The sequence below is a fragment of the Adiantum capillus-veneris genome, chromosome 14 (genome assembly GCF_014529385.1).
Source record: "Adiantum capillus-veneris isolate H3 chromosome 14, ASM1452938v2, whole genome shotgun sequence".
Classification (NCBI taxonomy): Eukaryota; Viridiplantae; Streptophyta; class Polypodiopsida; order Polypodiales; family Pteridaceae; genus Adiantum; species Adiantum capillus-veneris.
In genome coordinates, this window is record NC_140944.1 from 110,857,837 (window position 1) to 110,929,925 (window position 72,089).

Genomic DNA, 72,089 nt, shown 5'->3' on the forward strand with positions numbered 1-72,089 from the left:
CGCATATGTATATTCGCCCTCTTGTATCACATACATCTGTCGTATACGGAATGAAAGAATTTGCAAACATTTTTCCAAATCCTTCCCAAGTTTGTATGCTGATAGCATATGCCAAACGCGGGGAGCTTCAATGCAAGATGCATAAATACAAGCCTTGCTTCACGTAAGTTCAGCAAATGGATGAGACAAGAATGTAACGTGAAAGCTCATAGCTAATAGATGCTCTTGGTGACACACATATGTCCGAGCAGAAAAATATTGACTTGGTTCAAATTTCATAGGAAATTGGTGTTAGGAAATAAGACGTAGCTAAATAGATAATTGAGTAGATTACTTAATGGAGAGAGACATATTTATATACACGAGATTATAGAGTAGAGAGAGAGAGAGAGAGAGAGAGAGAGAGAGAGAGAGAGAGAGAGAGAGAGAGAGAGAGAGAGAGAGAGAGAGAGAGAGAGTACACACGATATACGTGGCTCACCCAATGTGGGCTACGTCCACGGGAAAGCAGCCACTCAATGGCTTTAGTACTTCAAAACAAGAAGTAGTTTACAAAGGGATTATACCCTTAATGGATCGCCCTCCTTGCTTCACTCTCACCACCTCACACTCACCTTGTTGCATCAACTTCACACTATGAAATGTGTGTAGAAATGGCCTCCTTTTATAGGCCAAAAGGGCTGCCCTCTCTTATGAGAGACAGCCATGTGTAGCCGCCCTTGTGCGAATAAGTCCAAATCGGACCCTCCAATCCGCCCATGTGTGGCCGCCCTTGAGAAGACAAGTCCGCTTTTGAATTCGGCCACCGGCCATTGACTTCCGACCACCGACCACCGGCCATTGACTTCCGACCACCGGCCATCGGCCATTGACTACCAGCCACCGGCCAACCGACCGGTTGTTTTCCGACCACTTTTCGGCCGCCGTTCGGCCATAATATTCCGGCGAAAAAAAAGTCTCGGGGGCCTCTGCCCCCGAGGCCTCTAAAGTTGCCCTTGATTCTTGTCCGTGAAAATTTTGGTTTCCGGTGAGTGATTTTCCTTCACGCACGATGGCTTCTCCTCATAATGGGGGCCTTACAAATGTGCGCTTTTACCACAGAAAATTACAAGGGTAAATCAGGCTCCATACTTAACAATTGGCCTTGTCAAATTTTTCTACTGATTGAGAATCATAAGATTGCTCGACGGTGAGAGAGATATAAGCTACAAATGAACTATCCAATGCATGGAGCCGTGCTCCCAGAGATCTTGTTGTCCTCCGCCTCGAGATAGCACAACGAGGAGAGGTCAAAAATTAACAACCGACGTAAGACACAAATTGGTTTATTGAAGTGTCTCTAAAGGGAGCTGTGCTCCTGGAATGTATCTGATGGTAATTGCTTGAAATGATAAATACCATAATCGGATAGGGCCTTTGTATCAACAATCAAACTCCGACTTGCGGGTGGTGGCGAGGGATTGTGTACTCAAGCCATGCTTGATTCCGATCCTTCAACCAAAACATTAATTCTTTGCAAACAAAAGATGCCGCAAAATTGAGTGCATACGTGAATCACATGACTCGACGTACTGTGTTGTCAAATTCTTGCATAATGCATGAGTTTCCAAGCTTGTCGTATCCTTGCGTATGATCCCGTTGTTCAACGCGTAACCTTGGCATGATGGATCTCAAAGTGAGTCCCAAATTTAAGATAGAAATGGCCCTTGGCCCGGACCTGAGCGAGCCTTGCTCGCTTTGCAGCCTTTCGAGCCTCTCAAAAATTTCTGCAGAAACTGTCGAGCATTGTGCTTCAACAGTATGGAAGATGTGCAGCCGTACCTTGTCGACCTCGCTTCAACTGCTTGGAGGGATGTGTGCCCGGGGTGGGCATGCACCCTTAGTTAGGGTTTAAGTGAAAACACCCAAGGTTGGGCACCCGGTCATTGTTGAGGCCACAGAAGTGATCATTGTCGAGGCCTGGCCTGCATGCCCGTGCTTGCATGCCCTTGCATGGCACGAGTATGGCATCTGATAAGGTATGCATGCCTTGTGTTGGCGATGCATGCGAGAGAAGAGATCATGTTGTCTATGGGAACGATGCCCTGTTGTATTTGGTGAATGATTTTTTTAAAAAAAAAAAAATTTAACCTACTGCTACAGCGATGGCGCAGCCTGATGCGCCGAGTGCCATGGCGCCCCCTGTAGGCCTTGCCCTGGCCCGGCCTTGTGTCGAGAGTTCCTTGGGATGGCGGTGCGCTCCTGTAGAGCCTCTCCATGAAGTGTATGATGCAGGTCGTCTTTCGGCCTCCTCACCTGCGAAGCAGGCTTGCCCGCGTCCCTGTCTTCTTGCCTAGCAAGGGCGCCTGCACATGCAGGGTGCCTCGGCCCCGACACGGTCAATTCTCCGGTTCTCTCCAAGGGAAGTCATGCTTCCCACAGCTTCACTGCAAACCGCCTTGCAAGAGGCCATGCCCGTGCTACTCCAAGCTCGACAAGGAAGAGAGAGGTTGCCCTGTTCTTTGATCGAGAGAGAGGGATTCCGGGAGAGAGGGAGTACATGCCTTGAGATGCCTTCTTCCCTGCCATGGCTCCACCCTCCTTCCTCCTCTCAACCTGGCTCTGATACCAATGTGAGACTGCGGGGGATTGGACTCTGCAACTCTCCACCCAACCGTGCTATTTATAGACTCATAGCCTCTAAAGATAGCGCCCCTTGACCGCATGTCCGTCCTAGCCCTTGGCCTTGCCCTTGGCCTGACATTCCTAGCCTCTAAAGATAGCGCCCCTTGACCGCATGTCCGTCCTGGCCCTTGGCCCTGCCCTTGGCCTGACATAGGACATCTACCATATGTACACAATTTGGATCCTACCACCTACATCCTTTGCTAAAGTGGGTTTCCCAATCCCCTGCATTACAACATGTCCATCACCATGGTCAAACACTTGAATTTTTCCTTCTCCATCCACGTGAATCAGGCTCACATAGTTCCGCACCAAGGCAACCAAACAACTGCCCATCCAAAGTACCAAGAGCATACCTCTACTGCTCCAAGCACCCATTAAAACAGTGCCCACTTCTAGCCTAGCACAACCAAACACACCATTACTATCATCAGCCATACCATCACTCGCATTGAACATACCATGCCCTATCTCCCAATCATGTAAAAATAGATCCTCTTGAAGAAAATCCTATAGCTTATCGACATCCCATTGGGAATCAACACCATCTATCATAGAGCGCACTTGTTGCATTGGAAGCACCTCCATATTTGGCTCCATGCTTACCTCTTCACTTGCCATGCACTCAATTCCAAAATCATTGAGCTCTTCCTCTTCAACTGGCCCCTCAATGTCGATTAGCTCTACTTGCTTATCAACTTCAACCACCTACTGCTCATCAAGCACTTGGTCTTCCACTACATCATGTTTTGCCAAGGAGGAGAGAAACTCATCCTCTATCAAATCAATTATTGAGAATGTTTTTCCTATACCACTTAAGGTTAATCTTGCTAAGAAGGATTCAAACAAGGATACATGATTTTAAATATGGGGCTATTTGCACATAGAGGTGATAATGCCTTCATCCATCTTTACGAAGCGATCAAAAGGAGTAAGGAAACATACCAATCCAAGCGTATGTGTAGACAAAGTGGAGAAGGGATTTCCTTATTCAATGTCAAATAATATTTTTGTTGATTTGAGAAAGCTTGAAATGGCAATGGTACATTTTTATGGTATACCACACATAATGGTGAGGCTTCAGTAATGCATAGTCTTTTTTTTTCAAATAATGTTTTTTTGTATATTATTTTGGACATTTTTTAGTGCTAGGATCAAAGTTGGTGTTTGTGCTCAAGCTAGACAAGTGTCAAATTGTGAAGAAATGAAGACTAGAAAGGATGAGTATTACTCTCATGAACGAGGTATTATTTCATGCAAAATGTATAGCTATGAACGAGGATTGTGCACCATCCTTTAATGTCCAGTCAAAGAAAGAAATATGGTGGCTTGGTGCTATTGAGGTTCACAAGGAGACCCATGAAGTGCTTGCATGGATTTTTGAACGCATTTTGTGGATAATAGATGTCATTAAGGCACAACTACTTGGGGAAAAACTCCAAGTAGATGGCCGAGGGGAGTTTGAAGTTGACTGGCACTTAGGTGGTGATTTGAAAACAATCAAGTGCATTCTAGGGTGCAAACAAGGGACTGGAGCTCTGAATCCTTGTCCATTTTGCATTAAGGGCTATAAGGGTAATGTATGCAAAAGCACAACAATTGACGAAAGAGAGGAAGAGGACAATTCAAAAATTACATGTGTGTGGAGGCATTTTGTGCTACGATTTCCTATGCTGGAGGAGCCCAATCGTGCCAAAAAAGACAATGAATGGAGCCCTATAATTAACATCCCTCTAAAAAATGTGCAATTTTGCACACTTCATGCTTTTATGCGCATCTTTGATCATTTATTATAGCTTCATATTTATTATGCCTTTACAATGAGCCCTTTGGAGAAGTCACATGATGCTATTTCAAAAGTGGAAGGGCTCTTAAATTCTATAAGTTGTCATGGGACCAACATCTCCATTGTTGCACAGAATAACTATGCAAGAGCTCAAGAAGTGGCCCAACTAGTGTCCATGAGTGGAGTGAAGGCAAGGCACTTTTGGAAGAGGGTTCCACCTAAGGAAATTAGTGCACATGCCGGATCATCAATATTTGAAGGTGGATGGGAGTTGTGGAATGATCTTTGCAAGTATACAATGGAAAATGATAGCAATGCAAGTGTTGTGCTTAACAGACATCATGTTTGAGCGGTATTCAACAAGATGATGTAGATAGTACGTCTTGCAAGAACAACAATGAGTAATGACAACAATTCCAAAGTTTGGTGTTGGAGTTCACAAAGGCAATCGTCACAGCATGTGGTGAAACAAATGTTACACACTATATGGTGAGTGCTTGCTATTTTGCCTTTGTCTGCTCTATGCTTTAGTTTTGATCATTGATGTGTTGTGCCTTTATGGACATCATATCCTCTATGGAAATGGTGCATAATTTATGAACATGAACGGTTCATTGGATATTTGGAGCACGCAAGGTATGGAGAAGTCACAATATCATACCAGGGGTGTCTACTTCAAGAATAAAAGACATAGAGGGGGTTTCGTGCGCTCATGGTATCTTCAAGAAGTATTCAGTTGGTTTTATCGTAGCACTTTTGGATGCAAAGTGTCTATTGAACATGCAAGGTCATCGCAGTTGGCAAAAGAAGCCCATCAACTGGCCCATGCTTGTTTCTCAAAGTGATAGAGATCCTCACAAGGTCCAACATGACATGCAATGTGGCAAGCATCAAGGACTAGGTTGGCAAAAGTCTGGGCTAGGAGGTAGTATATGTACTTGGAATCTCATGATAATGGAAAATCCATTGCACTTGGATACACATGTTGTCCATGTAATCTGAGTTTTACAACATATTTTTTTGTGTCACAACCCTCTTGTTTTTTGAATCGAGTATTTTCATTGTTTGATTGTTTACGGAATTGTTCAAGTATATGTTTAGCTCTTTGTGTTTGAATAGTTCTCTACTTCATGTGGTTTTGTACTTAAAAATATTATTATCTCATCCTTCTAGCAGCTCTTTTCCACCATATGAACCCACCGTTATATGGACACCCTATATAAAGAGGTAAAACCCCCCCATCAAACACAAAAAAACTCCTTCCCTCACCGAATACCACAAGCTCTAAGGACATACCCAAATACACTTACTAGATAGCAAGGACCAAATTAACTACAGAGAAGATTTCAAAGACCAATGAGGTGCACAAAAGGCAAAAGATGCGTGCTAATTGGCAACCAAAAGAGCTAACCAACCTCAAATGCACAGAGACGGACACGTCCATTGATGAGCATCCACCATGGGAAGGGGAGGACATCCTAGAGAATCAGAGGGTGGGCAGAAAGGGGGATTTTACTTTTGCGAGATTTTAGTTTTGAGCTTTTACAATTAAAACTATTTTTTTGCGCTTTTGAACCCTGATTTTACATTGATGATATCTTTAAGTATCATTGTGTCGTGGAAAACTCAAAACCTCATAGTACAATCCTTCAACTACTTAACACTTTTAAGAAATATGGAAGCATGTTTATGCTTAGAATGCAACTTTATAAAAATCACCATTTGTATGTATTTCTGAGCTTGTATATAAAATGTGAATCTTAAAAAATTTTCCACAGTCGCCTTTGTATGGAGACCTCTTCATACAAAAAACCGTACACCCTTCTTGGGCTCCCCCGTGGGATTTCCTTCACATACTCTCATTTCCATCACTTTAACAATTATGTTATCTCACAAAATTCAACACATTCTCAATAGTGTCAACATAATCTAACTACAGAGGAAAGCTCCAATCAAAGTCACTAGAATATCATGTGGCCATCATGTACAAAATAAACACAAATGAAACATCCAAATGAAATGTATGGAGCATACCAAAATTCCATGTCAATGTCATACGGCGGCCATGTACATAAAACATAAATCAAAACATCAAGATGTATACTGCTAGAATAGAGTTTCCTTAACATGTGTTGCAAAAAATTTATTGATGCTACAAGAAAGCCAAACATGAATCATGTTCAAAATCATAGAACAATGCAAGAAGAAAATGCAAATAAGTAACCATTATCCAAATCTACCTATCAAGGGTAAACTTATCAATTTGTGATATATCACAAGAAAAACATCTACAATGGTTTGATAATGGAACCCTCCTGCAAGCATTATCGAAATTAGTTTTGAATTAGAAAATATGGAAGATAAATTTTTCAACACTTATCTTAAACTTACCAACAGATTGTGTGATTGGCATTCTCTCCCAAACCTCTCTCCCAGATGAAGACTCTGCATCAAACAAAGTAGTGTGCACCAATGAGGATGTAGTGGACACATTAGAAGAGGGTACCGTATAGGGTATAGTGGCTACCAAAGAGAACATGCCGGGCTCCATAGATGGCACAATGGGAGGCATTGAAGAAGGAGTGGGTATCCTTATTTTCCCTTTACCCTTCTTGAGTGCATTGATTGCTATTGGAGTACCTTGAGAGCCACTCCCAATGGTTTTTTGAGTAACTCCATGAGAAATGGCAGGGAGAGACTCTTCTTGTGTCTCTTGTATGTACTTATCACTCTCATTTTGAAACCCTTCAATCAACAACCATATAGCACAATATCACATACATTAGCACTAAAGTAAGACATATACATTCTTAAAAGCAAAGAGCCACAAGTGTTAAAGTATTTACTCTTCTGTAATTCAAACTCTTGCTTTGGAATAACTCCTAGTGGATAATCCAACCACCAAGGACAAACATTGGCCTCCCATGTTGCTAGATTCCTTTCAAGCAAAGAGGGAGAGAACATTGTATTCTTATCACACACATTAATCCACTCTCTAGTGAATAATGGGGCTTCATTCAATTTATGCACCTCAACGCATTGCATAACCAATCTACACAATTTTTAGAGTAGCATCCACCTTTAAAAGCACATACACGCAATGGTATAATAAATGACATGTATCCAAAAAAAAAAAAACGCTAGAGTCTCCTTTGTATGTAGAACATTTTTTTCAAAATAAGCCATAAACCCTATCTTGGGCTCCCACAAGGGATTTAAGGGTTGTCAACATAGACATTATACACAACCTTATTGTCAAAAAAACCATCCACCCCATATCGGGATTCCACATGGAACTTAAGGATTTTTTGTAAACACAAAATGATATTTCATCATGCTCAAAATGACCCACTATCACTAAACCATGGCAAAAAAATGAAATACTATGTTTTTGCAACGAGTACAAGTGAAGGATGCAAACCTGTAAGTCACTCTCTTAGCCGACAACACAAGCTCCGGCATCTTCTCACTAGAGTCAGAAGACTTCACCGCATCCATTATATAAAAAAAGGCGTACATACATAGTAACAATAAAAAACAACTCAAGTTGATCTTGTGTAAATTAAAACATTTCTATATTCTATTAAAAACAATGGTCAAATGTCTACCTACAAAATATGATTCTTCATGCTCATCTTGTAGAATAGGTCAAAAGAATTTGGAAGTTGTGAACCTTCTACTTGTAGCCTTTCAATCATAAGTGTAGCCTCCCCATGCAAGTGAGCTCAATAAGTTTCCTTTTTCATGTAACTTCTAAAAAGCTATTAGTCTCACTAAAATGAAGATATTGTGGATCCTTAGACTTAATGAGACTCATGAGGTGCAAAATGATCTTCTTTCTACAATAAATAAGAGCAACATATCACTTAATCATATAGAAAAATGAAATGTAATGAACATAATTATAAATGAGAAACTAATAGCTTCAAGACCTCTTTGGAGTGATTTTAGAGCTTGTCAAACAATAGAGCTTATTTCTAGTGATCTTTAGCATTCCACGTTCATCCCATTTAATGCTAAAAAGAAGCTTGAAGAACTCATCACCATTAAGAGTGTAACATTTAATGCACTAGTAACTTGTGTGTAGCTGAAATTGATAACATAGTGAGCATTTCATTAAGGACAAGTTCCTAATGAGCATAGAGAGAGTACTTAATTTGAGAAACCAAAATAGCAATTTGCACCTAGCTAGCTTGGCATAGACAATATTTGAAAAGAGAGAGAAATAGAACAATTGACAACAATTGAGGACCGGATTTACATGGAGCTGGTCCCCCCTCCATAAAGGCTTTGTATTAGAGCTTCTACCATCAAAGGAGACTTTTGTACAATACAATTCTTGTGTTCCTTGACAAAACGTGTTGGTGCAACGAAGATGGAAGCGCATGCACCAAATTATGCTTGAAAAAAAAACCTAGTGTCCCTAGCCTCAGTCCCAAGACCTCACACACCTTAAAAAATGGTGAGAGCTAGCAGGGAATGAGGATGATTGAGAGGAAGAAGATGTATCTTACGAGAAACAAGTATTCTCCTCACATAATCACTCTAATAGCATAACTTAGCTTAGTAATTAGCATGGTAGAGGAGATGTGCATGCCATTCACTACAACACAACATGGAGATATCGACGCGCGTATATCGACGAAATTAGCGGGCGTCTCTATATGCGTCGATATGTACGTCGATATACGCGTGGAAAGGCTTTACTTTCCACGCGTATATCGACGCCTATAGCGACGCGTATATCGACGCGTATAGAGACACAAAAAAAATTGGCGGAAAAAAGAGAAACCCGCGAGCAGCAGGGGCCATTTTTGCCTGCGCTCTGCTCAAATCTTGGCCTCCACCTGCTGCGCAGGTATTATGCCACCCCCCCCCCCCCCCCCCCCCCCCCCCCCCCAACCCCTCTCTCTCTCTCTCTACATCATGTGTGTGTGTGTGTGTGTGTGTAGGAAAGAGAGAGAGACAGAGAGAGAGAGAGAGAGAGAGAGAGAGAGAGAGAGAGAGAGAGAGAGAGAGAGAGAGAGAGAGAGAGAGAGAGAGAGAGAGAGAGAGAGAGAGCGGTGTGTGTGTGTGTGTGTGTGTGTAGGAAAGAGTGAGAGAGAGAGGTGTGTGTGTGTGTGTGTGTAAGAAAGAGAGAGAGAGAGAGAGAGAGAGAGAGAGAGAGAGAGAGAGAGAGAGAGAAAAGAGAGAGAGAGAGAGCGGTGCGTGTGTGTGTAGGAAAGAGAGAGAGAGAGAGAGGTGTGTGTGTGTGTGTAGGAAATAGAGAGAGAGAGAGAGAGAGAGAGAGAGAGAGAGAGAGAGAGAGAGAGAGAGAGAAATGTGTGTGTGTGTAGGTAATCAAAGAGAGAGAGAGAGAGAGAGAGAGAGAGAGAGAGAGAGAGAGAGAGAGAGAGAGAGAGGAAATAGAGAGATAGATAAAGAGAGTTATATATATATATATATATATATATATATATATATATATATATATATATATATATATATATAGAGAGAGAGAGAGAGAGAGAGAGAGAGAGAGAGAGAGAGAGAGAGAGAGAGGTAGGGAAGTGAAGAGAGAGACAGAGAGAGAGATAGGAAAATAAGGAAATAGAGAGAGAAAGAGAGATAGTGAGAGTGAGATCGAGAGAAAGAGAGATAGCGAGAGTGAGATCGAGAGAGAAAGAGAGATCGAGATCGCTTTTTTGAGCAAGAACCATGCAAGGCTTCTGAATCTTTCTCAAGTTGCTCATCCATCTCCACATTATCTTCTGGCTTGGACATGGAGGCCCCGTCCGGTTTACAATCAGGTAGAAAACTTTCATTGGGCTGAGAACTTCCATGGCTTGTGCTTTCATCAAGTGCGGCATTGGAAAGCTTTCTCTGACAGGCTACCTCGGAATGGAGGCAGGTGGGTTCATAGACAGAGAAGAAACTATGGAACTAAAAGAGGCAAAGGGGTTTTGTCTGCTACATGCATTGCCATGTACACCTGGGAGTGCATGTATGTGTCTACCCATATAGGATTTGACCAATAAAGACGAGATTTTGACCCGGTGGTCCTGATCTCCGTACACCTCTGGACCGAGGTGTACGGATATTGGGCAAGACTAGAGAATGCGAGGTAGTTTACATTGTGAGGAGTATATATATATATATATTAAAACAACATTCATAATCATTGTAGATGGCAACGTCATCAACTAACATGGAGGAAAAGATTGCATGCTCGTGCACGCTCTGCAAGTATCAAATCCTGCGCAAGCGTAGGATATGTAATGAGCATGTGCACAAGTACGGAGAGTTTGCTAGAGAAACCGTAGAGAATCTGCGATACGACTCCTACGAAACGGGCATTGATTTCCACGACATAGCACCTACATTTGAGAGAGAGAGAAAAAAGATTATGCCTGAAGGTCCGACCAATATAGAGCCACGGATGGAAGCAGAAAAGGGCTTGCAGACAGAAGACGACGGCATGGAGGAGATGCTGGATGCCTTCTTCCAGACAAGCGAGGAGAACGCGAACGAAACAGCACCAGAAGCCGTGTGCCTATCTCCTGAAGACATGTTGAGGAAGTTGGCACGTCAACCAATCTATGAAGGCGCCAAAATATCTGTGCTTTGTACTTGTTTGGCGTTTTTGAATCTTCAGACAGTGTACAGGTGGTCAGATGCAAGCGTCACTGCTTTGTTTAGGTACATAATTTACAAAAGAGATTTTTCGAATGTCGTCCTATGCATGTACAAGAGTGGCGTCGCCGATGGGAGCAACATGAGGGGCAACCTCTTCCAGGAATGAAACGTTTGTCCATTCTTCATACGTTGCCGTACTGGGGTGATCTACTAATTAACCATTTGCTGGATCCAATGCATATATTCAAGAATGTGGGAGAGCTCCTCTGGAAGACAATCATGGGAATGAAAGACAATCGATCTTCACGAGATGATTTGCAATCGTTTGGAAAGATGCCAGAGCTATGGCCTTTCTCCAATGCAGCTGGTCAAACAAAACTTCCAAGAGTGCCATGGGTATTGCTAAAAAACGAAGAGCGACAAGTGAAAAGGGTGATTTCAGAGTTTAGGACGCCAACAGGATATATGCGATGTTTCAAGATAGCATTCACCCGTGACGATCAACTGTCAGGGTTGAAATCGCACGACTGGCATAAGTTCTTGCAATTCATTCTTCCAATTGCGATCAAGGGGTGTTTAACGGAGGAAGTGCAGACCTGCATATACAAGATTTCAGAGCTAGTGCGGTGGATCTCTTCCAAGGAGATACTGGAGGAATCTATTGCAGTCGCAAGGGCTAACTCCATTGGGGCAGTTTGTATGATTGAGAAGTATCTACCCACGAGCTGCCTAACTATCCAAATGCACTTGCTCGTCCATGTAGTAGATGAGGTTGCAGTGGCTTTCTAGAGCGGTTCATGAAAACACTTAAGGGTTTTGTTCGATACATTTTCTCTCCCCAAACATTGCGAGCAAGTGTTCTTTGTACCGGACCTTTGAGAGTGACAATGGTGTTTTGTGGTTCAGGTTGCTTCAAGAAATAAACAAGTATTTGAAGGGCAAGATCTCCTGGAGGAAAGTCAGTCAGACGACGTTCATACTACTGTGACATTAGATGAGATGGACGAAGGTATGGTAGAGGAAGCTGACAGATATACGAGGGATGACGTAGACGAGCCAAAATTGACACTTGTAGATGAAGATGCAATGGATGAAGACAATCTGCCAGAACGAGTTGGGGCAGAGTTATGTTTGCAATTAGAGATAGACGATGATACGGTGCAAGATCTTATCGATGATGCCTCACTCGTCGAGGCCTAGGCCTGTAAGTGTTTGTGTGAAGACTTTGATTTAAAATTAAGCTTAAAGTTAATTTAAACAACTGTGTTCTGACGCTTTATTTTACTTTCTTTGTGCAGGACTTTAGTATGGCAGACGAGATTCCAGATCCCGCTTCCATGAGTGCAGATGCATTCATGGGCTTCGTTACACGGATGACGCCTGCTCAGATGGCAGAGGCTTCTCAGTACTGGGTAGCCAAAGGCACGGGTACTACGCCTCCAGGCTTCACACCTGAGGGACTGACGCCTTAGGGGGGGACACCTACGGGGTTCAGGACGCCTATGGGTACGACGCCTTCTTCTCCCATCACGGCCGCTTCGACACCTAGGGGTGGGGCAGAGGCGGGTACGTCCTCATCTCCGCAGCATAGGCGCACTCGCTGATCTCGGCGATTGTTAAGTGGAGGTGGTGGTTGCTATGGAGGAGGGTCCACAGATGCTTCGACCCCTCCTCGCTCACGACCCCCGTCTTACCCAGGCACACCTCTCGACAAACCTCTTGGCACACCTTGGACACCTTGGGGGGCACACGATCCTAGTGCCTCCAAGCTCTATACTATACGGGGAGATGGTTCTGTTGACATGGATAGAGTCGTGATTGAGATGCGACAGCGGATTCTCCAGCTCGTGGAGCTGCAGTTTTCGACCAGCATTCTGACGTCTTGGGATCAGCAAGACAAGGAAAAAGTCACTTACATAGTGGAGACCATCCTGAGAGAGTACCAACCTGCTCTGGGTTCTTCTGTTGTTTCGGCGCGGTGGATCAAGGGTGTTGCACGGGACACCATCAAACATCGACGAGATGCATCTTGGAAGGCTTTCAGGACCGGCTCGCCGAAGCCTTCGGGCATCCCACACGAGACGTGGCTGCAGATCGGGGAGGATGAGCGGACAGCGGTCACGCGGTTCAGACAGCAACGTGAGGCCGTGCAGGTACGACAGATGACTAGGGGGACATCTCATCTTGGCAGCGGAGGCTTCGACACCTTTCGCTATGAGTTTGTGAGTTTCTAATCCAATCTTAACTATGGCGTTTTTTAAAACGCGATGAATCATGTATTCTTATTACTTTGATTTTTGTATAAACGCAGAATCTTGCGATGCATCGAGCTCCATCACGTGAGGAGGAGTCAGATGGATATTGCAGAGGTATCTATGAATTACTGAATGATCTTGAAGCTTCAGGAGAGCCTGTAGACTGGGAGGCCTTATAGTGTCGCTGATCGCTTGAGGTGAGACGTTAATATGTGTGAGTTGATTTAATTAAGTCAGTATATGTGAAGTAATATCAATACTAATTTTGTGAGTTGTCCTATGTGCAGGTTGCGACGCCTAGTCATTAGTGGACCAGATTTCATCTATATGCTTTGTGAGACACAGACACGCTTCTGTGTCTCTTTTTTGTACAAACAGTTAGTGTTCGGACAGTTATTGTTTCCCTTATGGTTATGATTATTGTCATTGTCATTGTATAGACAGTTATTGTTTCTCTTTCTGGTTATGCTTATGGTTATTGTTAATTTTGTTTATGGTTATGGTTATCTGCATTATGATTTTGATCAAAGTGGTTATAGCCGGTTATGGTTTTAAGTTATGGTTATGGTTCGTTATGGTTATGCTTTTAAGTTATGGTTATGGTTCGTTATGGTTATGCTTTTAAGTTATGACTATGCTTTTCAGTTGGTACGGTTGTCTTTCATTGGCCTTAAATCTCATGTGAGATCCTACATGGATAGCATGTAGGAGGCGTATACATGATATGGTTTTTTTTGAAAAGTTTATGTAAAAAAAAAGGGAACTCTGCCGAAATTTTTGCGCGCGGGAGCATGGTTGATATTTTGGTGCTGCTCGCTTTCTTGGACAGAGGGCAGGAAGTCTGGCTGTGGCTGTGTCCATCTTTTAACTGGGCACAGGCCAGGCTACATGCCCTCTTCCCAAGAATTTTTTTTTCTGCTATGGTCGTCGCTATATGCGTCGCTATGCCCGTCGCTATGAGCGTCGCTATCCGCGTCGCTAATAGCGACTGGTTTCACAGCGACGTGTATAGCGACGCATATAGCGACGGGCAGCGTCGATATATGCGTCGATAACACCTATTTTTGTTGTAGTGATTGAAGCTTGTCTCTTGGTTGGATTTGCATTCCATAGCCAATAGTTGTTGGTGTAGGCCTCTACTTTTGAATGCTTGGAGAAGGAGATGGAGTTCTTCTTGCATGCATGAATTGTGTGTGTGTGTGTGTGTGTGTGTAACAATGTGTTGGTAAAAAATGCAATCCTCTCTCTCTTCTTGGTCGACCCCTCTTGCCAATTACTCTTACTGGTCTCCCATAAAATAATTTATTAAACTCTCATTGGACCTTTTAGTCTTCTGGCCAATAGGAATCACACAAGCCATTGGGCTGCTTGATACTGATTGGACTATCCAATAGTCTTCTAGGGAGCTTAAGTTCTATTGGTTCTTTTATCAAGCATTTTAAAATTAATTAGACTAATTTTACTCTAGCCCAATTCTCATAGGTCCACCTCTATGGCCATCAGATAGGATTTGAGGGAAGATTGGGGGCAACTGGGCTAGGTGTCTTCCATGTGTCCAATATTCCCTTTGGGGGAAGCTTTGGAGTGTGTGTGTGTGTGTTTATCTATCCTCCCCTACTCTTAGGGATCGCCCCCTCCTTGATAGGGATGTGGAAACACTTTTGAGTCTTCCCAGCACCATCCAATTTTCCCAGCTTTGACCATTTGGACTTTTTGACTAAAATCTTAGGACCTTAGCCTATGGAATTTTTGTAAGCATACTCCACTAAAGGTAAGTACTTCTCCCATTGATTCTTCTGATCTACTTCTGTGACATAAGCTTTTAGTAGATCAAGAATTGTTAGATTAGCTATTTCACTTTTGCCATCCATTATGGGGATGATATGCCAAAGAGAAGTTTAGCCTTGTACCTAAATTCTCAAAGAGAGCCTTCCAAAAATTAATGGTCATTCTAGGATCTCTATCCAACACTATAGAAATTGGCAAGCCATGGTACTTGAAGATTTGTGATATAAAGAGGGTTTCCATTCGATGGGCCTTAATAGTCTTTTTGACAGGTATGAAATGTGCTTGTTTGTTAAACCTGTCTATTATCGTCCATATTCATGTATTCCCATGGATAGAATTGGGAAATCCAAAGATAAAATCCATGGATATGCTCTCCCATGGTGAATTAGGGATTGGAAAAGGTTGAAGCAATCCAAGTTGCTTCCCTCTATCAAACTTCGTCTTTTGGCATACCGCACATTTTGAAACATACTCTTGTATGTTTGCTTTCATGGTAGGCCAATAGAAGTATGTTTCTATCCCTTTTAGGATAGATTGAATCCCTCTATGCCCCAAATAAGGAGGAGCATGAGCTTCATACATTACTTTCTCATGTAGTGAGTTAGTAACGCATAGTCTATTCCCATAGAGAAGATAACCATATTGTAGGGTAAATGGTTCTTCCTTCCTCCCTAGTGCAAGGGCTGAAATCACATCTCTAAAATTGGGATCAACAGCATACTCATCTATCATAGAAGATAGATCATTGTGAGTTTCTATGGATACCGCATTTACCCTTGGTCATCTTGAGAGTGCATTAGCCAGTTGATTATGCTTGCCAGCAATGTGAGCAATATAAAAATGAAATTGCAAAAGAAAATTTTCCCACCTCATTTGTTTGTCGAAGAGCTTGGTATGCGTCATGAAGTACTTAAGGCTTTGGTGATGCGTTTGTAGAATGAAAGGAGTCCCCAATAAATACTGCTTCCACGAGTCTAGAGCATGTAGAACTGCTAAGAGTTCCTTTTCATATATGCCCAGAGCTTGCTCAACAAGGTTGAGAGTTTGACTTCTGTAGGCTATGACATGCCCTTCTTGAAGTAGAACAGCTCCAAGGCAATCACCACAAGTGTCACATTGGACCTCAAATGGCTTTGAGAGATCCGGCAGTGTAAGCACATGTTGAGAGATAAGCTTCTCTTTAAGCTTTTTGAAAGCATATTTCTCCTTGGTGGATCATATATACCTAATATTTTTCTTTGTTAGGTCATGTAATGGTCCTGCGATTTGTGAGAACTTTTCTATGAAGCATCTATAGTATGCACACATGCCTATAAAGCTTCTTAGTTCATGCAGATTCCTTGAATTAGGCCATCTTGTGAGATAATGTGACCTAAATACTGAATCTCTTGTAAGAAAAAATTCATTTTTCTTTTAATTAATATAAAGTTTATTCTCTCATAAAACTTGAAATATTACCTGGAGGTGTTTCTTGTGTTCCTCTAATGAATTAGAGTAGATGATTATATCATCAAAGAACACTCCCGTAAAGTTTTGGTGAGGCCTGAATAGCTTCCATCAGGCGATTAAATGTGGTTGGTGCATTGGTCAAGCCAAAAGGCATGACAATGTACTCGTAAAAAAGACAAAATGCGGTCTTTACAATGTCTTGATCAACTATCCTTATTTGATGGTAGCCACTTTTTAGGTCAATCCTATTGAAGTAGGTGACCCTTGTAGCTTATTAAATAGGTCTTCTACCCGTGGAACATGAAACCTATTCTTGATAGTGATCCTATTTAGTGATCTATAGTTGACACACATATGATATGTGCCATGTTTCTTTTGCACAAATAACACAGGTGAACAAAATGGAGATGAGGTAGGCCTAACCATGCCTTTCTCAACCAACTCATGGACTTGCCGCATAATCTCCTCTTGTTGAGCTTGGGAAACTTGATAAGGAGGTTTATTAGGTGGTGAGCTTCTTGAAAGAAGTTCAACTGCATGATCGCCATCCCCTCGTTTGGGAGATAGCTCACAAGGGATGTCGTCAATAAAAACATCTTGGAATCCCTTGAGGAACTTGGATAAATCTAATTTATTTTGATTGGTTATATCTTCTTTTGCTAAAACATTAGCTTAATTTTGAAAATCTTTAACAAAAATCATGCACATGGAAATAGATCTCTTTATTGACTTATTGAAATCTTGCTTATGTATAATGGGAACTCCTTAGCATCTATGTACATATCTTTTTCTCTGAACCTAAACTAGATTTTCCTTTCGGGGAATTTAACATTGTAAGCCATGCGATCAAACCATGGCTCCCCTAGAATTACATCCTCATGCTTGAGAGGAGAGATGAAGAAATCCTCCTTGTACACATAGATTTGGACATGGAGCCTCAATTTCCCAATCAAGGGAGTGACTGAGGCTTCTTGCCCCTTGGGCGTTGAATGCACCATTGGTAGGTAGGTCATCTCCCATCTCATAGGCTTGGATATCTAGCTTGGTGGCCAGCTCTGTGGATATGAAATTGATAGTAGAACCAGGGTCAAATAGAATGAAAGCATCATGTTCTCTTACCTTTCCCCAAGCATGACATAGAGGAGATCCTTTGTGATGAGCATCCTCTTCTTGAATTTTGACCAAGGTAGCTCTAGGAGACTAATTACGTGTATGCTTGTGGGGGAAAGAACGATAGGCATGCCCTTGCTCCCCGCACTTGAAACAACAGTTATCTTTTTGATAACACTCTAGCTCTACAGGAGAGAGTTTATTTTTGCCTTTATAAACTCCCTTCTCCTTGTCTTTGTTGTTGTTGGCGCTGCTTTTGGGAGACTTTTGGACGTTTTCCTTCCCCTTAGGTCCATTATGGTCCTTGTTTTCCATGGGCTTAATTTCTCTTAGCCCCTTGTTGGAAGTTGATTCTTGAAGCCACCATGGTATGGTGTATGACCGCAGATTTGGTGTGTGGCCTTTAGGAGTTAACATACTCCGCCATATCCTCAAATAAACCTGCACAAAATTGTTATTTTTTCTATCCAAAATCCGTATTTTTGTAGATAGTTGCTTTGAGATGTAAATCCCAAAACTTGTCTACGATTTGTGAATAGATTTGTAGGGAGAGCTTCAAGACTCACCATTTGGTGAGTACTTTGTCTTTGGCATTGGTAGCCAAAAACTGCTTCATGATGGAAGCTCTTAAACATTTCCATGTTCATGGAGCTTCATCATTTGCTCCTAGGCTAGACCACCATTGCCTGGCGAACTTTTGAAAATACATAGCTACATGATGTAGCTTAGAGGACTCCGTGAAGCCTTCATCTTCAAACTCGGCATTGAATTGCTGGATAAAGGCCAAGAATTTGTCTGTAGCACCAAAGGTGCCATTGTAAGTAAGGAAAGAGATGTTGTTTCCTCCCTCTTTGAACTTTTTGAGCTTGGAAGACCTTTTCTAGGCGGCATAGGATTTCCTATGGCCTCTTCTTTTGTGTGGTTCAAGAGCTGCACCATCACTTTCTTCAGAAGAGGAAGAGTATGAAGAGGATGGAGAAGAGGGTGACCTCTTTCTCGCCTTTTTCTTCTCTTGTTCATCCTTGTCTGCACCATCACTTTCTTCAGAAGAAGAAGATGGAGAAGAGGGTGACCTCTTTCTTCTCTTGTTTTCTCTCTTACCTCTTTGAATTATGGTGAAGAGAAGTATGTAATAGTCTTCTTTATTTAGGGGGTGTTGGAGAGCATTTTGCCCACCGTCTTCATGGAGCCATCTCTATCGAGGTGGCAAGAGACTTGCTTCTTTCTTGCTCTTTTGGTGGGGCATCTACTGTTAAAGCATGGGTTCTCCTTTGGGAGGGAGATACCTCATTGAGTAGTAAGTTTTTGAGCCCTTCATACGGATCCTCCTTTTCTTCCCTTATTGGAGAGAGTCCTATTTTGCAAGTCTCACCAAGAGCTTTCCTAGGTACTCTCTCTTCTTGGTGGGGAGTTTGGAGAATACCATGGGTGCGCAACTACTATAGCACTTCATCTTGGAGGGATGGATTGCCCAGGGCTTGTTGAAGCCTAGAAACAAGATAGTTTACAAGCATAGAGGCATCATTAGTTGCTCTTTCATTAGCAAAATCAAAGCTATCAACATTCATTTCAATCTCTTTTCCCTTGTCAACCATACTAGAAAATGTTAGGTGTAAATTTTTACTTGTACTTTGGCACTTCAAGCCCTAGTTTCCACTCCTCTTTACCTTCAAAGATAAGCACTCAAGCATCTATACCCGAGGCTCTAATATTATTAATTTTGCAAGTAATAGAAGAGAGGGTTCAATAGAGCCAAGACAGCGCCCGTTCCTTCAAGCTTTGAATAGCTCAATAATTTTTAAGCCATAGGAAAGCTCCATAGGACTCCACTATTAAGACCATAGCTCTCGAGGGTATCCTCATTAACTGCATAAAGCATGCATGCTTCAAAAAAGAAAAATCCCTATGCTAATTACTATTTTTCAATTAATAACACCAAGCAAGCTTGAGGACCTCTCTTCTTGAGCAAGAAAAGAGAAACCGATAGCTTTGATACCGATGTAACATTTAATGCACTAGTAACTTGTGTGTAGCAAATATTGATAACATAGTGAGAATTTCCTTAAGAACAAGTTCCTAATGATCATAGAGAGAGTACTTAATTTGAGAAAGCAACATAGCAATTTACACCTAGCTAGCTTGGCATAGACAATACTTGAAAAAAAAGAGAAATAGAACAATTGACAACATTTGAGGATCGGATTTACATGGAGCTGGAAACCCCCCTCCATAAAGGCTTTGTATTATAGTTTGTCCCATCAAAGGAGACTTTTGTACAATAAAATTCTTGTGTTCCTTGACAAAACGTGTTGGTGCAATGAAGATGGAAGCTTCATGCACCAAATTATTCTTGCAAAACACACTTAGTGTCCCTAGCCTCAGTCCCAAGACCTCACACACCTTCAAAAATGGTGAGAGCTAGCAGGGAATGAGGATGATTGAGAGGAAGAAGATGTATCTTACGAGAAATAAGTATTCTCCTCACATAATCACTCTAATAGCATAGCTTAGCTTAGTAACTAGCATGGTAGAAGAGATGAGCATGCCATTGAAGCTTGGCTCTTGGTTGGATTTGCATTCTATAGCCAAGAGTTGTTGGTGTAGGCCTCTACTTCTATGCTTGGAGAAGGAGATGGAGTTCTTCTTGCACACATGAGTTATATATATGTGTGTGTGTGTGTGTGTGTGTGTGTATAACAATGTGTTGGTAAAAAATGCAACCCTCTCTCTCTTCTTGGTCAACCCCTCTTGCCAATTACTCTTGTTGGCCTCCCATTGGTTCCTGCAAAGCTTAGCGAATCACAAACTAGAAGCATAATTGATAGCCTTGTGACATGTGCCCCCTTTCCCCTTTTGTGAGAGATTTAGGTAATTAAAATATTTTATTAAACTCTCATGGGACCTTTTGGTCTTCTGGACAATAGGAATCAGGCAAGCCATTGGGCTGCTTGATGCTCGTTGGACCCCTTGGTAGATTGTCCAATAGTCTTCTAGGGAGCTTAATTTCTATTGGTTCTTTTATCAAGCATCTTAAAACTACTTAGAATAATTTTACTATGGCCTAATTCTCATTGGTCCACCTCTATGGCCATCCAATAGGATTTGAGGGAAGATTGGGGGAAACTGGGCTAGGAGTCTTCTATGTGTCCAGTATTCCCTTTGGGGGAAGCTTTGGAGTGTGTGTGTGTGTTTATCTCTCCTCCCCTACTCTTAGGGCTCTCCCCCTCCTTGATAGGGATGTGGGAAGACTTTTGAGTCTTCCCACCACCATCCAATTTTCCCAGTTTTGACCATTTGGATTTCTAATTAAAATTTTGGAACCTTAGCCTATGGAAGTCTTAATGAAGCTAAACCTTAGGTCTTTTAAGCTCCATTGATGCACATTGCTCTTTTGCAGGTTGTCCCCCTTTGGATCCCTATTTTTCCTCCTTTGAATCCCTATTGAGACCTGTCTGGTAGCCTTACCAATATTCTAGCTTTTACTCCCCTGGCACCTCTCCATATTAAATGATCAATTTAACATGAGAAAATCATTTGGGAGAATTAGATATTAGTTTTTATCACAAAGAAGATTGGCTATTGATAGGTACTTGTATCCACTATCTTTCAACCGTTCCTCTTCTACCTTTGTGGCCTTGTCGAGTCTTGTCTTCCTCTCAACATTATTTAGTCCAAGTGCATCTAGATTTGCTCTTTCTTTGGACATAAATGTAGTGAACTCATTTTAATACAAAACACTTTATTGAAACCATAATAAAATATTACATTAATTACCCAAAATGTAAGTATAATATTTCCATTATAAATGATTTAATTATCTTTTTGTTGATTTATGTGCATAGCCTCCCTTCTTAATGAGTTTGATGGCATACCTCTACGGCCTCAAGACCTTCTCCGATCCCAATGCCGACGCCAATGTCAACACCAAAACCCTTTCGGTCCGGGTCCCACGTCTCTGCCACATCCTTGAAAAGACTAGGTTTTGACCACTAAAGACCTTCACAAACGTGTACTGCCTCGTATGGTGACCTGCAACATTGATGTGGATAGGTAGGTTGTGCCCATCGAAGGCAGCCTCGGATGTCGCCAGCGCATAGGCAATTTGCTTCCTTGACTCCACATACTTTGGTCGTACACATCTATTTTATTGTATAAAATGTTTTATAACTATTCCCTTCTTCTAATCTATCTTCTTTAATGCAGAGATTAGCTAGATATCAACAAAACGTTTGTGATTTCACAGCTACAATGCGAGTTTGGAGAGGGATGGGACCAAAGAAAAGTCGGTCAACAAATGGCCAAGCTATTACGACACAGGCGGGACAATGCACGATCAGTAATTACTCGTGCACACGTGCACATGCGTGCATGCACACACACACACACACACACACACACACATAGATAAATAGATAGATAGATTTATTGATTTATCATCCATGGAAGTCAAATATGACCTATGAGACCATCACAAAAACATTACATTGACTCGTTGCTTCTAAGTTAAGCCATTAGATACATATCAGTTACGGTCCAATCATCAGGGTAAAAAAGAAAAAGGAAACAAGACCTAAGGAGGGTTGGGTAGAGCCTTTTTGGGGGCTCGAAACTCCTGGATGATGGTTTTACCACCTCGATATAGTACCCATTTACCTTGATTGCAGGCTTCATGCATCTTCTTGAGCTCACTCTTTTTTAGCTTTAGTTGATTTGTTGTCAGCTCCTCATTGATCAAATCTTTGTCCCTTTGAGGAGTCAAGATTTCCGTAGCAATTGTATCTTATCCTCTTTGTCCTTGAAAGTGAGAAGGCAATGCTTAGGCCAATGCTCAAGCGAAACTTGCCTATGTGTGTCGTTGATCCAAGAAACCATTTCAGGTTTGATGTTGATTAATTGAAAGATGTCATTGAGCTTGTTGGTCGCTTCTTTGAGAGTGTCCTCGATGGTGCACCATGGCAAGGGGAGCCCACCAATGCGGACCTTGAGGGTGTTTTCTTCTTGGAGTCTATGTTCGCGGAACTCCATTGTAACGCAAGTTTGTACTTTGGCAAAGGTGGCCGATTGGGATTGACTTACCTTTGCTTCAACTTCTTTTACATTTTCAGTGGCGAGACGAACCATGGAGCCAAAGCGTGCCTCAAGCTTGCTAAGGTGAGCTTTGAGGTCACGATTCTCTTTTATGACCCGATCAAGGTCTGCTTGAAGCTCTCTGATTTGAGTGAGCTTGCTAGGAGCCGCTACAACATCCACAAAACTCGGTCGGACCCTTGCAGTGATCTTTGGGGTATTCATGCTTGAAAGTGAATCGAGCTATCGTGTAAACAAACTCTTAGCAAAAAATGATTTTGAGGTAAATGTTCTAAAAGGGTTTCTGTTTGCAGAGCTATCGGTGATGAGCAGGGGATGTGTAGAGACGAGGGGTTGTGCAAACAGTGGCTACGTCATGAGGTAGACCTGCAGAAGAAGGCATGTGGCGGGGCGCTCTGTCAATCTGCAAAAACGCAGGCAGGGCGCTGGCTTGGACAGGGTGGCACGAGTGTCGAAGCTTGCAGGTGCTCGGCAGACAGTGCTACTATAGCCGGACCCCCCGCAGGGCAGCCCCTTGCCCAGGGGGAGGTCAATGAAACAGAGAGAGCGCTATTACTATGGTTTCCCGAGAGAGAGAGAGAGAGAGAGAGAGAGAGAGAGAGAGAGAGAGAGAGAGAGAGAGAGAGAGAGAGAGAGAGAGAGAGAGAGAGAGAGAGAGAGAGAGAGAGAGAGAGAGAGAGAGAGAGAGAGAGAGAGAGAGATATGAACAACTGTATTAAACATCTTAAAAAGGCCAAAATCACCTATAATAGTAAATTGATACAATCTTGGTGGATATAATACAATTTATGGGTACAAAGAATACAATGCCAAGATTGAGAATTGAAAAAAGCTAACTACTTAGGACTAATAATTGATTTAGCTTGGAACTAGTACTCCACACAAACACTACAGACACTTACTTCACTTGAAAGAAATGATCTGAATTGAAAGAAAGAGAGAGAAAAGAGAAGACACAGGGATGTGGAGTCCCAACCCTCAAGGGCCCCATTGCTCTGTTGCTAGAGCACTTGTACTTTCTTTAATCCTGCACAAATGTTCATACAATAACTAAATGTTGGAATGTTGGAGTTGGAACCAAGCGAAGAGAGGCCCTTGAGGGTTCTCTTGGGCCTCTATTAGCTTGGTTATAATCTCATGAGGCCCTATGCTTAAAAAGGCTAAATCTTGAGTTAGAGGCATCATATTTCAACGTTTTAAAGTGCTATACTAAGTTTTTTGGTACGTTTTGGATGCATCTATGGCACACTTCAGTTGAGCTCTCAAAAATTATGTCTTACAAATTTTAAAAAGGAAATGGAGAGGAGAATCCAAGCATATTATCTCTCTCTCATCTCATACAATCACCAATGGCACTACAGTCATGAGCCAACCACTCAAGGCAAGAGGGAAAAGAGGAGGCCAATACGCAGGGAGAGGGGGCTTAAGAGAAAGAAAAGGGGAGGGGGACATGCATCAAAATGCAAGGAAGGGAAAGGCGTAGGAGAAAGGGAAAAGAAATATTTTTCTTCTAATAATGGCTTATTGATCAATAAGGAACCAAGCTCAAGATGGCGAGATGGTTAGCAGAGGTATACTCTTCATGATCTAGAAGATGAAAATGTTGGAATGCTGGAGTCATAACCAAGAGAATAGAGGCCCATGAGGGGTCTCTTGGTCCTCTATTCACTTGGTTTTTACCTGAGGAAGCCCTAGGCTTAAAAAGGCTATATCTTAAGCTAGAGACGTCAGATTTCAGCCTCTAAAGTGCTATCCTAAGATTTTTGGAGGTTTTAGATACATTATGGTATTCTTTTTCTATTTTGAAATAATTTCCTATGTGTTTTCTCTCATTTCACATCTCATCACTCATTAAGATTCAGAGGCATGGATTTTTGTGCACACTTAAGTTAGGCTGTAGACGGCTGGATAATCACCATGTGGGAACGTGTTCTTAGAAGATGGGCAACGAATTACTTAGTAGTTACTACAGTAAACCCGAAGTGTATAAATAGGGCCCATTACATTATTATCGGGTTGGCAATTTTTATCACTTGTATTAGCGCTTTGGGCTATAATTGTACTTGAGCATCAGTGGCAGTATTGTCGGCTGTACTTTCTCTCTGTAATCATATTCGCTGTAATCCTGATCTGCATCTCAATCATGGCATATATTCCAGTGATAGTTACTTCTCGTCCAGTCTTCTGAATCTAAACCTTATTCCAGTCTATAAGTCTGATTCTTATTTCAGTATCCACATTTTAGTCTAGTCTCTGATTTCTGTCCAGTCTGCTGTCTGAAATCTTCCCACATTAGTAGCTGAAATCCTTCAACACTGGAATTAGCTGTCTCAATAGATCAGCTCCAATTCCATTTTAGCGATCACGGTGGCTCGAGCTGAAGCTCGTTGACTGAATGACTCTTCTCCCAGTTGAAGTTTTCACCAATGGCACCAAAATCCAATCGTGGCCGGAAATCTACCATTCGTGTGGACCCCATTACTGAGGAGTCAGGAAGAGAGTCTGACCCCAAGCAAGAGAAAATGACTGACACGGAGGCTCAGGAGGAGCATAGTCAGGCTGATGAGGCGCATGACTCACAACACTCTAGTCATTCTCGACGTCGACGGGCAGAACGGGAAACACAAAAGGCAAAGAGTTCCAAGAGTTCTTAGTCTCGCCAGAGAGATGAGCATATCAAGGGCAAAAGGGAAGTCATCGTACTTCTAACAGACAAAACAGAGAAGATGCTGATACTGAGATAGAGACAGAGATTAATTGGGATGCTGACACGACAATTGCAAGAAGGCTCCCAAGCGTCATTCTGAAGCCAAGAAGAGAAGTGGTGGGAACAGCAGTAATCGAAATGATTACACAGCTTCCCTGAAGATTTCCTTTCCCGTATTCAAAGGAGGGAAAAAGGATGATCCAGATGTTCACATACAAGCTTGCTGAACTAAAAAACATTGATGAAGATGATTGGGGGGAATATTTTCCACAAACCTTGAAGGAGGTAGCGAGGAAATGGTATTACCATTACCCTGCATGCCAGCTGAGATCATATAAAAAATTACTTAAGGCCTTCGTGTTGGAATATTCTGACAATCAAGGGGATGAGGATATTCTCTGTGAATTGGATCAGATCAAGCAGAGGAATTTGTCAGTCCGCAGCTATGTAGAAAAGATAAAAGAACTGCCCAGGCGGTTGCAAGAACCGCTGTCGGAGAAGAGATTGAGGGCATGGTTTCTGAATGGGTTCACAAGCAAGAAGCTTAGGGAACAAGAAGTACAGGCCTCTACAAAGAAATTCAATGATCTAGTGCAAAGAGCATTAAAGCTGGAACAGCAGGCTAAGAAAGAGCAGAGCCACAAGAAGCGAAGGACCAGTAGCAGTAGCTCGGCTACAGAAGCTTCTGATTCTAGTGCAACGTCCAGCATCTCCGAGAGCAGCTCCAATGAACGAACAAAGGAGAAATCAAAGAAGGGATCATGGACCAAGAAGATTGAAGAAATGGCTAGGCAAATTGCAGAAATTAGCTACACAAGACAGCCGGTTCGAAAGATGGAGACTTGGTGTTCAAGATGTAAATCCAAGGACCACATCTCCACTGAATGTCCACAATGTACCTACTGCAAGGCCTTTGGTCACCTATGGAATAATTGTGGCATCAGAATTCACCATTTTAAGAAAGAAAAGGATCTATCAGTGGTTGCCTACACTGAACCAGTGAAGGCAGAACCAATCAAAGTAGGTCAAGAGGAAAGACCAGGTACCAGTGGTACCGGTCAAGGACGTGGCAGATACCAACCAAGAATGGGTAGAGGAAGAGCAAGAGGCAACTTCCAGACCAGGAGCATGAATTGCTATACCTGTGGGAAATATGGTCATTTTGTAGCCCAATGTCCAGATGCACCAGTAATGACTGCTACTGAGGCTAAGGCACCAGAGACGGTCCCAGTCAAGCTGGTTACCAGGAGCAAGGGAGTGATCATTGAAGAAATTCCAGACATTTCAAAAGTACCAGTCAATCCTAACAGCAACAAGTGGACTCAACAAAGGGAAGTTTGGAAGGCCAAAGGTAAAGAAAAGGTGGTAGATGAGTGGCAAGAGCATCGGGAACTAGCAACTAAAATCACAGAGGATTTAGCTAAGAAGCTGCAAGAGCAGCCAAAAAGTTCCAAAGCTAGAGTCATTCAGAAGATACCAGCCCAATCGACTGCTAAAGATCAGTTAGTACCGGCCATGACAGAGACCATGCTGACTGTAGTACATGGACTAGCTGATGAAATGGGAGTGGATGGAAAGAGTAGAAGTACTGCTAAAGAAGAATGGCAGTGTGAAGACACTAGTTCTTCAAGCTCTGACAATTAGTCTGACCAAGAGCGAGAGGAAATTCATGTGAAAATTTATGATAGAATCCAGAAGCTTATTGTAGAGCTGGAGGATATAAGAAAGACCTTGCCTGAGGTGGCCAACTTTATCAGACAACGTAGGAAGACTGAGGCAGAGGCCAGAACAGTGGACCTGACGACTGTCCGAGATGATGAAGTTCCACTTATTTAGGTAGACTATAAGGTCAAGAAGCAGTGGGAACCTCTCTCAAGCGTCATACTGGATGGAGGAGTAGGAGTCAACATAATGGGAGCCCATCTTTAGCAAAGAATGGGTATCAGTAACATGAAACCAGCACCATTCAAAGTAAGAATGGCAGATCATCGAGTTGTACAGGCGATGGGTATGATTGAAAACATGCAGATAAGAGTTGGGAGGGAGAAATTCAAAACCAGTTTCCTAGTCTTGGATGTGCAGGGAGCATATGGAATGCTACTAGGCCGCCCATGGTTAAGAACAGCACATGCTGTTCATGACTACGCAAACCAAACTTTGACCATAGAAGGGGCCAGTGGCAGAATCAAAATCCAGACCAACAACACCAGGAGCTGGAAAAAGGAACCGAGGCCGAAGGAGTTGTGTCAGAAATACAGAGCCAAGAAAATTGAGCGGATGCTAGCAGCTATGAACATATTTCCTTTGGCAAAAATTGATTTGAATGCAGTCCTGCTGAACAAAGAGCAAGCTGACAAGCAGAAGAGACAATTTCCTGATCAGTTTACTGAAGTTAATGCAGGGGAAAGAACAGTTCAGCTAACTGGAAGAATGGAGGAACCAGCTGATACTGGTGTAATGGAAGAACCAGTATGTTCTGAAGAGTACCCATTGGATCAAAATAATGATTCAGAAATGACTGGACCTTCTTGGGACTACGCTGAAGAATTGACCAAACGAAAAGGAGGCAGACCAAACTGGTTGCTTCTAGATGATCAGGAAGTAGAGGAGTGGAACCTGGGATCAGAAGAAAATCCCAGAATGATCAAAGTCAACAAGCACCTCAAACCGGCAATGAAGGAAAAGGCATGGAAAATGTTTCCGAACTATAAAGATGTGTTTGCCTGGGAACATACATATTTGAAGGGAGTAGATCCTGAAGTCTATCAGCACCGAATACCACTGAAACCGGATGCTAGGCCAGTCAGATTGCAAAGATACCGGATGAACCCCAACTATGCAAAGAAGGTCAAGGAGGAGATTGATAATCTTCTCAAGGCTGGGTTCATTACAGAAGTAGCAAGCAGTGATTGGTTATTTCCCATAGTCATCGTTCCTAAGAAGAATGTGAAATTAAGATTTTGTGTCGACTATAGGAAACTAAATGCCCAGACCATTAAGGATCCATTTCCCTTACCTTTTACTGATATGTTACTTGATGAGATCGCAGGATACGAGATGTATAGCTTCATGGATGGTTATAGCGGCTATAACCAGTTACAGATTGCTCCTGAAGATAGGTCCAAGACCACTTTCATCACTGAGTGGGGAGCATTCATGTATCTGGTGATGCCTTTTGGCCTGTGCAATGCACCAACTACTTTTCAGCGGTGTATGATGGAGATGTTTAATGAATTTCTTCATAGATTCCTCGCCATTTTCATGGATGAATTCACTGTCTATTCAGATGAGGAACATCACCTTCTATTCCTAGAGATGGTTTTAAACGTTGTCAGGAGAAAAGGATTTGTTTGAATCCATTCAAATCTGTATTTCTGGTTTGGAAGGGACAGCTACTGGGACATGTGGTTTCCCACAATGGAATAGAAATGGCCAATGACAAAATACAGTGTGTCCAGCAAGCTAAAGCACCCAGAACTGCTTCAGAGTTGAGTTCTTTCTTGGGTTATGTGAATTTCTATAGAAGATTTGTACACAAGTTTGCTTCTCAAGCAGTACCACGATATGAGCTTACAAAGAAGACCAGTAAGTTCAACTGGACCGTTGAGTGTGAGGAGAGTTTCCAGAATTTGAAAAAAGCCATTACCAGTAAACCAGTCCTTAGGCAGCCGAATTGGGATATCATTTTTCATGTACATGTAGATGCTTCAGGATTGGCAATGGGGGCAATATTAGCTCAGCCAGATGGCATTTAGACTATCCGGTCTATTTTGCTAGTCGCAGATTCAGTCAGGCTGAACAAGGCTATACGACTACTGAAAGAGAAGCCCTCAGAATGGTTCTTAGCGCTACAAAGTTCATGCATTACTTATTGGGGAAGTTATTCCATTTTTATGTGGATCATCAAGCACTTCTGTTTCTGATTAACAAAGTTATTATTCAAGGCAGGCTGATAAGATGGATGATGTTCCTTATGGAATTTGAATTCAGAATTTTCCATAAGCTTGGCCGAAACCACTGTGGAGCTGACTTTCTTTCCAGAAGTACGGAGGGATATTCAGAATCACCTCTGAGAGATGAGCCAGTGGATGCTGATTTATTTCAGCTAGAAGCAGAAGAATCAGTGGACCCTGAATGATATGATATTTATCAATTCCTTTCCCAAGGTGCCTTTCCAGAATCTTGGAAACAGAATCAGAAGAAATCTCTGATCATAAAAAGCTTGAAATTTACCATCATCGGAGGAGTACTTTATCGACTAGGGGTGGATGGTATACTTCGAAGATGTGTCCCTATGGAAGGAAGAATGCAAGTCATTTCAGAAGCGCATAATGGTGGGTCTGGTGGACACTTTTCCAACGAAGTAACCTACAAGAAGATTCTGCAAGCAGGTCTGTGGTGGAAAACACTGATTGCTGATGTCATAAGTTTTTGTAAAAGTTGTGACATATGCCAAAGAATGGGCCGAACAACAGCTGCAAACATGACTCCCTTAATGCCAATACAACCATTGGGAGTATTCATGAAATGGGGACTGGATTTTATGGGACCTTTTAAGAAGGTGACTCCCAGGAAGAACAAGTACATCGTGATGGCTACTTGTTATGTTACCAAGTGGGTTGAAGCTAAGGCTCTTCCTGACAACACAACCAAGTCAACTGCAAGGTTTCTGTTTGAGAATATTGTCTGCCGATATGGATGTCCAGTAGAAATTGTGACCGATCAAGGAACACATTTTATCAATGATACTATGGAAATCCTATTAGATATGCTTTCAGCCAAGCATCAGAAATCTACTCCTTACTATCCTAGATGAAATGGATAGGCTAAAAGTAGCAACAAGACAATAAAGACTATTCTCACTAAGGTGGTGCAAAAGAAACCAGACCAGTGGGATTTGAAGCTTCAGACCGCTCTATGGGCTTATAGTACAGCTTATAAGGTAACTACTTGAATGACACCATTCAGAATGGTGTATGGTACTGAAGCTGTGGTTCCTATGGAGTTTGTATCCCCAGTCTGAGAATGGCTGTGAAGTATGGAATAGAATTCAACCATAACCTTAAGAAAAGGCTGGATGAACTGATGCAGTTAGATGAACTCAGGCAAAGGGCTATATTGGAACAAGAAATTTTTCAACAACAAAGGAAGCACTGGCATGATCGCCGAATTAAAGTTTGAGAATTCCAGAAAGGAGACTTAGTGCTTCTATATCAGTCTAGATTGGGTCCAAAGAAGCCGAATTTGAAGATTGCCTAGGTAGGACCTTTTGCAGTCGATTGGGTTTTCTCCAATGGCACAGCCAGATTGAAAGATTTATCTGGATTGATGTTGCCGAGAGTGTATAATGGAGCAAAGATCAAGCTCTATTATTCAAAGACCAGAGAAACTGGGTTAGAACAAGGAACTAAGGAACTAGAGGTTGCTGATCAAGAGATACCGGAATCAAAATTTTTTGGACTTTTTCATGTAAAACCAGTTCCAGTTTCAGAACCAGTACCAGAAGGACCAGATCAGTCTAATCTCAGAATCAGTACCAGTATGGTCGCACCAGACTGGGAATCAGTTCAATACCAGTATGGACACACTTTCCAAATTTTCAGTGTCCAACGGTCCAATGGCACGCCAGTGGTAATTATTACAAGGATGGGTCGCAGTCTTGTCCAATGCATGTCTGCCACGATAGCAACGATGCACACAAGTCTAGGAGCGGCGAGTGGTGGAGCTTTTATGGCGCGAACACGTATAACAGTTAGGAGAGTTAGCATTTTTTCCCATAAATCTCCTGCACGATGCTTTCCTCCTATTAACCATTCGCCATCGCCGAGCTCCGAGGTTTCTTCACTACAGCCGCAAACTTCGACCTCTGACAAGACAACTCAGACAGTCTTACCAGCGACACCAGGAAACGGCTTCGACACAAGTAAGTCATCTTCTCCTTCGCCTGTTTCATCGTCATCGACCTCACAGTGTATGGGTAGAAGGAAACGCTCAGAGAAGATGCAGGAAACTCTTGAGGAAACCCAGGCTATAGTTGCTTAGGCAAAGGCAAGCCTTCCCGTTCTTCCATACAGTAAAATCCAACGATATGTTTTTACTGATCACGCAATGACTCCGCTACAACTCTGGGATTTGTGAGTTGTGTTGCAAGCTACAAGGATTGCTTTTGATGCAGATATCATCAAGCAAGTTCTTGATTCCTTTGATGCTGAAACTAGCAGTGCTATGATAAATAGTAGGAAGGTGTCAGTGACACCAGAAGCCATTGCATTTGCATTTCGGATGCCTAATGAGCCCAAACCATCTGTGGCAACTGCGCAACAAATAAGTATCGCTGTGAAGGAGGATGAAGTGGCTAGAAAGAAGCGCAAGGCAAGTGCTAAAGGAGTTCTAGTAGCAGGACTGGAAGCCTCCGCTGCTTACAGGTTTGTAGCCAAAGCAGTCAGCCTTATGAATAACCCAACGTATGTGTCAGAAAAATTGTTTGCTATGCTGTTGGCCAAGATACTGGATCCACAAGTCCATATTAACCTTTGCCAAATACTCTCGCATAATGTACTCCAACAGACTGCCAAGCTGAAATCTCAAACTGTTTTCAAGGCATGGTATGTCTGGCAATTCCTGTATTGGGCTACTGCTGCAGATGTTAATGAACAGGTAAATCAGGCTTGGAGTGAGCAGCTCATTTTTGAACCAAAGAAGATTGAACTGTCCTCAGACGACGAGGAAACAGACAATCAAACGATTTCCAATGACCTGAAAAGGAAAGCCACTACAGAAGAAGCTGACAGTTCAAAGAAGCCAAGAATTACACTGACAAAAAGCAGTGAGTTCTTGAAGCAAATAGAAAGCCAGGTTAAGGCAGTAAGCACTGAGAAAGCTGAGATAAGTAAAACTGAGCAGCAATCTGCTCAAAAGACTGTGCCTGATTAGTCAGTTGTCAAACATACAACTGCTACTGGCTCTGGGAAAGATCATGTCAAGCTAGTCACTGTGGAGAAGATACCAGACCAGTCAGGGGACAAAGGCAAGAGTCAACTGGACAAAGGGAAAGGTCCAGCGTTCTCAACTTTGTCTGGAGGAGTTCCTGCCATTACTGGAAACCCTCTGCAACTGGTTAAAAAGGATAAGTTGTAGCAAATGCAACTTCAGAAATTGAGAGGGCATCTTTTGCTCAGCAAAACTGATTATGCAAATTTACCCTACGTGGCTCCAGTGGCAATATATGAACCTGTTGATTCTGATCCAACCACGGTCAAAGATAGATGTTCAGTACTGATACAGTCTTCTTGGAATACCTGTCAGTTGTATGGGACAATTGGTGGAGGCTGCTGGATCAGAAGACGAAGTCAAAAAGCTTAAAACTGACTTGGCAGAAGCACAACATCAGATTGAAACACTCGAGAAAGCCCAGGAAATGCAGAACATACAACACAGGGTACTGGAAGCTCAAGCAGAAAGGACTTAGGAGTTGTTGAACAAAAAGTTAGCGTGAGTCTGAAATTACGATCATCAAAAGTCAAAGGAATGAAGCACTGGGAGCTTCCGAGCTTGGCCTTTTCCGCTGCCTCCCGCAATCCTTGGTCCTTCTTGAACTCCTGCATCCCAACATCAGAACCAGACAATGGATTTTTCAGTTCCACACCAAAACCAGACGATGGATTTTTCAGTCTCACATCAGAATCAGACAGGGGAATTTTTCAGAAATTTTGGAATCTTGCCAAAATTCAAGAAAGAAGAGAAGGATGTAGATGGCTAGATAATCACCATGTGGGAACGTGTCTTAGAAGATGGGCAACGAATTACTTAGTAATTACTACAGTAAACCCAAAGTGTATAAATAGGGCCCATTAAATTATTATCGGGTTGGCAATTGTTATCACTTGTATTAGCGCTTTGGGCTATAATTGTACTTGAGCATCAGTGGCAGTATTGTCGGCTGTACTTTCTCTCTGTAATCATATTCGCTGTAATCCTGATCTGCATCTCAATCATGGCATATATTCCAGTGATAGTTACTTCTCGTCCAGTCTTCTGAATATGAATCTGAATTTGAACCTTATTCCAATCTATAAGTCTGATTCTTATTTCAGTATCCACATTTCAGTCTAGTCTCTGATTTCTGTCCAATCTGCTGTCTGAAATCTTCCCACATTAGTAGCTGAAATCCTTCAACACTGGAATTAGTTGTCTCAAGAGATTAGCTCCAATTCCATGGGCTCTTGAAAAGTATTTTGTACGAGGATACATTCAAGAAATCGAAGCACGCACAGAGATTTGATACCAATGTTAAGTGCAATGGAAGTGTTTAAGGACCTAGCTCCGATCAGGTGCACCTTCCAACCATAGAGCCACTATGGGCTCACTCCCAAGCCTGGGGACCTACAGCTAGTGGGTTAGCCTCTACCGCAAGAGACGGTGTCCCATACCAATGAGCCCACACTATTATGGGTGTGTTGACTCCTAGACACGTAATGGGAGGCTCACCTTCCAACCATAGAGACAACATGGACTCACCCCCCAGCCTAAGGTCCTGCAGCTGGGTTAGCCTCTACCACAAACGCTGGTGTCCCATGTCAATGAGCCCACACCACTACAAGTGTACAAAGTCCTAGTTACATAATGGGCACATATCACCTCCCAATCATAGAGCCAACATGGGCTCATCCCTGAGCCTGAGGGCCTTCAACCAATGGGCTAGCCTCTATCGCAAGAGCCAATGTGCCATACCAACGAACCCACATAAAAATAAAATAAATAAAAATAAGTAGTACCAAATTCTATTCGATTGAAAAGAAATTAGGGGAGTTTGTTCTTACCAGTTTAGGGTTCATATACTCATTCTTCAGAATGGATTAGAGTGCTCGTTCTCTTTTGTGGTACTCTATTTTTTAGGGTTCAATCAAACTTAGGAAGAGATCAATGATCAATTCAATCTCTTCATTGTCCTTCATTGCTTTGAGAAGATCTTCAATTATTGAGTTTTCCTCAACAGATAGAGTTTTTGGCAAAAAAATCGAGGATGGATTAGGCTTGCATGAAGGCTCAATGTCTAACTCTAAGGCTAGATCTTTTGTTTCATCATCCATTGCATCAGTGTCACTCTCTTCTTTGTTAAAGTGGTCATCATGTGCTAATGTTTTTAGGAGATAAGAATGCATAGAAATTGTGTCATTATCTCACGTTACATCATTCGAAATTGCATCTGAGTTGGCGGTGTCAAATATATGACGTTCTCAAGGATTGACAGGCACGACCTATCTCCATGGACTAAGAGAATCTAGAGAGCTGTAGAAAAGGCCTACCCACAATGTGCCGACAAAATATATAGTTCTTGTGTTGTCCATAATGGTTTTGAAGATTCAATATCCCAAAAACTAGAAGGCTCTTGTCTTATTGTGGCTCTAGCCCCTTTATACTCAGCACAGAACTAATCAGTCTCCAATAAAACTATTTTAACATAAGATATTTAGAATGATTTGGAAGAAACTTTGAAGTTAATAGCATCCATATTTATTTATATCTATAAAATCTTATTACCTGCTTGCAAACATGGAAGTTGAGTTCATAAATACCAACTATGGTTCCCACATAGCCAAGCTCCTCATCGCGATAGGGTTTGTATCTCTTGCCTATGCACGTGATTGCTACCTAAAATATAAAACAATGCAAGAGTCTTGAGTAATGCGCTGCTGATCAATTCTGTTGACTTGAAGGTGTTTGCCGTAGGCCCACATGTTGTTATATGTGGATACCTAAAAGTAGAGAGCCGCATACATAAATTCCAAGTAAGAATATTAAAAATTCAAACAACTTTGTAATATACATTGATAGAAAAATTCAAACAACTTTGTAATATACATTGATAGAAAAATTCAAACAACTTTGTAAATATTCATTCATATAAGACTTAATATTTCTCTATCACAGCCAAATCCAATCTCTCTCTACTCATCATTGATGTCTTCTCCCTCCATAATTCCATCTCTAATATGTTTAGATAACCATGAAAGAATGGACGGAGGTATACTCTTTGTAGATTTTCTAGCCCTTTGCCTTCTTCGTGAGGAATGCCTTTGCCACATAATATCTCATCTGAAAATGTAGGAGACTCTTCCATTGTCCATCTCCGAGGAGAAACTATCTCAACATGCTCAAGGTAATCTCAAAGGTAATACATGCACTCTCCATGCGCCCATCCCTTGGCCATTGAACCCTTTGGTCATGCTCTTTGGTAAACAAGCCTTTTAGAACTCCCGTAAATCTTTCAACCCAAAACATCCAATGAGTGCTAACAACACCTACAATCTCTATCTCATCCACGAGATGAATGAGTACACGGACTTGGATATCAAAAAATAATGTTGGTAACTCTTTCTCTGCCAAACAAAGGAACTTAATGCATTTCCTTTTCTTTTGCGGTATTGATCTTGTATCAATATCCTTAGATGTGATCCATCTATAAAAAGAGTAGAAGAATAATGTGTGAAATGTTTATTATAAGTACGTATACAAACATTTTCAAGCTATACATATACCTTGCTAGATTCCCTAAATAATAGATAACATCTCGGATACACCTTGCTAAGCAGCCATAAATAACAAGGGGGAGAACATGCTACATGTATCAAGATACAATCAAATTAGTATATCTTGCTTGGAGGAAGGAATTGTTATGATTAATTGCATATTAGGTTACTTTGATGAAATTTTGCCAATCATGTGTCTTCAAGCTCAAAAGACCCGTGTCATCCACAATGAATATATTCTTCAATGAGGCACCATATCTTGTGGGTGTGCAAATAGATCATATTCTTTGATTAATCATGTAAATCTCTTTGGAGGTAAGCACCCATGGTGCATGTGCATATTTTTTTTGACCCGTCTCTTCATCAACATGGAGCCACAAGTTGCATTTTAAATTTTGATCTTTTAAGTTGTTTTGAGTTGCTTCCATGTCTTTCAAACCAATAAGATGTTCCAACAAAGAGTGGCCTACATTTTTTAATATGTGTATAGGATCAAGAAGATGAGAGATCTTCAAATCTTTCCAATACTCTTAAAAAAACCATATAGAGATAGAGGGAGTCAAACATGGTCATCCTCCAAATCCATCATCATCTCCCTCACTTGTAAGCTCTAACTTTGGATCGATTATGGGCCCTTCGGTCCAATTTAGGTATATATTTACGGGTGTCATCCGTTTTGGACATTATCTGCCACTCTTGACCTTTCCATAGCCATGTACAAATAAGAGATCCTTCTCACTCCAATGCTTATAGTGTATTTTGAACCTCCACACTTGCTTCTCTTCTTTTGAGTGATGAGCTACAGGGATGAAATATTTTTTCTTAGATGATGGGTACCTACTTGCAAGGGGAGAATATGTGCACAAACAGACGTAGACATTCAGTGCCAAATTCTTTATGAATGTCTTGATAGTCCAAGTGCAAGGCACCTAGACATTAAGAAAACTTATAATCTCATACGACGACAATTTTATTGGCCAAGTTATATGATTATGTTCAAGAATATGTATGGCATTGCTAGAAATGTCAAGTCAATAAATAGAGTGCCTAAAGGCAAGGGGACTCTTATATCCTTTGGATATTCCCAATGAAAATTGGGAAAGTATCTCTATGGATTTCATTGACCAACCACAACTCAAAGGTCATGATTTGGTATGGGTGGTCGTAGACTAGTTCACCAAACTTTGTAAGTTTATTCCAACCAAGTCAACAATTAAGACTACAAAATTAGCTAAGTTATTTATGCTTGTATGGATTACCAAGAACCATCATGAGTGATTGTGATCCCAAGTTTAATAGTCATTTATGGAGGGATGTATTTGAATGACTGGGTGTTGAGAAGACAGAGGAAGAGAATAACAAAGAGAGGATACATAGAGAGTGCAACCCCAAAGTCTATAGAATATGCACACAAGATGGTATATATATAGAGGGGACCTAGGGTCTATCTAGTGTAGCTTTATATGTAATCTCAATAGCTTCACTCAAACAAGGGTCCCTAACTATGGATGAAAAAACCTTTGGGGACTTAAGGGGAAAACCCACTGTCCTATGTATACTTTGGGGACTCAAGGGAAAAAACCACAGTCCTATATCTATCCATGTTGTCTCCCTTGTAGCATAGCTCCAACGGATCAACAAAATCATCAATCCATGGATGGCAGCAACCCAGCTAGGGCATGGAAGCATCACACATGAGTGAGTGTGTGAGAGTAATGAGAAGGAAAAGAGTGGAAAAATCATGAAAGTCCATCTAGATTAAAGAAAAGAGATAACTAATGAAAGGGATCAGTGTTGTGTACATACGAAACCTCATGCTAATCATACATTGCTCTTCGTTCCATTCCCTATCAATACTTGTAGGTGCATCCTAATCACAAGCTCATGGGGTTATGATTAGGGCAATGCATGCACGAATCTTAATCTACACACTAATCTAATCATGCACACAACACCACAGTCAAAAACACAATAGGCAGTCAAGCAATTAGAGGGTGATTAGTTCTTAATACACACAAATCAAGACACTAATACACAACTTGTAGGAAGGAAAATCAAAGAGAGAAGCAATAGGATTCGAATTCTTTACATACTTAACCGGTTCATGAAGAGAGTACATGCAGCTCCAAGCCTCCACGTCCATAGCCTTTTTCTTCTTCTTCTCTACTCTAGGTTTTCTCTCAAAATGATATCTCCCCTTTCACATGACCTACAATCTACCTATAATTCACTTATATGCTTGGGGTTTTAAAAACAAATGGCTGAATGTCCAAGGCACAATAATCATCTCAATGAGAAACGATCAATACAACGTTTTGTGATCACTATGAAAATGCATCATGAAATGGTTGGAATTGGGGTTGCAAGAAAACACACACAGCTTGGAGAAGATGAAGGAAGCTCAAGGCACACAACAGAGAGTATATTACTTAGTGTGCAATGAAAAGATAGATAGCCCTAGAGTGATGGGCGTATATACAATGCATGGGGGAAAAAACCTCCTTAAGAGGGAAAAAATGTCCCAACGGTCCTAGTGTGTTCACACACATCACTACCACATGTATATGGTAACAAATCCCCCTGGAGTGATGCTGTGAATGAGAGCTGGCACATGAGTAAAGGGAAGTGCCATGCCCTGAGGACATGATCAGCCCACGAAGGGGAGTATGCCCAAAGCTTTGCGGAAAGCTTCGAGCTTCTCACAAGCCAATGCCTTTGTGAAAAGATCTGCAAGGTTGTCCTGCGTTGGCACATAAGCCAAGTTGATCTCTCCTACTGAGAGACTCTCCCTGACATAGTGGTAATGCACCTCAATGCGCTTTGTGCGAGCATGAAAAACTGGGTTCCTCGCAATTGCCAATGCGCTCTGACGGTCATGTAGATAGTGTTGGCAGTGTCCTATCCAACACCCAAATCAGCCATACGGCGTCTGAGCCATACACACTCAACCATAGCTATGAAGATTGCCTTGTACTGAGCCTCACAACTAGAAGTGGCCACAATAGGTTGCTTTTTGCTCAACCATGATATACATGAACTGCCAAGCATGAAACAAAAACCACTTGTGGACACTCCTGTGTCAAAACAACTAGCCCAATCTGAGTCCGAAAAAGCATGTAAGTCTCGAGGCAATGATCCCCCTTGGGATAAAACAAGCCAAGATATAAAGTGCCACTAAGGTAGAAAAAAATCCTCTTGACAGCCTGCCAATGCTTAGACCCTAGACTATGCATAAATCCGCTGACCTGTGAGACTGCAAACTGAATATCCGGCCTCATGCTGCATACATAAATGAGGCATCCAATAGAAGTTTGGTAAAGAGTGACATCTGCAAGATCATCAGCATCATGAAGACTCAATTTCGAAATTGTTTCCAGGGGAGTGGCAATAGGTTTGCAATCCTAAAGTCCAAACTTACATAGCAATGTCTATGTGTAACTTTTCTGACACAAGGCAATACCACCATCAGACTGCTTAAACTGTATGCCCAAGTAATGATGCAATAGCCCCAAATCTTTCATCTTGAAAGTAGAGTTCAAATCAGCCTTAAATTCAGCAATATGTCTCTCAATTAGTCCGATGATCACCAAATCATCTACATAAAGAGCCACAATGAGAAGTACATCACCCTCACGCTTTACATACAATGTGCTTTTTGTTGGACTGTTAACGTAAGCCTTGTTTAATGAAATGAGTGTCAGCTTTCTCATGCCAAGCACCAGATTTCTTCAACCCATACAAAGCCTTCTTACATCTGCACACTTTGTCCTCTTGTCTTTTCTTGACAAACCCGCGAGGCTGCGTTACATAAACTTCCTCAAATATGTCACCGTTCAAGAAAGCAGTAACAATGTCTGATCGATGTACGTCCCAACCAAAATGATCTGCCAATGCTCATAGAAAACACATAGTAGTCATTTGGCAAATGGGAGCAAAAATCTCTCATAATATATGCATTTTTTCTGTGCATAACCCTTTGCAACAAGTTGAGCCTTATGGAGATCGATCTCACCATCCGGCTTGTGTTTCAACTTGTAAACCCACTTCGTATCAATGGCCTTTTTGCCAAATTCAAATCACATATAGTCCATGTTTCATTTTCTATAAGTGCATTATATTCCGATTGCATGGTAGCCATCCAATTTTTTGAATTATGTGCTTCATCAAAAGACAGAGGTTCTTCAACATCATGTAAGCTAGACACAACCAAAGCATAACAACCTGATGCATAAGATGCATGGCCAGAGATTGAACGAGTACAACTAGACAAAGGTGAATTCAATTTATTGTTGCAATGTATGCACCAACCATTTTGGCATACCTCTATCCTGCTCATTTTCAGCGCTTTCCTCGTCAAGTGCATCATGTACATCTACATCAGTAATAGGCTGATCTGTCACAATTTTGGAAACCCCCATAGGCTGTACATTTGCCTCTCATTGGAATTTATATTCGAACTACCACCACTAAAAAGAGGCAACAAAGTGTCATACATATCCTGTGAGCTTCCATTACTGTCTCTAGTACGTGACAACAAGGGCTGAACAGAATTTTCCACAAACACTACATCTTGTGAAACCAAAACATGTTTTGTTTGGGTATGATACAACATGTAACCTTTTCTTTCAGCACTATAACCAACAAAAATACATTGGACAACCTTATCATCCAATTTTCTGTGTTGTGTTTGTGGCACCAAAGCATATGCCAAACGGCCAAAAACACGCATGTGCTCAATAGAAGGCTTTCTATCATGCCACGCTTCATATGGGGTAATAGACTGCAAAGCTTTTGTAGGACATCTGTTAAGCACATAAGCGGCACACATGGTGGCCTCAAGCCAAAAAGAATGCAGCAAAGCTTGAATTTTGACCATACATCGTGCCATTTTCGTAAGTGACCTATTTTCCTCTCAGCAACACCATTTTTCTGAGGTGTATAAGGCACTGCACATTGGTGTTTTATCCCACGACTAGCCAAAATTGCATTAAATTCATGAGACATATACTCCCCCCCCTTGATTGGAATGGAGGGTGTCCATAGTACATTTCAATACATTTTCAGGCATAGCTAGAAATTCTTTGAAGCACATATAAACTTTGGACTTCTCTTTAAGAAAAAATACCCATGCATGCCTGGAGTAATCATCAATGAAAGTCACAAAGTAAAGGTAGTTGCCCAAGGACAGAGGATGCATGGCCCACAAACATCACTATGCACAAGTTGCAACCTGCATGTGGCCCTAACTGAACCATCCTTTGGAAACTTCGAATGCTGCATCTTACCCAGAATACAGCCTTCACAAAAATGTTTGACAGGTGCTTCAAGAGGTGGAAAAGAAGCAACCGTATTAGATTTTTGCAAATGTAACAAACTGGCAAAATTCAGATGACCAAAACGTGCATGCGAAAATTTTCCATCTAAAATATCCCTTGAATCTGCAACTGCTTTTGCATAATTTTTTCCACACTTGTCATACAAAGTGAGCTTATAAAGCCCATGGCACAAAAGGCCAGATGCAACAATTTCATCACCAAAACTGAGATCATGAATTGTATATCTTGCATCCACAAATTTGACTACAAGTCCAAGCCTAGCAAGTGCAGATATAGACAAAATATTCTTCTGATCCCAGGTACATAAAGTGCATCAACAAGTGTGAAATAACTACCATTTGCAGTAGTAAGCACAATCTTTTCAACTTCTTGAACTGGATAAGAGGCATTGTTGGCACGAGTGATTGAATTCCCGTGAGGGACAGATTTGAGAGAGGTGAACAATTCACGATGTGAGGTAATGTGCTTTGTAGCAACACTATCAAAATACCACACATGTGAATCTGCAGCAACTGACATGCATGCATCATGGACGACAGGATTGTAAGTGCACTCTGCACTAAAAGCCAATTCTATATCAACATCAACATCACAGTCTTCTTTCACAGAAGTATCAACAATGGCTACATTTGTAGTGGAGCTAGCATTTGCAGTGGAACTAATCTCTTTCTTCTTAGCCTCTTTGGCCTTCAACTTAGGGCATTGCTTGATCAGATGATCATTAGCTTTACAATAATGGCAACACATCTTCTTTTTTCCCTTATCACCAGAATTTCCATACGAATTGCTGCCAGCAGAAGCATTAGGAACAAGTGATTTTCCAGTCACAGAAGAACCATAAGAAGTGGCCGCATCCCGGGGAGGTCACCTAAGAAAAATGTAACCTATCATGTGAGTTCAATAGAAGGGTATTTAAAGTTCTTGAAGCTTACAGGAATATATACGGAAGGATATTATTTTTTCAAATTTAAAAAAACTTACAGATTTTAAAAGAAAAGGGTACATTATATTCCTAACAAAATTCACAGATAAGGGGGTTTACAAACATGTCTTAAACGCACAGGGTATGGTAGTTTTACACATAGTGAACCCCCCAAGGGCTGCATTGATGTTACCACCCTTTCTTTGAGAAGCAATACAAGCCTGTTCAACTGCACGCTGTCTAGTCCTATTTTTTCAAGAAAGTGACTCATGTAACAACAATGTGCACAATGCATCAAACTTGAAAACTTCAGGATTCCTTGGGTCATAAGTCTCCAGGTACTAGCAAAAGTCTGGTAAGAATTTGGTAAGGCATCAAGAACAGTCTGCACAAGAGAACTGTCTAAAACGACTTCACCCACAGAAATAAGTTGCTCATTGATATCCTTGACATTAGCAAGGAAAGTGTCCATATCATCTTCCTCATGTATAATCTTCGACTGCAACTCTTTACGCACCAATGCAATTTTAGCCTCATTGTGACCTGCATAAAGACTAGCCAGAATATCCCAAGCCTGTTTTGTAGATTTTGATGAACAAATGTGAGGAGTAATGGTGCACTTCACAGACAACACAATTAGTGCATGAGCCTGCGCATCCTTTACATCTCAAGGAGCTTGTTTTGACGTAGGCAAAACAACTCTTACAACAGCAATCCGTGAAGCAAGACCTGCAACATCCTCAACATCGCCTACATCCTCAGAACTAGGGCGTACATCAATGGCCTGCAAAACATTCCAAACGCCCTTTGACACAAGAACATGTTGCATCATGTAAGCCCACATAGGGTAATTGTCCCCATCCAATCTGTCCTCAGCATCAAACATCTTGAACACATCTGTGTTGTTGTCAGTCATTGTAAATGTTGCACCTAATGTGAAAACTTCCCGAAAAGAGGAGAAATGAAGTGGGAACAATATGTGCTATATAATACAAACTGTGAAAGATTGTAAGGCACCTATTATGTTGAAAACAGCATTGACAAAAATTCTGCACAAAATGACAAAATAGCCTGTGCAATATTTTTTGTAGTGGAAACGCAGACCGAAATGAGCCCTAATAAAAAATCTGAGCAGACTCAGCTCTACGATCCTACCCAAAATTTTTGTCAACCTGCAAACACTCGCCAAAGCTAACTCAAATCGGAGAAAGTTAGCAGGCATGTGCTAGAGATGCTGGCGACTAAGCCCGGGAGGATGCAACCTGCTCTGATACCAATTGTTGGAATTAGGGTTGCAGGAAAACACACACAGCTTGGAGAAGACGAAGGAAGGTCAAGGCACACAACAGAGAGTGTATTACTTAGTGTGCAATGAAAAGATAGATAGCCCTAGAGTGATGGGCGTATATACAATGCATGGGGGAAAAAACCTCCTAAAGAGGGAAAAAATGCCCCGGCGGTCCTAGTGTGGTCACACACATCACTACCACATGTATATGGTAGCAAAAATAGCTACATGAAAGAAGAATTTGTAATAATCATGAAAACGTATTGTGGATCGTGAAACAACTCTATAAAGAAATAAATTTTATCTCAATAACAAACGATTATTACAGCAACTTGTGATCATAATGGAGACACATCATGTACCATGGATCTCAATAAAACATATGATCAATATAAAAAACTTCTAATCATCATGGAAATGCATCATGGAATCATGGAATAACTCTATGAAATTATAACCATTTGAGATCTCAATAATGAATGGTTAGTAATACGAACAACTTATAATCATGAAAATGTATCATAGCCTCATGAAACAACTCTATGAAATAACAATAATCATCTCAAAAATGAATTATTAGTACAAACAACTTGTAATCATGAAATTGTATCATGGTATCATGGAACAACTCCTTGGAAAGAAAATTATCTCAATGAGAATTAAGGATGAGTACAAACGATTTGTAATCATCATGAAAGTGTATCATGGCATCATGAAGAAACTCCATAAATGAATACTTATCTAAGTTAAAAATGATTAGTACGAATGACTTCTAATCATCGCATGAACATTGAAACGACTCCTCTTGTCCCGAGACATGCCCATACTTACTGGCAAAATAAACTACAATATCAAAATATTAAAATACCATATGATTTTAGTCCTGCACATAATTCCATATCTAAAAGAAATGAGGGAGAGGATAGAGAGGAAAAGTAGAATAACCTGTAACATCTTGTGCCAATCATGGGTCTTCCACTCATACAATTAATGAACTCTTTCACCTTTCTTTACCTTTTTGAAAGCTCCTTTTAGTAACTGTTAGCAGCGGCTAACACATGCTACACCAATTATGCACCAAGATGTAGATGTGCTATAGTGCACAATATTTCCTGCTCATTGTATAGGGCCTTGGGCTCATTTAGGAGTTGTATGAGTCTAAGCTAGAGAGCTCAACTTTATCCCATAGTTGAAGGGTTTGAGGCCCAAAGCTATAAAAGAGCCCTATGCTTAATGAGAAGTCATTCATGGGTGAGCTCTTCTCTTTGTAGAGTGGATGGTCATGAGGCTCATGGGCTTTCCATGCCCATGTAGCTCTTGATTTCTAATAATCAATTATACTTTTTTTCTTATTAGTCTTCTCTGTTTGATTATGTGGAGTGATATTGTATTAGTGTGATGGTAGATCTCCTAATCCCTTTTTTGAGTTAATCTATTCTATCCACACCATTGGACATGGTGTGTGAGGGCTATGCCTTCCTTCTCTTCATCTCTCTCTACAAGGTGTGTGTGCATATGTAGTCGCATTGAGGGGATGTGCCGGAATGGACACACTAATGCTAGGTATGTTATTTGCATGCTTGTGTAGTTGTGTGATTAAGAGTTGTGAATAGAGTGATTGATGTGAGAGGTTAATTTCAACCGCATGATTGTGTGCAAGTGATGAGTAAGTAAGAATGTGTATTTGATTAGAGGAAGCCCTTTCCATGGCTTCTCTCTATGATAAGTAGAAGGATCCTTTGAATCTTCTATGTCCATACATCCTAGCTCGTGCTTCCATGCCCTAGCCGGGTTACCGATCCACGATTTGACAATTTTGTGGGTTGCGATTAGCTTGTGCTACAACGTCTCCCTACATTTGGCACCATTGTCGGGGATCAATAACCTAAGCTAGTGAGTTTAGGATGTATAGAATAGAGTAATTTCACTACTAATTTTGTTGGTTTTTGAGTGTGTGTAACTCAATTTTTTGGTTTGATTTGATGATATTGTGCAAGAAATTGATGTTAATGTTGAGTTATGAATACCCCAAAATCCAATTTCACTAATTTCATGCTAACCCTTACTAATTTCGCTTCTTTCCATGCTAATTTTACTAATTCTTGCTAATTTTTACTAACTTTGACTAACCTTGCTAACCTAACCACTAACATTTGAAGTGTAAAGCATGTGAAATCCCCTTGTAAGAGGTGGAATCATCACTCTAATTAAGTTAATTGCACCAATTTATGCCTAATTTGATGATTTGAGTGTTTGATTTTGACCTACAAATGGTCAATTTTGGAGCCGATTTGATGCTTCACACACTTGTGTGTGCAATGATGCGACTTCAGGTGGAGCAAAGGAATAGATTGGAGTGTAATTAAAATGTAAGTGCACTCACTTGTTATGTCAATTTTTGATTGATTAATGTGATTCAATTTGCTAATCATTTACTAAAATTAGGTGTGTAACACAAATTGACCTACACTTTGCACCTAATTTGATACACTTGGAATGAAATTGATAGTAAAATTGTGACTAATGAACTTTGTGTGTATCCAAATAATGCTTAATTTGCATCAAGAATTCATCTGTGTGCATAAAAATCATTGTGTGTGTGCACACACCAAAGAGGGAAAAAACTGTCAAAATTTCAAGTGTGTGTGCACCTAATCTTGAATGTGTGCATACATAAAAAGTGATGGAATTGATGATTCATGAGTATGCAATCATGTAAATGATATGTATGTTAGGCTAATTCAATCATTGGATAAGCTTAATTGTCAAAAATTTGGGCAAAAATTGAGTGTTGTGCCTATCCAAGAACACTTGATTTTCTATAATTGATGGTCAATTAGGGCACCTAAATGATTTTTGATTGTGAAATGATCATGAAAAGTGTATACAATCATTAGGTGTAAGCCTAAATGCATTTGCAATTGAGACAAATTTGAACTTTTGTACTTAATTTTTGAGTGTGTACATTGCTTGATTGGGTAGAAATAGTGTGATTTTGTAGAAATTGAGCATGCATTCATTCATTTATGCTTGATTGAGTTTGCAATTTGTGCATTCCAATGTGAAATTGATGCAATTTTTGCATAAAATTTTGGCCTAAATTTGGGTGTGTATGCCTACTCAATAGCATATATGTGCAATCCGGTCTTTGAATGAATAATTGGTATTTTTTTTACCAATTATGATGATTAATTTGGCCAAATAGCTAATGTATGCATCACAAATTGGCTTCGATAATTGAGATTCATCACTTAATTAATGCTCAGTTGCGGATATTTTTCACTCATGAGTAGTCATACAAGCCAAATGACAAATTCAATTGAATTTGAATGATAAGGGCTATTGGATATGAGCAATTAATTTTGCGGTGATTGTTAATTGGATGCGAATTGATCAATGAGAGAACGAATGCATTGGTATAACTTACGTGTGTGCTCAAATGACTAGCATTTTGCATCTTTTTTGACTCGAAACTGTTAGGAAATAAGATGTAGCTAAATAGATAATTGAGTAGATTACTTAATGGAGAGAGACAGATTTATATACACGAGATTATAGAGTAGAGAGAGAGAGAGAGAGAGAGAGAGAGAGAGAGAGAGAGAGAGAGAGAGAGAGAGAGAGAGAGTACACACGATATACGTGGTTCACCCAATGTGGGCTACGTCCACGGGAAAGCAGCCACTCAATGGCTTTAGTACTTCAAAACAAGAAGTAGTTTACAAAGGGATTATACCCTTAATGGAGCTCCCGCCTTGCTTCACTCTCACCACCTCACACTCACCTTGTTGCATCAACTTCACACTATGAAATGTGTGTAGAAATGGCCTCCTTTTATAGGCCAAAAGGGCTGCCCTCTCTTATGAGAGACAGCCATGTGTAGCCGCCCTTGTGCGAATAAGTCCAAATCGGACCCTCCAATCCGCCCATGTGTGGCCGCCCTTGAGAAGACAAGTCCGCTTTTGAATTCGGCCACCGGCCACCGGCCATTGACTTCCGACCACCGGCCACCGGCCAACCGACCGGTTGTTTTCCAACCACTTTCCGGCCGCCGTCCGGCCATAATATTCCGGCGAAAAAGAATATTCCGGCAAAAAAAAAGTCTCGGGGGTCTCCGCTCCCAAGGCCTTTAAAGTTGTCCCTGATTCTTGTCCGTGAAAATTTTGGTTTCCGGTGAGTGATTTTCCTTCACGCACGATGGCTTCTCCTCATAATGGGGGCCTTACAAATGTGCGCTTTTACCACAGAAAATTACAAGGATAAATCAGGCTCCATACTTAACAGAAACTTGATTTTCTATGCGTACATAAATTTGAATGAGAAGCACGTGTCCAAGTAAGAAGTGAGTTACCGAGTGCATGCAAAATGTGGGCAATTTTGGGACATGATCGAAGGAATTAAAACCAACATGACCATAAGTGTTAATTAATGATACCCATTTGAGTGTCTTTGTATGTTTATCATCAAGAATGATTTGTCGAAGACGGGAATGATATTTTGATCCTTCCAATTCTGATGATTATGTGTGCTCACCTTGCATTTAAAATCAACATAAATAGCAAACATGGAGGATCTTGTAGTGGTCATAGACACACACAATAATACTTTATCATTGCACTCATGTGAACCTGCCCTTGAGGTATTTCCCTTAATAAATTATAAAAACAAAAGAAAAAAAACACGCACACAACATCCTACAGAATTGCCGATTTTGGCTCATCGTTTCGACACACACACACACACACACACACACACACACACACACACACACACACACACACACACACTGGCTAGGCTTGGCTTCCAGCCTTGAACACCCATGAAGTCCTGCTCATGCTCATGTTACATGCCCCAGATCTTGTTGAGTCGCACCTGCCGCTGATCTCGTTGGTCCCGCCACACACACTGGCTCAACTCGGCTTGCCCCACACACACACACACACACACACACACACACACACACACACACACACACACACACACACACACACACACACACACACACACACACAAATGATGCCCTCACGCACAACTGGCCTGGCCCACCTCGCCGATTATGGTGCTGCCTACCATAAACCCTTCACACACACACACGTTGTTGGTCCCGTTCCTGGCTAAAGCCTACAAACACCTTGGAATATGGGGCTCGGGACCTGCAGCAGCACCGCAAGTGATGGATACTGCGCACCTCATCCTGCCCACACTGAGCCCGCACGAGTTGCGCTACACATGAACACACACACACACACACACACACACACACACACACACACACACACAAACTCAGTGAGTTAATGCAGATGTGCCTCTGGGTACATGGCCTAACCACACACACTCGGCGCTCTCGTTGCTCTGGTCCCACGCCTCTCCCGAGTCCAGCGGTAGGTCGGCCCCAGCATCTCGCAGAAAACAATGAGCTTACTTTTGCATTTAAATTAAAAAATGAAAAACAAAAAGAGGGGGTAGGAGGGTATTCCCACCCTTGATCTTTGCCTGGAGCTTGAAAATTCCAAATATGTTAAATGAGCTTCATTTGAGAGCTACATTGGGCAAAAACTCGAGCGTTTGGTTGAAGAAATTTTTTGCAATTTAGTGCTTGCATCGAATGTAATCTCTTTTAAAAGCACTAACAAATGGACTTTTGTGAAAGGGGTGATTGGCAGAGCAAGATCAAGGATCCATTTGCCTAGTAAGAGGCACAAAATTGAATTGTAAATGCAAATTCATGTGTGCTATGAATTGTGTGAGCACTTCCATGTATAAATGATCTCATTGCACCTAATTTTTGGCTTATGCATTAGGTTAGTGTCAGCTATCTTGATTCAAAGCTTGGTTGCAAAAAGGAATTTTTTTTTTAATGATATGCATGTGGACATGAGAGTCACATTGTTGGATAAGGAGTTAGTGCATATTTGGGACACTTTGTGTTTAAACTTAACATTGCTTGTACATTTTAATGCTCAACTTAAATAAAAAATCATTGGAAAACATTAAAATTGAGCTTATGGACAAGAGTGTGCCTAAAAATTTGAGCTTGGAATTGATTGAGCCGGTTGAGACTTTAGTGCTTAAATTGCATGAAAAATCATGGGAAAGCACTAAAATTGAGCTTTTTGATAGCAAAAACAGATCACTAAAGCTTGGGCTTCACATTGATTGAGCATTCTTAGTGCTTGATTTGAATGAAAAATCTTTGCATAGCACTAGAAATTAAGCTTTGTTGAAAGACCAAAGGGTATCATTTTGAATTTATGATTGAGCTCAATATTTTTGGTGCTTGATGTGCATGTATAAAAGATTTGGCACTAACAATTGAGCTTTATTTTGAAGAGGTGTGGCAGGAGTGTGATTTCATTGATCCAAGAAGGGGTCATCATTGCAATATTGCAAAATTTGGCTAATTAGAGCCATTCCAATTGTTTGGATTAAAAGTTGTATACATGCTAGCTCATAGCTTGGTCAAAAGTTAAATTTTTTCATTCTGAGCTAGTGTTTAACCAACTTTTTTGAGCTTTCAAGTACATAATTTGGCTATTGAGAGCCATTCACTTTCATTCCATTAAGAGTTGCAGTCATCTCTAGCTCATAGATTGCTCTTAAATTGAAAATTTCATGAGAGCTAGTTGTTAGCCAACTTTTTGGAAAGCTTTTAATTGTAAAATTCGACTTTCAAGAGTCACTTCATTTCATCAAAGTTGCATTATTTTCAGCTCTTGGCTTGTTTTTTTTCATTGAGCTAGAAACTAATCAACTTCGAATGATGCATGAGAGATGGTAAAAATTGCAAAATTTGCTTGTGTAGAAGCATTTTTCTCTCATTTTGATATGTATGCATAAATTTTTTACAAAGAGCAGCATGTCCATAACCAAAGGCACTTTTTTCCCTTGGGTTTTTTCCCTTTGGCAAATTCAGGTATGTAAGACCCTAGCTTTAGGTTTTCATTAATGTTTTCTGTGTGCTTTTGGCTTTCAATAAAAGAGGCCTTTGGAGCTTGTGTTCACACTTAGCTTCAAAAAACGTCTTTTGCAAATAAAAAAAGATCAAGAGGCTTCTCTACACAAAGGGGATGCTTGCTCAAGGATGCTCAAAGAGCATGAATAGGTGTATTCCTTCCATGATTTTTCTCTTTTTATCTCTTCATTCTATATGCTTGGTTAAGTGAAATTTTGCTTCTAAGCTATGGTTTTTTCATGTTCGAAATCTAGGCAGCCTAAAGTTTCAACACTTTGCTTGTGAAAATTAACTCATTAAAAAATTAAGTTTTATGTGTGCTAATCATAGGTAATTGGCCTTGACCTTAGGTTAATGTAGGTTCATTTCTCATTAGTCCTAGACTCTTAGTGATAGTTTTAACACTCCATTTATTTTTCACATGACCTAGGACTATGACTAGGCCTTAGTCCTTTAGTCCAATTGCCATAAAAATCTCATGTTGGAAGCAATAAAAAAAAAGTGCTAAAAAATGAATCAATGAAGCAACAAAGTGTTAAGAAAAATTAGCAAAAATGCTACTGAACACATGAAAATCAAAATTTCTATGTTATGTCGTGTCTCTGTGACTATGCTACTATGCTACTATGCTATGCTAAGCTCTATGAGTAATGGTATGAGAGGACACTAATTCTTTATCATAAGAATACTTCTCCTTCCTCTTTCCTACCCTCATTCCCAAAAATAGCTCTCTCCACCTTTGAAGGTGTTTGAGGTCTTGGGACTGAGGCCGGGGACAAGTTAATGCTTTCATTAGATTAAGTTACGGGCATAATTGTGGTGCATGAAGCTCGCTATCTTCATTGCACCATCAAGGTCTCAAGGAACACAAAACTTGTATTGTACCAAGTCTCCCTTTATGGGAGAAGCTATAATAAAAAATCATTTGGAGGGGGGATTAGCTCCACATAAGCCCGATCCTTAATTGTTGTCAAGTTCTCTTTTTTTTTAATCTTGCAAAGTATTGCTCATGCCAAGGTAATTAAGTATAATGGTTATGTTGCTACCTCTAATCAAGTTCTCTCTCTATTTTCTCAATGTATTCTCATAAAAATGCTCACTACGATTCTCTAAATTCCGCTATTCTCAATGTTCATAGTCCAATTCCATTACATTGGTATCAGAGCTATTGGTTTCTCTTTTCTTGCTTAAGAAGAGAGGTCCTTATGTTGTCCATGAAGGTTGAACATGTTCATTGCAAGAGGGTAAGTGGGACAAGAATTTATTATCTTGGTTGAAAAGGACTTAGTTCAAGGTATACCATTGGGAACAATAGAATTAATAATAGAGTTTCTCAGGGATTTCCTTTGGCTTAACCATTATTGAGCTACTAGCAAGCTCAATAATAATCATAATCAACTGAGCAATGTTAGACCCTCTCCACTACTCTTTGCTATCATCACTCTCTAAACCACAAGTGTGGCTACTTGAGAGCTCTCCTGAAATTTTTATCGACTTGTGAATGCTTGCCAAAGCTCACTAAAATCAGAGAAAGTGAGCAGGCGTGTGTTGGAATTGTTGGCTACTAAGCCCGAGAGGACGCAGCCTGCTCTGATACTAATTGTTAGAATTAAGGTTATAGGAAAACAAACACAGCTTGGAGAAGATGAAGGAAGCTCAAGGCACACAACAAAGAGTGTAATACTTAGTGTGCAATGAAAAGATAGATAGCCCTAAAGTGATGGGCATATATACAATGGATGGGGGGGGGAACCTCCTAAAGTGGGAAAAAATGCCCCGGTGGTCCTAGTGTGTTCCCACACATAACTGCCACATGTATATGGTAACAAAATTAGCTACATGAAAGAAAAATTTGTAATAATCATGAAAACGCATTGTGGATTGTGAAACAACTCTATAAAGAAATAAATTTTATCTCAATAACAAACGATTATTACAACAACTTGTGATCATCATGGAAACACATCATGTACCATGGATCTCAATAAAATATATGATCAGTATGAACAACTTCTAATCATCATGGAAATGCATCATGGCATCATGGAATAACTCTATGAAATTATAACCATTTGAGATCTCAATAATGAATGGTTAGTACAAACAACTTCTAATCATGAAAATGTATCATAGCCTCATGAAACAACTCTATGAAATGATAATAATCATCTCAAAAATGAATGATTAGTACAAACAACTTGTAATCATGAAATTGTATCATGGTATCATGGAACAACTCCTTGGAAAAAAAATTATCTCAATGAGAATTAAGGATGAGTACAAACGATTTGTAATCACCATGAAAGTGTATCATGGCATCATGAAAAAACTCCATAAATGAATAATTATCTTAGTTACAAATGATTAGTACGAACGACTTCTAATCATCACATGAACATTAAAACAGCTCCTCTTGTCTCGAGACATGCACATACTTACTGGCAAAATAAACTACAATGTCAAAATATTAAAATACCATATGATTTTAGTCTTGCATATAATTCCATATCTAAATGAAACAAGGGAGAGGATAGAGAGGAAAAATAGAATAACATGTAGCATCTTGTGCCAATCATGGGTCTTCCACTCATACAATTGAATGCTTTCACCTTTCTTTACCTTTGTGAAAGCTCCTTTTAGTAACCTCATAGACCCGTGGTTGTAAAAATAGATGCAATGCAACCATTCACTTGATCTAGCTGAACTTTATTTAGAGTCTATGGGGCTTTTGGAAATACAATTTTCCCATTCTGGCTTGATATGGAGTGGCAGAGGTGGCAAGATGTTTCAAGGCCCTCAAATCCTCTCGAGTGCCCAAAGATTCTTTGTTGCCCATAATATGCTCTCATAGGGTGTGAGCAACATTCTTGAATATGTGCATGGGATCCAAGAGATGTTGTAATTTGAAGTCCTTCCAATATGGAATCCTTGAAAATATGGAGTACCTTGACATACCTCCAGGTGGAATATATGGGGATGGATCACTCTTGTAGTGCTCTTCCCAAATGGTTTCCCAATCTATCATTGTAAGATTTAAAGGTGTCTTCCCATTTGTTGAAGTCTTATATTTATTGTGAATTTGGGGCAAGAAATGATGGTTTTTTGGATAGATTACCTTGTGTAAGGCATCTGGCCACTCCATCAGCAATGGTGGCCCACAAGTAGGACATGCACTATGACCGAATGTGGACAACCCTCCTAAACTCATATCATATCATTAGAGAAGTGCTTCAAAATTCAAATGGTAAAGGGGGAGAGAAGAATGAACATAACATACCAAAAATATCTCCAAGGCCAAGATAGTCATGCATGGTCCACAGAAGGATACCTGCCACAATGGCGTCTCTCCTCTCCTTTGGAAGTGAAACATCAACCATGGGGATGCACTTCCGCAACTCCAACTCTTTGATGAGGGATTGAGGTAGACATCAATATTTTCCACTTTATCCTTCCCTAAGATACATAGAGAGAGAAGTATATTTCCCTTCTTGGTAGTCTGTCATGGTAAAATATTATAGTTATGATAACCATGGGCCAAGTGCTCCATGATGTAGACTTGGTGCCAAAGTGATTGACACCATCACTTGACAATCCAAGCCTCAAGTGTTGAGGCTCTAGCTCGAACTCAGGTCAATGAGTCTTCATGTCCCTTTATGCAATTGAATTGGTAGAGACACACATTATCCCATCATTTAAGCGGTGGATGGCATGCCAAGTGGGAAGCTCCTTTTTAGACCTACCTTAACCGTGCTGAATTCGAGGGATAAGTGGAAAATATCTCAATACCTTGCAAGGTAGGTGGGCCCAAATCACAGTGGTCTTGTAACATGCTTCTTCAAACACGGGACATGAGGTAGCATGTGCATGCTCATTATGGTAAAAAATACAATTGTTAAAGCATGCATGGATGCACTCATACTCCATGCCAAGTGTAATGACATACGACCTCCCTCCTTGACAATCCGAACGCATGTGGTGATCTTTCAAAATCATTTTGCCTATCAAAATACATCAAAACAATAAATTAGTACAAAGGTAAGGGGGATCAACAAGAGAGTGCAATTTTGAAAAAAACATATATAGAACAAACTCGAGGAGTGAATCTATACTTGCATTTCTCCAATCGAGCCTTGCATGCAAGTTAAGGACCTCCAACAATGATCAGAGCACAAAATACTAGGGACCATCATAAAGAGGTGTTCAGGGACTCGATAGCAACATGTCCTCTATTGCCTATGCATATTTAGTGCACGATCTACTGTAAGGACATGGGTCCTATGGGCAAGGCCACCGACACGGCTGGACAGTGTGTACGCTAGGGGGAGGCTATAAGATAGCACGGTTGGGTGGAGACTAGCACATGCATTACCACCGCCCTTTCACTGGTATCCGAGCTATTTTTGGGAAGAGGCTAAAAGCGGCTTGCATGTGCGTGCAACGTCTTGCTTCCCCCCCACGTTCCGCAGGTAGCGACGTCCCCGTTATGTAGCAAAAAGAAGACAGACACAGTTCTACGCCCTCCACAGCGGGCGACGAAGGCGAGTGGACAAGGCAAACTTGACCGGCAACTCGACGGCACCGAGGCTCCGAAGGCTTCCATTGGTGCCGTTGGTTGCGCGCGTAGGAAGGCCTGTTTAACCCTTGCATGAAGGAGGGTTGAGCCCACCCCATGAGGGTAAGAGGCCAACACTTTACCATCAAGCTATTGGCCCTTGTTGTGTATAACAAGGAAAGATAGTCTACTTGTGTTGAAAGGAAAACTAGAAGGAAAGGGAAAGCTTCAAACTTCAAGGAAGTAGCTTTACCCTTTTCACTTCTTGGAGGAAGGTAAGTTTTCCTCCAAAAATTCTTTTTTCCTCAAGGAGGTAGCTTCAAAGTGAAGAAAAGCCTTCACAAAAACGACGCGTTTTTGTGAAGAATCATCAACGGTGTTCTTACAAGGAATGACAAGTGAAGCACTCAACTTCTCGCAAGGCGAGGTTCGCATGCAACGCAAATCGCCGAGCATACAAAACATAAAGACTTCAATTTCTCAAGGTACAAGTTGTCGTTTCTTTTTCTCTCTTTGCATTAGTGTGTGTTTACTATGGCCAGTCAGGATATCCCACCTACACACACGTTTGATTTTGAGCACGTAGATCAAAATCAGGGCACCACGGGTGGTGCTGACACTAATATGCATGATGATGATGATCTAAGAGATCATGGGCTTGTAGATATGGCTTCTTTCAAGACTTTGGAACATTGCCAAAGCGTACTTGAAAGAAACCTCTCTGCACTTAATGCAAATGTTACCAATCTTACAGAGTTACTTGTAAAATTTATGAGTTCACAGAAACCTCAAGGAGCCACAAGTGGCACGGTTCAAGGGAACCAAGCTCGCACGACTCAAGGAGTCCAAGAGACAAGTGCCACAGAAGATGCAGAAGGTAGCAATGCATTACTTAAGAATATCACCATTCCTGAGCGTGATCGCAACAAGGATGCGGTCAATACATTCTTACACAAATGGAGTGATATTCATAGATTGAGACACACCCCAATTATAAAGATGGCTGTGGAAACAAGTCTATCTCTTAAAGGCAAGGCCTATAAGTGGTGGATGACATTACCAATAGATGCTCGTCCTCCGTCTTGGGCTCCATTTCAAGCTTCTTTCTCCAAAGAGTTTTTGGACTCCAATGAAGAAGATAAGAATTGGTTAGCATGGGATGCATGCCGCATGTTTGGCCTCTCTCTCACACAATACCTTTCAAAGTATCAGGAAATCATATTAAAACTAGAAGGTCTAGATGAATTCCAAAAGATACGGGGTTTTAATAGGGGTCTTGACAAAGACTATCGTCTTCATGTCAAGACCCAACATCCAAAAACTTTGGAACAAGCCATTAGTCATGCACAAAGATATGATGATGACCAAGAGAGGAAAGGAAATGTTCCCTACTCTAAGAATACTTTTGCTAAGAGCAATGTGGCTAAGAGCCAATGGCGAGGTAGATCTCCCACACATTCCAAGAGGAACAAGAGACAATCTACCTCTCCACGCCCACAAGAGGCTAAGAAGCCTAAGCAATCACGAGATACTCCGCGTGGGTCTCTCAGCACTGCTAATTTTGAGCGTGCAAAGAAACACAATTTGTGTTTTAGATGTCTTTTGGACCAACATAACAAGAAAGATTGTCCTCTTTTGCAAGGCAAAGAAAAGGCCATGCACACGGTGCAACACCTCATATTAGATTCATCTCCTAAATATTGTGCTGTAGAGGTTCTTCATATGGAAGAAAAGCACAAGTGTTGTGTGCCTGCTTCAATGTGGCAGCCCACCTTTGGCCCCCATGATTTGATTCGCATGCATGGCAATATTAACGGACAATGTGTTCGTATTTTAGTGGATGATGGTTCAACTCATAACTCCTTGAACTATAAGCTAGTCAAGAAATTGAAGCTTACATAGACTCCCTACTCTCACAAGTATAAGGTGGAGCAGATGTCTGGGAATGATAAAGAAGTATTGAACACGGTAGTTCAAGGGGTTGAGCTTATTGTTCAAGATCATACGATGACCCTTGACTTCCAAGTTATGAACATGGACCGTGCTGATGTAGTTCTAGGATGGGAGTGGCTGCATGGTTTAGGAAACACATTGCACAGTAGTTATGAACACAACTCCTTATCCCCGGGGGATTAACTCTATATATAAAAGGGGATGCCACCTGCCAGCGGACAACACTGATAAAACCCCTATATATGACTCATACTAGGGAATATGACCCCCCTTTCCACGCTTATACGACGATCAATGCAGAAAATTATCATACCCCTATTTTACATATAAAATTTAGTTCTCACATGATCTAACTGAGTAAAACTAGTCACGGAGCATGTAGCATAGTGACTAGCAACGTAAGAGTAAACCAATTATGTTGATAACTAGATGTTTGACTTTCAAATTATGTACCCACTCAGCTTGAACTCTAGCTACTCGTCCAATTGTGCCCCATCTAAATTACTCAAAAAACATGGTCATAAATTTGTGCTAGGTTCTTTGTGTAATTTTTCATCTATTCAAACTCTTTATAGATTTTATCTCTCAACAAATGAATTATAATCACAAAACAAGCAATTGATACAAAGCACAATTAGTTCTTGCATGGATCTTTGTAGCTATTGACTCAAAAGTTCAAGGAGAGACTCTTTTGGGAAGCCATGATTTTGAAACACAAAAACTTCCTCTCATTTTTCCCTTTTCTCACTTCTCCTCCCCCCCCCCCCCCCCCAACCAATAAATATGATACCCCCTCCCTTATTTTTAAGCTTGGGAGATAAATTATTGGGGGCCTGCCCCTAACTTATACGCTTATGTAACTTGCTAAAAAACCCCCCTCCCTTGCACTTACGTGGTGCGGTAAGTTTTCCATAGTGAATCCCCCGGATCCTTATCCTTTATGGCCAATGGTAAACATGTGCTTTTGCTTGGTGAGAAAAATATACCATCTGCACCTCTTATATGTACAACCAAGCTTTCTATTTTGCAGAAAGAAAATTTAATAGATGAAGTCTTTTTGTGTTACTGCTTGTCTCCACGTCTTGTGAATTCTCAAGAGTAAAGTGCGGTGAATTCTAGTAAGGGTATGCAAAGTGCAATGAATTCTAGTAATGATATGCAAAGTGCAATGAATTCTAGTAATGGTATGCAAAGTGCCATGAATTTTACTGATAAACAAAGTGTTAACAAATCTAACGAGTAAAGTGCTCTCAATTTTAATTCTATAGAGCAACATGCAACTGTTGTAAAACAAACATTAAAGGAATTACAAGATTCTCCATCCCAGCATAACTCTAGTTTACTTTCTCCTTTTGCACGGCAAAAGCTAACTCACTTACTCACGGATTATAGTGATGCGTTCTCAAGTGATTTACCACCGGTTTACCCCCTACACGTGATGTGCAGCATGGCATAGATGTCTTGCCAGGCATTAAACCGGTGAGTAAACCACCTTATCGTATGAGTGCTAAAGAAGCCAAGGAGGTTGAGAGTCAGCTGACAGACTACCTCGCTTGTGGTTTCATTAGACCTAGCACTTCGCCTTGGGCATCACCAATTCTATTGGTAAAAAAGAAAGATGGTACTATGCACATGTGCGTAGATTATCGCGGATTAAATGCGATAACCATCAAGAACAAGTATCCTCTGCCTCGAGTGGATGAGTTGTTTGATCAACTCCACGGGGCAAGATACTATACAAAGATAGATCTTCGTTCAGGATACCACCAGGTACGTATCCTACTGCAAGATATCTCCAAAACTGCCTTTAGAACACGGTTCGGGCATTTTGAATTTTTGGTTATGCCTTTTGGTCTAACCAATGCTCCAGATACACTTATGACACTCATGGATAGTGTCTTATGTCCCTATCTTGGAAATTTTTTTGTTTTTTTCCTTGATGATATTCTCATTTACAGTAAGACTAAAGATGAACACATAGAACACTTACGATTAGTGTTTGAACAGCTACGAGCTCACGTGCTGTATGCTAAGCAAAGCAAGTGCGTTTTCTTTAAAACAGAGATACATTACCTCGGTCATGTGATCCCTTATTATTGGATCAAGATGGACACTGACAAGGTCGCTGCCATTCTTCGATGGCCACATCCCAACACGGTTGAGGAGCTTCAAATATTTTTAGGCATGGCTGGATTTTATCGACAATATATCCGTGACTATGCCAAAATCATTGTTCCTATGACGGATCAACTTAAAGAAAAAGGTAAGACCTTTTCTTGGGAAGAATCCCAAAAATGCAGTTTTGAACATCTCAAGGTAGCTATAGTCGTTGCTCCCATCCTAGCAATCGTCAACCCACTTAAGCCGTTTGTGATAGAGACTGATGCTAGTGATAAATCCATTGGTGTGGTACTTCTCCAGGAGGGAAGACCTATAGCCTTTGAAATTAAAAAGTTAGATAGAGCTCAACAGAATTATTCTATCTATGAGAGAGAGCTCTATGCCATAATTCACGCTTTACGTAAGTGGCGACACTATTTATATGGTGCCGAGTTTGAAGTAGTTTTTGACCATGAGAGTATCAAATGGTTTACTACTCAAACAGACTTGAAGGGCCGTAAAGCTAGATAGACAGAAATCCTTCAAGATTATGATTGTAAGCTACGATATCGCAAGGGGCGATATAATGTAGTAGCGGATGCACTAAGTCGGATGCCTTAGAGTAATTCACTTGCTTTCATGGAACTAAAGAGTGGATTTTTGGAGTCATTACGTGGAAAGTGTGCACAAGATCACTCATATGCTAAAGTGTGGAGTGCAGTTTTAAAAAGGGATCCCTCACACTCACATGTCTCTGAACAGCCAGATCCACATGTCTTTGCACATGCGGATAGAAACTCCAACACACAGAGCTCGGCCCCTACTCAGGAAGAGCTTAAGCGATGGAAGAATTTTTCCATTGATGATGGCTACTTACTCCACAAAGGTAGAGTATGTGTGCCAAAGGACTCAGACACTAGGCACCAAATCTTATTTGAGTGTCACAATAGTCCAAGTGCTGGTCATCCAGGTATCCGTAAGACGTATGCCTTAGTTCGACGACAATTTTATTGGCCGGGCTTACATCATGATGTTCAAGAGTACGTACTAAACTGCCAACAGTGCCAAGTTAATAAGGCAGAGCGCCTCAAGGTAGGTGGCCTTTTACATCCTTTAGAGATTCCACAAGGTAAGTGGGAGAGTATCTCTATGGATTTTGTAGTAGGACTACCTACTACAAATCGTGGCCATGATGCCATTTGGGTAATTGTAGACCGTCTCACAAAGATGGGTCGATTCATTCCCACTAAGACTACGGTTAAAACACCGAAATTAGCACGGCTATTTGTAGAGAATATATATAAACTCTATGGTCTTCCAGCTAGTACCCTTAGTGACAGAGATCGAAAGTTCAATAATCACTTCTAGAGAGCTGTGTTCCAAAAGTTGGAAACTAAACTTAATCTAAGTACGACTGATCATCCAAAAACAGATAGTCAAACAGAAAGAGTTAATCAAGTACTAGAGGATATGCTATGAGCATACGTTAGCAAGAAGCAAACCAATTGGGAAGACTACTTACCTATATTGGAATTTGCTTATAATATTTCAAAGCATGTGACTACAGGGTTTAGTCCATTTATGCTTTTGTATTGATTTCAACCTAGATCACCCATTACGGTGGGGTTGGCTAAGGAGAAGATACAACAAGCGAAGGATTTTCTCCAAGACCATTTTGACATGCTTTGAGTTGCTCGACAGAATGTTAAGCAAGCTCAAGATCGATATAAGAAGTACGCAGATGAGCATCGACGTCTTGCTACTTTCGAAGAAGGAGACAAGGTTTTCCTCAAAGTTCCAGAGCATTCAGAAAGTCTGAAGACGGGAAAAGTTGTTAAACTTTCACCACGCTATTGTGGATCGTTTACCATTCTCAAACGTATAGGTCAAGTGGCCTATAAGTTAGCTCTTCTAGAGCACTCATGAGTTCATCCTGTTTTCCATGCTAGCCGTTTACGAAAATAGCTTGCACAGAATGATAATGTCATTGACACAGGTGTGTTGGTTGACCTTATCGAACCGCCAAGCATTCCTCATGAGCCCGAAAAGCTTTTGGATTCTCATGAGCTTTGCACTAGACATCATGTCAGACGACAGGTGTTGGTAAAATGGCTAGATAGACCTGAAGAAGGTTCTACATGGGAGAATGTCTCCGCACTTAAGAAACATTTTCCTACGTTTGGTTTTGAGGACGAAAATGATTCTCCAAGGGGGGGTAATGTAAGGACATGGGTCCTACGGGCAAGGCCACCGGCACGGCCGGACAGTGTGTATGCTAGGGGGAGGCTATAAGATAGCACGGTTGGGTGGACACTAGCACACGCATTACCACCGCCCTTTCATCTACAATCCTCCTTGCACATGTTGGCTTCATGTGCCATAAACGCATCTACCATGTCCAACATGTGCTTCTACTCAACCTCAAAGTGTCCTTTGGATGTGTGCAAATGAGCTATTGAAGTAGAGCTAGTGTCACAATCACCACGCGCCATGCCTTCGCTCAGTTTCTCTTGCCATTTCTTTCAGGTTTTTGTGCTAGAGCATCACCACTAGATAGAGAACAATGGGGAGCATCCTCAAGAAAGGGGGGAGGAGCTCCCATCTACTTGGGTGATTTTTCGAGGGATCCAGAGGCCTTTGTTCTCCACATGCTCCTGGGAAATGCGTCTCCAGCAAGGGATTGTCCTTCGCACTTGGCACAAAGGCAAGTGAGATTTTCCTTGAGCTACTGCTCATGTATGAGGCCATTCGTGAGGGGACATCCCTATTGTCTTGGACACATATGTGATTTTTGAAATAAATAGGGATTATGGGGGTGGGGGTGGGGGGATTTTAATAGTGCAAAGAGAAATTTTTTTATAAAATCTAATAAGGAGGAAAAATTATACAAAAAAGCAATGTTGGAGGTTGAAAAATCACCCCCTGCAACGTCGAATTCTTTTGAAACATTTTAAAAAGTTAAAGTATAAAAACATACGCCTGTGGTAATGGAGGCAATAATATCCCGATAATGACTGACGGTTTTAAAAAAGAAACAAAACAAGGTATGCCACATTTTTGGGCACACCTTGCTCCTATTTTCACATTCCATCACATCTACAACAATGCCATCTCCTTCGCTCTCTCTCTCTCTCTCTCTCTCTCTCTCTCTCTCTCTCTCTCTCTCTCTCTCTCTCTCTCTCTCTCTCTCACACACACACACACACACACACACACACACACTTATCTAGCTGACAATTCCTTGACTTACCCTTGGCTAACTGCTTCCCTCTTTGGTGATCTCTCTCTCGCTATATGGAGGGCAGTGACTTTGTTAAACCTTGGCAACTTTCCTTAGGGATGGGGATGCCCCCCCCCCCCCCCCCCCCCCCCCCCCCCCCCCCCCCCCCACACACACACACACATTTAAATGTGATGGTCTATTTATTATCTCGCTTTATCAAAATGGTTTTATAACCTTGTCTAGGCTCGCAACCATCTTTGCTATTTACTGTCATGATAGGCTCGAGAACGGATACTATTTCCCCTTCTCTTGCATGACTCGCTCTTGCTATCTCTCATTGGGAAATAAATATATACAGATAAGCCTTCCAAGGTGGTGGTTCCTTGAAATTAGGGCCCGTACTTAGAAGATGGGTAGCTGGATTTTGCCATGTATCCAATCCTACTGTTTTTTGAGCACCAGTTCAACATTAAAATCTTTCAGTCGGTCACATACTTACTTTGACTCGAGCATTTACTGCTTCGCCTGCATAAACCCTTGCTCGCAAAAATGCACTGAGCATTTATCCTGATCATACTCTTACACATTCTATACTACCAACGCTTCACAAACCTGCATACCCATCGAACACAAAAGAGCTGTCACGTGCTAGGATGGTAGCCTCAATATCATCGGTTGTAACCATCTAGAGCCTTGCTCTCAATGCTACATGCGGTAACGACATGACCACACACACACACACACACACATGCATCATATGTCACTCGCTATCAACCATCGATAGGTGATCCTTCTTCCTCAGTTCGCTTGAACTCTACTTGCCTCAAATAAACACACCTCAGTGGTTTACCCTGGCCTTGAAAATCTGAAATAACTACTGAGAAATCTCGGACATTGGCGTACACAAGCACATCAGATTATTGATTGGACCAAAAATGCTACCCTTGTTGTCACATGACTGTTTCTCAAGGCAAACACAACATTTAGGTAGGTGCATCTGCACCTACTCAATATGCAGTTAGATTTTCTTAATACATTGCTTTTTCTGCTCATGATTTGGAGAAAGTGTAAGTGTTGTGTTTTGACATCTAATCAGCTGAAACTTAATGATAAATATGGGTTTTTATTTCTCATAGCATGCAATTTATATAGAGGTCGGATGGTATACCAGATTGATTCATTGACTTGAATGCATCATGGCTGGATAGAACAAAAAGAAAAGATAACCCTTGTGTAAAGTCTCTGCCACCCTTGGAAAGGGGATCCCCATGTAATGGAATACATATCATGCCATTTTGGTCATAAGCAAAAAGTTACTATTTTTGGCAGTTTTTCCATCTTTGATGAGCCAATGTTAAATATATTATTGTAAGATTTTCAAAAATAAAAATTTTACTTGTTTATCATTTTTGTCCAAAAATAGAAAGTTTTGAGGTGCTTACACCCACCTAGACGCGACCGTCTCGTCTAAATCTATCCCGTCCTGAATTTCCATAGAAATATTTGTTTGTCTTGGAAACTACTAAATATAGCAGGTGTGTGCATCTGACACCTTAGCCTGTCATCCTCAAGCTCGTCTTTTAATAGCAAGTTTCAGAATTGAATTCTGACAAGACAAGCTCACTTTAGACAATTAAATTTCATCCTAATGTTAATAAATTAAATCCTAAGCCTAAGGTATGCATATGTACGCATGTGCACGTGCATGTGTATGTATGGGTATGTGTATGTATGATCATAAATGACCCATGGCCATAGCCCATCTCTTATGGTATGTTGACCCTAAGCATGGGTAAGTACATGAGGTGTATCACTCAATTGGGTAAAAGGGGACACCTCTAGTGGTAAGTGAGAGGCTTGTGACACCTCTAATCCTTCATTTGGCAAGAGGGGGCAAGTAAGAGAGGTATGGGCATGCCTTGGACCTCAAGAAACCTCCAAACCCCTATATAAAGGCCATTCACACTCAATTTTGGACACACTTGAACACACTTGGGAGAAGGGAGCTCTACTGCTGTGGCAATTAACTTGGTGGCTTCTACATCAAAGCTGTGAGAGATCAATACCTCCAGAGCACATTGGGTAATGTAAATCTATTGTTTAATCAAGCGATTATCAATCTCTTCTCTCAACATGGAATCCTTTCCAATTGCTTCCATACATTATCATTCAATTGGAATCCTTTCCAATTGCCCAAATTCTATACTCTTATTTACCTATCCTCAATTGGAAATCAACAATCATTATATCTATCTTATTTTAATTCTCTACAATACAAAGTAATGAAGGTCTCACCGCTCGATTACATAATTGATTGTGTTGACTGCATGCACAATTCTTCATCAATGTAGCCTAAATGTTTGCATGAATTAGCTAATCATGTTCAAGAATTGTCCAACTAAAATGGTGGATTGTTCTTGCAAGTATATATAAGTGATTAATCATGAGATTAGTGCATAAATGGATGGTGTGAATGAGTGTTGTCTATTAGACCTTACATAAAATTTCTTGCCTACCATAAGCATAAATCATTGGAATAGAAGTGTAAGAATAGATGAAATTAACATTCCATCAACCTTATTATCAAATTGGTTTTTGCACAATTAGTTCTTACACATTTTCAAGTTAGTTAGAGACTCACAATGATGAGGCTGGCACCAGCCGAGAAGCTGATAAAGGAAAAATAATTGCCTTGGAGGATGTGCCACCAAACTTGCCAAGCAATGGTCCTACATTAGACAAGGTTGGAATTAATTTTGTTAAGTATTTGCATTCATTGCATAGATGATAGAGTAGAAAAAGGGAAAACAATCTCTATGGATCATAAAACCATCACAAATTACGGCATATGTTTTAAATAATTTTCTTTGAAGAGTGAAAGATTGTTTGGAAAGTAATCTGTTTGCTCGTAGGAAAGAAATGTTTGCCTAGTAGAAGAACTCTCGAACCTTCTTCATTCAAAATCCTATACTGATATAGTCAAAACTCCCTTTGATATCCAAGGAGAAGAGCTTAGTGGAGTGAACGCTAAAGCAATGCATATGGTTGGACACATTTTGCAGTTTGGTGCCCAGAATCTAAGATAGTACTTGCGGGTTGTTGCCCAGATTGCAAGTTAGTCACTGCGGGTTGGTGCCCAGATTGTAGGACAATTTAGTTGTATGGGAAACTAAAGACACCGGGAGCAATAAACTCTCACCAAGAGGAGTGAACTCTTGGGGTTGGGATATTTTAATGAAGAAGGATTGTATGTTGTTTTTCATCTAGAAGGATTGTCTTGGTGCCGATTTGAAATTGGTTGAAGGGCTGTTTTAATGAACTTGTGATGGAAACGCTAAAAAGGAACTTTGTGTATGAACAATCATGTGGTAGTAATTAGAAAACAAGCAGAACAAAGTGTGAGTGCGGGGGTGGAAAGTGGGGACTGGCTCAGGTTGCCAGTCAAGGATAGGTGGTTTCGATTAGTTGAGAAACTCTCCTCTCCCTCTTGTAAAAGAGAAAATTAGAGACTCATTGTGCCAAGAGTCGAGAATTCCAATTTTACGTGCCTCTGAAAGTTATGGGGAAAAGGGAATTGGGGTTTCTCTCTCTCGGAAGGTGAGAATTAAGAACTTCATAGTATTGTAATAGTTCACGCTTTCCCTGCGAGACAGGGCTAGGAATCCTTTGTAATGGTTCGGACTCAAGTTACTCGGTGACGAGAGCTTTTCCATTAGAATCTTGTCTATATTGACTATGTTTTCTCAATCGAATAGGGCCTAGCGACCTGTCAGGTGGCCTCCTGTTGCCAAAAAGTTATGGTATCGGGGAGGGAACCTCACACTTTGTCTGTGGCAATGACTGTCACTATCTATTTTGCATACTACCTCATGGGAGATGGCATTGACTTGATTTTTTTTAAAGATAATTGAGCATATACAAAGGAAATGTTTCTAAATTTTTTGCGTTCATAGTTTAGCTAGCTTATAACTATTTCTACATAGTTTAGGCTCAGTCGGAGGATTACTACATCGTAATCTTGGACATAGGTATGTTGTAGGAACTATGGGCATAATAGTATAAATAGTACATGGAACGATAGACATTTTGAGCTCTTTACTAATCTATAGTTTGATCAGTAAAGATCAAACTACAGTTCTTCATTTACAGTCAAAATGGTTTCAAAAGATTGAGCTTAGATGGTTAATCTGGCTATGTTGTCGAGAAACCTACTTAGTAAATTCTGGTTTTTTTAATGGTTATTACTAATGTGGTATCTCCCCGAGCTAATCAGGCTTGTTACAAATGTATGCCGTAACCTTTGAGCTTGATATGTTACTGATTGATTATTATAAAAACATGATAAACATCATGCCTTGAAACCTAGATAAGGGTTTGCATAAAAATAACAAATGATGGACTTGTGGAAAATCGGATCAAAGTATAGAATGAATGCTTTTATTATAATGGCTGCTAGTTATCCTGGACATCTTTCACACTTCATGTTTGCTGCCACAATTGTCGTGCCTTATTATTGGGGTTCCCTCTCACTTACATAACACCACTGGGCTGCAATTTGTTGAGTCGAGTTGTAGTACTATGCGGTGATACTTGACATGTTATGGCTCTCTTACAAGTTCAACTCAGACTACCAACATCTGGGTACCTTTATGCTCCTTGCACACAGGCATACATGAAGCTTCACAAGCCCTGTACATACATGTACACATACTCCTTCTTGAGTTACAAATGAAATGTATCAAGAGTATGTCACTGCTAAAGGATGCATAACGACACATAGACACGCTTACTATTAATAATTTGGTAGTATGCTCATAAGCTGCTAGGTATTTCTCATATGGATTTTTTGATAGCTAGGCTTTAACGATAAAGTTTGCGTATTTGTACTTTCTGATGCACTCTTTGATGCACTGTTGGACGGATACGCCACGACGGATGTTAGCACAGCGAGAACTCACCTAACATGTAATGTAATGCAAGCATAAGGTGTCAACCTACACTCGACCAACTCCTAACTAATTCCTACAGAGGTCTCTACCAATTGTCTAAGTCACAGCCTTCAAGAGTGCATAAGAGGAAACTTCCTACAACGCTTTCTAGAGCCGAACACCCATCAAACAATCTCGAAACACCATAGAATTTGAAGGAGACCCTACTAATACCACTAGGTCGCTCTCCCTAAGGTCTATGAACCAAAATACCAACCCAAAACACCTGGTGCAGAAACACGTAGGATGTCTGGCCGAAATCTGCAGGTCTTCGTTTTTGAAATCTAAAGTGCCTAATGTGTAGTTCTACTCAATGTGAACCCGTAAATATGCTGCAATGCAAAATCGGACAATGTATGCTCACCCAAACACCCGATGAAGCTCGTAGAAGGAGCTTGCAAAACCGGACCGTACGCGCACAATGTAGGTATTGGCGCGTAGCTCTCGTCGGGGGCAGCACGCTGCAGTTCTCCACACTCGATTCCGACCACCAGAGCACACGTAGCGTCAAGATGAAGCTCACACTCTCTCTCTTGTACATAGTACGCTCACTCACATACTTCAAAACTTGTTTTTAAAATGACAAAAGGTCCTTCATTAAGGTCAAAAAGTGGTATATATACCTTACAATTTCTCAAACCCTAAAGTTCCAAAATCAACCATCTTCTCAATCTAACTATCAAAACTGGGATACAATCTGGAAACTTCTGTAAGTCCCAATAATTACAAGGTGAAAAATCAGGTTTTCCTCAATGAATGAATAATTACAAAAAATAATAATCCTTCGAGTAGTTACTGTCGTGGGGTGTGTCCAGCTTCTAACACTCCCCCCCTCCTTGCTCATGTCGTCCCCGACATGGCCTTGATCTGCTGCTTCATCGTATCGTTTCTCGCATCTTTAGCAGTGATTCGTACCTGGCATGCAGGTTCAACATTGTTGGGCCAAAAATGTCAGTATTTATGGTGAAGAAGCCTGTATAGAATGCTTCTTCAAAAGCCTGGAGGTGATAGGAAGGTAGAAACATTATCCTTTGATACAACGCATGTATCACCTCCTTGGAAGGTTGACCCGACAGATCATAAGCGCATCTGTATGTATCTTGGAAGAAAAAGATGCTGTCAGTCACCTGGCCTGGATTGAAGGTCTCGAACACTGCTAAGATGGTTCTGCATATTTTCCTCATCATAATGCATGTAAGGTCAGGTGAGCCAGTGAACAACTTTATGGCACCCGTTAGGGTTTTCACCATGTATTGGACACTTATTCTCTCACCTGCCTTCAAGCCCGGCAGCTTGAGGTAGTTCAGCCAAGTGGGTTGGCTTCTTTGCAAAATTTCCTGCGCTTTCCACGTCCTAATCCTTGGTAGAGGACAGAAGCTGAGGTTGTCTCTGATATTTTTAGGTGCCCCTACCAAGTGGATTAGGTATTGTGGGTACTTTGTAAGCCAGGCCTTCCTCCACTTTGGCTGAGAATCCACAATGATCTTGACCCCTTCTGGTTTTGAGGTATCTGCATTGTAAAGAGGTACAGCTGGCTCTTCTCTGATCCGCTTGTTTATGGTAGCTGCCTCATATTTCAGCAATGGATATGGGAGAGAGGGTTGAAGCCACTCACGCCTAAGGTTGATGGCGTCGATCTTCTGAATAGTCATAGACTTGAAGACCCTCTGCTCCCACTCCAAGGCTTCCTTTGTGGTTTCTCTGAGCTCTACCTCTATTGCTTTACGCAATTTTTCTTCCTCTTCTTGTGTTAGATCCTATGGCTCTTGAGAGGATCCTTCTAAGATTTCCTCTTGCCTAGGCATGTCCACCAGATCTGCCACATTTTCTAGGTCAATGCCCTCATTGGCGGCTGGCCCTGTGCTCTCTGCCTCTCCTCCTTGCTGGCCTTTCAACTCCTCAATTTTCCTGAGGAGTTTTTGCTTTTCCGTTTCAGCTTCTTCGCCCATATTCACGAGGAGGTCATTAAGTTCGGCGTTTATTCTTTCCGCCTCTTCGAGCTTTCTCTTCATGCTTTCCACTTCCTCTTGCAGGGCTTTTTGGCCCTCTTCCATTCTCGTTTGCATGACTATAGGACCTTCTGCCATCATCAATCTCTGCTTTTTCTCTAGAGTCAGCTCTTTCTGAAGTTCTTGCATTTGCTCCTCATAGAGTTGACTCTCAGTCATGATTTGAGTCGAGCTAGTAGCTCTGACTCTAGCAGGTGATGCTCGCAGCCTCTGGATGGTCTTATCTTTGACCTTGATTTGGTCTTTGAGCTCTAAGACCTCATCCTGGCTTGCTTCTTGATCTATCTCTGCTCTTTCCTTGGCGTTCCTCATGGCTTCTACTTCTTTCGATTCTTCTGTCAGCTATAGTGTCAGATTATCTCTTTCTTTCTCGGCATCTAGCAGTGACTTGCTGAGTTGCTAACACTCTTCTTCAGCTGTTTGCATTTTTTTGCTGCTTCTTGATTGGCTTCCTCCATTGCCTGGCAGCTTTGTAGTGCCCTTGCTAAGCTGGCATGTAGGTCAACTTCTCTCTCCTTTTGCCTTTGGCTTTGTGCTTGCAGAGAATCTACTTCCATTTTGATCTTTTCTTTAGTGGCCTTGAGAGTTGTTATCTCTTTCTTTGAAGCCATGGATTGTGCTCTCAATCCTATTAGCTTTGTCATCACCACGTCCCAGTCATTGGAGGGCGGGTGCAGGTCCACTGTGTTTGTAGCAATTTCCTTTAACTCCACTAGCCTGATGCCTTGCATCTGTTCTTTAGGCCCTGTCCTCGCCAAGTCGAATGCGACTGTGGCGGCTTCTTCCTTCGTATATCCTGCAGCTAGCAGGTCCAAAAATACATAGTAAGAATCTTCAAATTCTTTTTGCTCACTTTGAGGCTTAGCCTCTTCTTTTTGCCTTTGGCTCTTGTCTTTGCTCTTGCTCTCCTCCTTGCCGTTCTTCTGCTTTTTCATCAGCCTCCTTGTCTTCTGGTGTAGGGCTGCTAGGAGGTGGTGAGGGCGGTGATGATGGCTGTGGGCTGGGTTTAGGGCTGGCCGGTAGAGATTTTGGCTTGCCCTTTAAATCCATGTCTGGTTTTTCTTTCTCTTTCTTGGCTCTCTTGTTCATCTAGTAGTTTCTGCCTTATTTGTTGTACTTCCTCCTCTGTGAAAGGGACATGTGGAATGTTCTCTGATGCAACATCAAGAATCTCAAAATTCTTGATATAATCTTCAAATCGGTCCCTTTGCACTCTTCTGGACGATCCTGACATAGACTCTAGAGAAGGCTTCCAGAGTTCACTTAAATCACCCTTGAGGGCTCTCTCCGCTCGAAAACTCTACATCAGCCTCTCTAGTCTTGCCGCTTTTTGTGACCTTGTTTCTTTGGCTGGCATTTGAGAAAACTCCTTCTTCCCTTTCTTCTGCTCGAGCTGCTCCTCTTGGACTGGCTCTAGCCGTCTTTTCAGTCTTGTTGCCACCTTTGGTGCTCTTTGCGGCTCATCTTCCTTGTCTTCCTTTAACCTCAGTCAATCATTCTGAGACGGGGGGTCATGCCACCTTCCTTTTGCGTGTAGTGCCCAATAAATCACCTTGGTGATGAGTTCTCCTGGCACTATGTAGGTTGGCTTCTTGTTACCCATCTTCACTAGGTTTGCATGTATATATGCCGCATAGTTGATTATCTTTGGGGTGCCTTTCGTCATTGCCCACGTGAATGTCGTGGCAATTGCACCTGGTGGCATCCTGTACTTTTGTGGCCTCTTCGTGCACATGTGGAAGTACTGGTTGTATAATTGGCTCATGATTTCCACTCTTGAGTTGGCAATGTCTTCAAAGGTGTAAATCCCTTTTTCTCTTTGTACACCTTGACCTCATCTCTTCTTTTTGTTACACTATCCCCCTCGTTGGAGAGGTCTAGTGCATCTGCTACAACCCGCTCAGTGATTATTATCTATGTTTCTGGTCTGCCTTGTAGATCTGTTACTTTGGCCACTCCATCCTCTTTGATGGTTGTTACAAACTCCCAGACTCTCTTGATGTCCACCCCTGCCGGTATTGCTTCAAAGTAGTTGTGGAGATCAATCTTCTCCAAGTAGCTGGCCATCTTACTTCGTACGAACTCATTGAGTTCTCTCGGCAACATTGGTAGCTCTATAACATTGCCTTCAGTGTCTTTGAACACTCCTTGGTAGATCTTTAGGTCGTTGGACTCTAACAGATCCTCTTGTATCCATGTGCTGGTGGGATTTAGTGTTCCTTCTGGAATGACGAAGGGTTCCACTTCTTCCATATAATCCTTGATGGTCATTCTTTTCCTCTTTGCCGGTGACTTCGAGGCTGCCATAGATCCTATTGCACTCAGTAGTCCGAAGTTAGCGTTTTTTCCATATTAGCTGCAAAACTGAGTTTTACTTATCCAAATGACTTGAAAATTGAAAATAAAGCTTCAAAGGAACTTGTGAAGCTGTGCATGTGCTCACAGTGCAAATCTGGCCAAAAATTATCATCTAGACATCCTACGCGTAGGATGTCTTTTTCATAAGAATTGGTTCATACTTGATATGCTGGTAGTGTAAGGCTCATGGAACATGGCTATATGCTTGGATTTGAATTTGGATATCAAAAAGTGGATTTTTGGGCTGATTCAGGATTTAGGTCACAATTTGGGTAGAATGTCCATCATAGGTAGTAATTGATGTCCAAATGGGTTGAAAATTGGTATATGGGCTTATTGCACCATGGTATTGGCTCCCATGATGTCATTCTTTGCACAGAAGGCTAAATTTATGCTGGAGACATCCTACGCGTAGGATGT

At 41.2% G+C, this 72,089-nt stretch overlaps 1 pseudogene; it reads right to left on the reverse strand.

Moving 5' to 3' along the window:
* Positions 1 to 22,391: 22,391 nt before the first annotated feature.
* On the reverse strand, positions 22,392 to 22,959 carry LOC147442938 (uncharacterized; annotated as a pseudogene).
* Between the last annotated feature and the right edge of the window lie 49,130 nt (positions 22,960 to 72,089).